The 57,535-nt window shown below is 42.1% G+C and overlaps 1 protein-coding gene across 1 annotated transcript; it reads right to left on the minus strand.

Annotated features, from left to right (window-relative positions):
• Nucleotides 1-25,855: 25,855 nt before the first annotated feature.
• LOC308285648 (uncharacterized protein) lies at nt 25,856-44,011 on the minus strand. The gene is made up of 3 exons (XM_080726480.1): nt 43,881-44,011; nt 41,254-41,341; nt 25,856-35,801 (listed from the first exon to the last, which is right to left on the minus strand). Exon 3 carries the CDS (start codon nt 35,536-35,538, stop codon nt 28,525-28,527), a length of 7,014 nt encoding a protein of 2,337 aa, XP_080582606.1. The 5' UTR covers nt 35,539-35,801; nt 41,254-41,341; nt 43,881-44,011; the 3' UTR covers nt 25,856-28,524.
• Nucleotides 44,012-57,535: the final 13,524 nt, after the last annotated feature.

The following is a 57,535-nucleotide window of genomic DNA, read 5'->3' on the forward strand; positions in this document are numbered from 1 at the left end:
GACTAGTATGACTAGTATAGAAACTAGAAAAATATTGTTCCTTCGAAACAATTGTGGGCTCGCTTCAAGCCAGAAAACAATGGCTATAAAAGCACAAAATGTCAAGATCGCAGGCAGTGCTCTCTTTGACGTTACTGACGTCAAAGATTGGTCCATTTTGTTCCAAAAATGTGTTGTGCAAAAGTTGACCCGCTGGTGGCGCTATAACAGGCCAATGTGAGAAGGTTGGTATCTGTTCCTTGACCTATTGGGAATGTGCTTGCAAGATTTCACGCACATCCCAGGCTGTGTTCATGATTTGAGGTGTTTTTGGCTTTGGACACTTTATCGCTGCTTGCAGCTATATTTATTATTATTATTTTATAATTTTTTTGTGTGCACTTCATAGGCATGTTAGATAAAGGTCCTTAGATTGCGTGTAGAATGTTTCATGCAAATTGCAAAAAAAATCCTAGAATAAAAACGGGTTTAAGCGTTTTACAAACTGCTCAAAATTATATAGCGCCCCCCTTTGGCCATTTGGGGTAAGATTGGTTTCAGTGATATTTGAACTAACCCTCTACACTATTTTGTCATGAAAATGTGACTTTGCTTGTATGTTTTAGAGGCAGAAGAATAATTTGCATAAAAATGCAATATTGTTTGAATTATTTAAAAAAGCATGTTTCAATGTTAAAGAAATCCGATCTGACAGATCTTTAGATATCGGTCCAAAGTTCACGTAAAAAAAGTTTTGTGCACGTGACGCGAAAATTCCAGAATAAAAGCGGGTTTACGCGTTTTACAAACTGCTCAAAATGGCGGAAAATTGAAGGGCGGAGCTTACTTAACAACGACACAGATGTCTTCCGCTTGAGTCAAAGCACGCGTGTAACAAGTTGCATGTCTTCAAACGAAACGAGTCATGACTTATGCCCGTTTGAAGTTTGAATTTTCAGACGCTTCGTATAGCGCCCCCCTTTGGCCGATTGGAATAAAATTGGTTTCAGTGATACTTTGACTAACGCTCCACATCTTTGCCAAATGCCATGAACGTGTAACTTTGCATGTATGATTTAGAGGCCGAAGAATAATTTGCATAAAACCGCAATATTGATTGAACTATTAAAAAATTATATTTCACTTTAAAAAAAATCTGGTTGATCAATCTGACCGTATTGGTCCAAAGTTCATGTGAAAAAAGTTTTGTGCACTTGACGCGAAAATCCCAGGAGGAGATAGATTTTTACTGTTTTTCATATAATTCCGAATTGTGGGAGACCTAAAGGTCAGAGGTCAAAAGTTAGAGGGTAAAAGTTGTTCGGCATGAGGAGACGCATAAGTGTATACAGGTTTCATGGTTTTACCTCAAACACAGCATGAGCTATACCTGTTCAAAGTTCGCACTTTCAAAGGCTTCCAACAGCGCCACCATTTGGCCGATTGCTGTATGAAATAATAGCACACGTCGCCACTGTAGGCTGAACACATTGATGTTTTTATTTTCATTTTCTCACTAAGTATGTAGGAGTTGAAAGCGGACAAAGTATTGAGGAGAACTTGATATGTCTGATAGATAAACTAGAAAAATATTGTTCCTTCGAAACAATAGTGGGCTCGCTTCAAGCCGGAAAACAATGGCTATAAAAGCACAAAATGTCAAGATCGCAGGCAGTGCTCTCTTTGACGTTACTGACGTCAAAGATTGGTCCATTTTGTTCCAAAAATGTGTTGTGCAAAAGTTGACCCGCTGGTGGCGCTATAACAGGCCAATGTGAGAAGGTTGGTATCTGTTCCTTGACCTATTGGGAATGTGCTTGCAAGATTTCACGCACATCCCAGGCTGTGTTCATGATTTGAGGTGTTTTTGGCTTTGGACACTTTATCGCTGCTTGCAGCTATATTTATTATTATTATTTTATAATTTTTTTGTGTGCACTTCATAGGCATGTTAGATAAAGGTCCTTAGATTGCGTGTAGAATGTTTCATGCAAATTGCAAAAAAAATCCTAGAATAAAAACGGGTTTAAGCGTTTTACAAACTGCTCAAAATTATATAGCGCCCCCCTTTGGCCATTTGGGGTAAGATTGGTTTCAGTGATATTTGAACTAACCCTCTACACTATTTTGTCATGAAAATGTGACTTTGCTTGTATGTTTTAGAGGCAGAAGAATAATTTGCATAAAAATGCAATATTGTTTGAATTATTTAAAAAAGCATGTTTCAATGTTAAAGAAATCCGATCTGACAGATCTTTAGATATCGGTCCAAAGTTCACGTAAAAAAAGTTTTGTGCACGTGACCCGAAAATTCCAGAATAAAAGCGGGTTTACGCGTTTTACAAACTGCTCAAAGTGGCGGAAAATCGAAGGGCGGAGCTTACTTAACAACGACACAGATGTCTTCCGCTTGAGTCAAAGCACGCGTGTAACAAGTTGCATGTCTTCAAACGAAACGAGTCATGACTTATGCCCGTTTGAAGTTTGAATTTTCAGACGCTTCGTATAGCGCCCCCCTTTGGCCGATTGGAATAAAATTGGTTTCAGTGATACTTTGACTAACCCTCCACATCTTTGCCAAATGCCATGAACGTGTAACTTTGCATGTATGATTTAGAGGCAGAAGAATAATTTGCACAAAACCGCAATATTGATAGAATTATTAAAAAATTATATTTCACTTTAAAAGAAATCCGCCGAGATTAGTTTGACCGTATTGGTCCAAAGTTCATGTGAAAAAAGTTTTGTGCGCGTATCGAAAAAATCCCAGGAGGAGATAGATTTTTACTTTTTTTCATATAATTCCAAATTGTGTGAGACCTAAAGGTCAGAGGTCAAAAGTTAGAGGGTAAAAGTTGTTCGGCATGAGGAGACGCATAAGTGTATACAGGTTTCATGGCTGGACCTCAAACACAGCATGAGCTATACCTGTTCAAAGTTCGCACTTTCGAAGGCTTCCTACAGCGCCACCATTTGGCCGATTGCTGTAAAAAGTAATAGCACACTTCGCCACAGTAAGCTGAACACATTGATGTTTTTATTTTCATTTTCTCACTAAGTATGTAGGAGTAGAAAGGAACCGAAGTTTTTTGATACTTGCACTGACTGCCTAGTATAGAAATAACTAGAAAATGTGCAATTTGGGAAATTGCGAGTGTGGTTGCCTGCCCTGCCGCCCCCTATGGGTCGAAGTGGAAATGCTTTTGGGGATTTGTTGAGTATACCACCCCCGACTAGTGGTTAAAATTTGGTGTTGACTGGATGTTTCGTTTGTGATTTATGGCTACTTCTTACAAAACGGGCTCCTCCCGCTAACTTTGGAACCCTGTTACGGAAGAACGGTATGGACTATCGAAATATCCTTTGAATATGTTTATCGCATGAGTCCATAGATCATGTGTACCGATTTGTGTGACAATTGGAGAAAATATGTAGGAAAAGGAGCAAAAAGTGTGTTTTGAAGAAAATTCAAAATGGCGGAAAATCTATCCTGACGCAAATGGGCGTGGCCTATATGAGGAGATGCGTCATGACCCAAGGAATCCAGGGAAAAAGGAATTTTAATTTTCCAAACTAGTGTCACACCAAATGATTTTGGGTTGGGGGACAAAATGTTTTTGATCAGAAATGACTGAAAACATTATGCTTTGACTTTGAAAAGATATAGGCTCAAAATAGACATTTTTTTAGCCTAAATTCATTTTCAAATGATTTTTAGCAATTCTTTTTCTTAGTTTTATTCAAGTTCCCACTTTGAGAAACAAGGTCAGGACAGTCACACCATATGAGTTTTGCCATGTTTGGTTGAAGATTCTGAAGAAATGAGGAATGAAATGTTTTAATCTTGAGTAAGTTCACATAAAGCTTAAGGTCCTGCACAATATTCAGAAGGTTTTTGACAAATATATTTTGTATTTATACATGTTTGACACCGAGGACAGCAAAAACGTTACGTCACGTCACCCACCCATGTATGATTAACTTATGTAACATTACTCACTCAACTGTAAAGAAACCAACATAAAGTGTAAGTGTATAGACTAATAGAGGGTATCTATTTATTTATTTGTATTTATTTTTACAAAACGGGCCCCTTCCGCTAAATTTGGAAGCCGGTTACAGGCGAACAGTATGGATTATCAAACTTTCCCTTGAATATCTTTATCGCATAGGTCCATATCGTTTGTGTTTCGTTTTGAGAGGGTCGTTCCCCCTGAAAAACGTGTTTTGGCACGAAACGGTTACGTTTTGCGCGTTTGTGGCGCCCCCTATGGGTCGAAATGGAAATGCTTTTGGGGATTTGTTGAGTATACCACCCCCGACTAGTGGTTAAAATGTGGTGTTGACTGGATGTTTCGTTCGTGATTTATGGCTATTTCTTGCGAAACGGGCCCTCCCGCTAACTTTGGGAGCCTGTTACGGACGAACGGTATGGACTATCGAAATATCGCTTGAATATGTTCATCGCATGGGTCCAGAGATCATGTGTACTGATTTTTGTGACATTTGGAGTAAATATGTAGGAAAAGGAGCAAAAAGCGTGTTTTGAAGAAAATTCAAAATGGCGGAAAATCTATCCTGACGCAAATGGGCGTGGCCTATATGAGGAGATGCGTCATGACCCAAGGAATCCAGGGAAAAAGGAATTTTAATTTTCCGACCTACGGTTCAAGAGTTATAGGGCAAAAGGTAAAGTGGGGTGTTATAGCGCCACCATGTGGCCGACTGATGTAATTATTTTTTTATTAATTCTTACCCTTATTATGAATCTCCTCTCCAAGTTTTGAAACTGTAGCCCCTATGGTTTGCGAGAGAAAAATTATTGAATTTGAGTTTTTGCGATTCCCATTATAAGTCAATGGGGAAAATTAATTCACTAATAAATTCATATCAATTAAACGATACAACCTTTCTCTTAGAAAAGTAATAGCACACGATTCCCGATTAAGCCGGTCGATTTGACATATGGCGCGAGTGTGTGGCGCAAAAACTGTGGGAGGAGATTCGCGCCAAACTTTTGGTTACACTATAAATAAAGAAAAAAAAATAAAGTTTCCCTAGAACTATAGTGTGTTGCCCTGTAAGGGCAACCACACTAACTAGAAAATTTGCAATTTGGGAAATTGCGAGTGTGGTTGCCAGCCCCGGTGCCCCCTATGGGTCGAAATGGAAATGCTTTTGGGGATTTGTTGAGTATACCACCCCCGACTAGTGGTTAAAATGTGGTGTTGACTGGATGTTTCGTTCCGGATTTATGGCTATTTTTTGCGAAACGGGCCCCTCCCGCTAACTTCGGAACCCTGTTACGGAAGAACGGTATGGACTATCAAAATATCGTTTGAATATGTTTATGGCATAAGTCCATAGATCATGTGTACCGGTTTTTGTGACATTTGGAGAAAATATGTAGGAAAAGGAGCAAAAAGTGTGTTTTGAAGAAAATTCAAAATGGCGGAAAATCTATCCTGACGCAAATGGGCGTGGCCTATATAGGGAGATGCGTCATGACCCAAGGAATCCAGGGAAAAAATAATTTTAATTTTCCGACCTACGGTTCAAGAGTTACAGGCCGAAACGTAAAGTGGGCTGTTATAGCGCCACCATGAGGCTGACTGACAATATTATTTTTTATTTATTCCTTGAACTCATTATGCATCTCCTCACTAAGTGTTGAAACTGTAGCCCCTATGGTTTGCAAGAGAAAAAATAATTGAATGTGAGTTTTTGCTATTCCCATTATAAGTCAATGGGTTTGGCCTGAAACGGTTACGTTTTGCGCATTTGTGGCGCCCCCTAAGGGTTGAAGTGGAAATGCTTCTGGGGATTTGTTGAATATCCCACCCGCAACTTGTGGTTAAAATTTGGTGTTGACTGGATGTTTCGTTTCTGATTTATGACTATTTTTGGCGAAACGGGCCCCTCTTGCTAACTTCGTAAGCCTGTTCCGGACGAACGGTATGGACTATCGAAATATCGCTTGAATATGTTTATTGCATGGGTCCAGAGATCCTGTGTACCAATTTTTGTGACATTTGGAGAAAATATGTAGGAAAAGGAGCAAAAAGTGTGTTTTGAAGAAAATTCAAAATGGCGGAAAATCTATCCTGACGCAAAATGGCGGGGCCTATATGGGGAGATGCGTCATGAACCAAGGAATCCAGGGAAAAAGGAATTTTAATTTTCCGACCTACGGTTCAAGAGTTATAAGCCAAAACGTAAAGTGAGCTGTTATAGCGCCACCATGAGGCCGAATGATGTAATTATTTTTCAGTTAATCCTTGCCTGCATTATGAACCTCCTCTCCAAGTTTTGAAACTGTAGCCCCAATGGTTTGTGAGAGAAAAATAATTCAATGTGAGTTTTTGTGATTCCCATTATAAGTCAATGGGGAAAATTAATTCACTAATAAATTAATATCAATTAAACGATACAACTTTTCTCTTAGCAAAATAATAGCACACGATTCCCGATGAAGCCGGTCGATTTGACATATGGCGCGAGTGTGTGGCGCAAAAACTGTGGGCCGTGAAAGGCGTCAAAATAAAGTTTACGCAGAAAAATAAAGTTTCCCGAGGACTATAGTGTGTTGCCCTGTAAGGGCAACCACACTAACTAGAAAATGTGCAATTTGGGAAATTGCGAGTGTGGTTGCCCGCCCCGCCCCGGCGCGAGTCGCGGGGATGCGCCGCCGGGACCCCGAGCAAAACGCGGGGGTCCGAGGGAGACGACGTCGGGACGGATAGCGCGGGGGCTGCGCGACGCGCGATTAGAAAAGGTGCCGGTCGGATCCTGCGTTCCTGAAGTAAGGATATGGTTTCTTGTTTTTGAGAAATAGGCTCCTCCCACGAGTTCCGCAAGGCGATTACGTTGTCGCGTCGCTCCCGAGATCGTTTGTGTTTCGTTTTGAGAGGGTCGTTCCCCCTGAAAAACGCGTTTTGGCACGAAACGGTTACGTTTAGCGCGTTTGTGGCGCCCCCTAAGGGTCGAAGTGGAAATGCTTTTGGGGATTTGTTGAATATCCCACCCGCGACTTGTGGTTAAAATTTTGTGTTGACTGGATGTTTCGTTTGTGATTTATGGCTGATTTTTGCGAAACGGGCCCCTCCCGCTAAATTTGGAAGCCTGTTACGGACGAACGGTATGGACTATCGAAATATCGCTTGAATATGTTTATCGCATGGGTCCAGAGATCATCTGTACCGAGTTTTGTGACATTTGGAGAAAATATGTGGGAAAAGAAGCAAAAAGTGTGTTTTGAAGAAAATTCAAAATGGCGGAAAATCTATCCTGACGCAAATGGGCGTGGCCTATATGGGGAGATGCGTCATGACCCAAGGAATCCAGGGAAAAAATAATTTTAATTTTCCGACCTACGGTTCAAGAGTTACAGGCCGAAACGTAAGGTGGGCTGTTATAGCGCCACCATGAGGCCGAGTGATGTATTTTTTTTTTCAATAATCCTTGCCATAATTATGAATCTCCTCTCCAAGTTTTGAAACTGTAGCCCCAATGGTTTGTGAGAGAAAAATAATTCAATGTGAGTTTTTGTGATTCCCATTATAAGTCAATGGGGAAAATTAATTCACTAATAAATTAATATCAATTAAACGATACAACTTTTCTCTTAGCAAATTAATAGCACACGATTCCCGATGAAGCCGGTCGATTTGACATATGGCGCGAGTGTGTGGCGCAAAAACTGTGGGCCGTGAAAGGCGTCAAAATAAAGTTTACGCAGAAAAATAAAGTTTCCCGAGGACTATAGTGTGTTGCCCTGTAAGGGCAACCACACTAAAAGTTTACGCAGAAAAATAAAGTTTCCCGAGGACTATAGTGTGTTGCCCTGTAAGGGCAACCACACTAACTAGAAAATGTGCAATTTGGGAAATTGCGAGTGTGGTTGCCTGCCCTGCCCCGGCGCGAGTCGTGGGGATGCGCCGCCGGGACCCCGAGCAAAACGCAGGGGTCAGAGGGAGACGACGTCGGGACGGATAGCGTCGGGGCCGTGCGACGCGCGATTAGAAAAGGTGCCGGTCGGATCCTGCGTTCCTGAAGTAAGGATATGGTTTCTTGTTTTTAAGAAATAGGCTCCTCCCACGAGTTCCGCAAGGCGATTACGTTGTCACGTCGCTCCCGAGATCGTTCGTGTTTCGTTTTGAGAGGGTCGTTCCCCCTGAAAAACACGTTTTGGCATGAAACGGTTACGTTTTGCGCGTTTGTGACGCCCCCTATGAGTCGAAGTGGAAATGCTTTTAGGTATATGTTCAGTATAGCGCCCGCCACCTGTGGTTAAAATGTGGTGTTGACTGGATGTTTCGTTTGTGATTTATGGCTACTTCTTACAAAACGGGCTCCTCCCGCTAACTTTGGAACCCTGTTACGGAAGAACGGTATGGACTATCGAAATATCGTTTGAATATGTTTATCGCATGAGTCCATAGATCATGTGTATCGATTTTTGTGACATTTGGAGAAAATATGTAGGAAAAGGAGTAAAAAGTGTGTTTGGAAGAAAATTCAAAATTGCGGAAAAATCAATCCTGGCGCAAATGGGCGTGGCCTATACAGGGAGATGCGTCATGACCCAAGGAATCCAGGGAAAAAGGAATTTTAATTTTTTGACCTACGGTTCAAGAGTTATAAGCCAAAACGTAAAGTGAGCTGGTATAGCGCCACCATGAGGCCGACTGATGTAATTATTTTTTAATAAATCCCTGTAGTTATTATGAACCTTCCCTCCAAGTGTTGTAACTGTAGGCCTTACCATTTCTGAGAGAAAAATACTGGAATGGGAGAATATTAGTGAATTAATTTTCCCCATCGACTTATAATGGGATACTAATAAATTAATATCAATTAAACTATACAACCTATCTCTTAGAAAAGTAATAGCACACTATTCCCGATGAAGCCGGTCGATTTGACATATGATGCGATTGTGTGGTGCAAAAACTGTGGGCGGTGAAGCGTGCCGAATGTGTTTAATCGCCTGGAGCGATTAAACACTAGAAAATTTGCAATTTGTGAAATTGCGAGTGTGGTTGCCCGACCCGCCCCGGCGCGAGCCGCGGGGATGCGCCTCCGGGACCCCGAGGAAAATGCCGGGGCCCGAGGGAGAGGACGTCGGGAAGGATACCGTCGGGGCCGTGCGACGCGCGATTAGAAAAGGTGCCGGTCGGATCCTGCGTTCCTGAAGTAAGGATATGGTTTCTTGTTTTTAAGAAATAGGCTCCTCCCACGAGTTCCGCAAGGCGATTACGTTGTCGCGTCGCTCCCGAGATCGTTTGTGTTTCGTTTTGAGAGGGTCGTTCCCCCTGAAAAACGCGTTTTGGCATGAACCGGTTACGTTTTGCGCGTTTGTGGCGCCCCCTATGGGTCGAAGTGGAAATGCTTTTGGGTATATGTTCAGTATAGCGCCCGCCACTTGTGGTTAAAATTTGGTGTTGACTGGATGTTTCGTTTGTGATTTATGGCTACTTCTTACAAAACGGGCTACTCCCGCTAACTTTTGAACCCTGTTACGGAAGAACAGTATGGACTATCGAAATATCGTTTGAATATGTTTATCGCATGAGTCCATAGATCATGTGTACCGATTTGTGTGACATTTGGAGAAAATATGTAGGAAAAGGAGCAAAAAGTGTGTTTTGAAGAAAATTCAAAATGGCGGAAAATCTATCCTGACGCAAATGGGCGTGGCCTATATGGGGAGATGCGTCATGACCCAAGGAATCCAGGGAAAAAGGAATTTTAATTTTTTGACCTACGGTTCAAGAGTTATAAGCCAAAACGTATAGTGAGCTGGTATAGCGCCACCATGAGGCCGACTGATGTAATTATTTTTTAATAAATCCTTGTAGTTATTATGAACCTTCCCTCCAAGTGTTGTAACTGTAGGCCTTACCATTTCTGAGAGAAAAATACTGGAATGGGAGAATATTAGTGAATTAATTCTTCCCATTGACTTATAATGGGATACTAATAAATTAATATCAATTAAACTATACAAGCTATCTCTTAGAAAAGTAATAGCACACTATTCCCGATGAAGCCGGTCGATTTGACATATGGTGCGAGTGTGTGGTGCAAAAACTGTGGGCGGTGAAGCGCGCCGAATGTGTTTAATCGCCTGTAGCGATTAAACACTAGAAAATGTGCAATTTGGGAAATTGCGAGTGTGGTTGCCTTCCCTGCCCCGGCGCGAGTCGTGGGGATGCGCCGCCGGGACCCTGAGCAAAACGCAGGGGTCCGAGGGAGACGACGTTGGGACGGATAGCGGCGGGCCCGTGCGACGCGCGATTCGAAAAGGCGCCGTTGGGATCCTGCGTTCTTGATGTAAGGATATGTTTTTTTGTTTTTAAGAAATAGGCTCCTCCCACGAGTTTGGCCAGGCGATTGCGTTGTCACGTCGCATCCGAGATCGCTTGTGTTTCGTTTTGAGAGGGTCGTTCCCCCTGAAAAACGCGTTTTGGCACGAAACGGTTACGTTTTGCGCGTCTGTGGCGCCCCCTAAGGGTCGAAGTGGAAATGCTTTTGGGGATTTGTTGAATATCCCACCCGCAATTTGTGGTTAAAATTTGGTGTTGACTGGATGTTTCGTTTGTGATTTATGGCTATTTTTGGCGAAACGGGCCCCTCTCGCTAACTTCGTAAGCCTGTTCCGGACGAACGGTATGGACTATCGAAATATCGCTTGAATATGTTCATCGCATGGGTCCAGAGATCATGTGTACTGATTTTTGTGACATTTGGAGAAAATATGTGGGAAAAGGAGCAAAAAGTGTGTTTTGAAGAAAATTCAAAATGGCGGAAAATCTATCCTGACGCAAATGGGCGTGGCCTATATGGGGAGATGCGTCATGACCCAAGGAATCCAGGGAAAAAATAATTTTAATTTTCCGACCTACGGTTCAAGAGTTACAGGCCGAAACGTAAAGTGGGCTGTTATAGCGCCACCATGAGGCCGAGTAATGTATTTATAATTTGATTAATTCTTGCAATAATTATGAATCTCCTCTCCAAGTTTTGAAACTGTAGCTCCTATTGTTTGCGAGAGAAAAATAATCTAATGTGAGTTTTTGCAATTCCCATTATAAGTCAATGGGGAAAATTAATTCACTAATAAATTAATATCAATTAAACGATACAACTTTTCTCTTAGAAAAGTAATAGCACACGATTCCCGATTAAGCCGGTCGATTTGACATATGGCGCGAGTGTGTGGCGCAAAAACTGTGGGAGGAGATTCGCGCCAAACTTTTGGTTACACTAGTCAAGAATAATAATAAAGTTACCCTAGAACTATAGTGTGGTTGCCCTTAGGCAACCACACTAACTAGAAAATGTGCAATTTGGGAAATTGCGAGTGTGGTTGCCCGCCCCGCCCCAGTTTCACAAGGCGATTATGTTGTCACGTCGCTCCCGAGATCATTTGTGTTTCGTTTTGAGAGGGTTGTTCCCCCTGAAAAACGCGTTTTGGCCTGAAACGGTTACGTTTTGCGCATTTGTGGCGCCCCCTAAGGGTCGAAGTGGAAATGCTTCTGGGGATTTGTTGAATATCCCACCCGCGACTTGTGTTTAAAATTTGGTGTTGACTGGATGTTTCGTTTGTTATTTATGGCTATTTTTGGCGAAACTGGCCCCTCCCGCTAACTTTGGAACCCTGTTACGGACGAACGGTATGGACTATCGAAATATCGCTTGAATATGTTCATCGCATGGGTCCAGAGATCATGTGTACTGATTTTTGTGACATTTGGAGTAAATATGTAGGAAAAGGAGCAAAAAGTGTGTTTTGAAGAAAATTCAAAATGGCGGAAAATCTATCCTGACGCAAATGGGCGTGGCCTATATGAGGAGATGCGTCATGACCCAAGGAATCCAGGGAAAAAGGAATTTTAATTTTCCGACCTACGGTTCAAGAGTTATAGGGCAAAAGGTAAAGTGGGGTGTTATAGCGCCACCATGTGGCCGACTGATGTAATAATTTTTTTATTAATTCTTACCCTTATTATGAATCTCCTCTCCAAGTTTTGAAACTGTAGCCCCTATGGTTTGCGAGAGAAAAATTATTGAATTTGAGTTTTTGCGATTCCCATTATAAGTCAATGGGGAAAATTAATTCACTAATAAATTCATATCAATTAAACGATACAACCTTTCTCTTAGAAAAGTAATAGCACACGATTCCCGATTAAGCCGGTCGATTTGACATATGGCGCGAGTGTGTGGCGCAAAAACTGTGGGAGGAGATTCGCGCCAAACTTTTGGTTACACTATAAATAAAGAAGAACTAGAAAAGGTGCAATTTGGGAAATTGCGAGTGTGGTTGCTCGCCCCGCCCCCCTCCCACGAGTTTTGCAAGACGATTATGTTGTCATGTCGCTCCCGAGATTGTTTGTGTTTCGTTTTGAGAGGGTTGTTCCCCCTGAAAAACGCGTTTTGGCCTGAAACGGTTACGTTTTGTGCGTTTGTGGCGCCCCCTAAGGGTCGAAGTGGAAATGCTTTTGGGGATTTGTTGAATATCCCACCCGCAACTTGTGGTTAAAATTTGGTGTTGACTGGATGTTTCGTTTATGATTTATGGCTATTTTTGGCAAAACGGGCCCCTCTCGCTAACTTCGGAAGCGTGTTCCGGACGAACGGTATGGACTATCGAAATATCGCTTGAATATGTTTATCGCGTGGGTTCAGAGATCTTGTGTACCGATTTTTGTGACATTTGGAGAAAATATGTGGGAAAAGGAGCAAAAAGTGTGTTTTGAAGAAAATTCAAAATGGCGGAAAATCTATCCTGACGCAAATGGGCGTGGCCTATATAGGGAGATGCGTCATGACCCAAGGAATCCAGGGAAAAAATAATTTTAATTTTCCGACCTACGGTTCAAGAGTTACAGGCCGAAACGTAAAGTGGGCTGTTATAGCGCCACCATGAGGCTGACTGACAATATTATTTTTTATTTATTCCTTGAACTCATTATGCATCTCCTCACCAAGTGTTGAAACTGTAGCCCCTATGGTTTGCAAGAGAAAAAATAATTGAATGTGAGTTTTTGCTATTCCCATTATAAGTCAATGGGTTTGGCCTGAAACGGTTACGTTTTGCGCATTTGTGGCGCCCCCTAAGGGTTGAAGTAGAAATGCTTCTGGGGATTTGTTGAATATCCCACCCGCAACTTGTGGTTAAAATTTGGTGTTGACTGGATGTTTCGTTTCTGATTTATGACTATTTTTGGCGAAACGGGCCCCTCTTGCTAACTTCGTAAGCCTGTTCCGGACGAACGGTATGGACTATCGAAATATCGCTTGAATATGTTTATTGCATGGGTCCAGAGATCCTGTGTACCAATTTTTGTGACATTTGGAGAAAATATGTAGGAAAAGGAGCAAAAAGTGTGTTTTGAAGAAAATTCAAAATGGCGGAAAATCTATCCTGACGCAAATGGGCGTGGCCTATATCGGGAGATGCGTCATGACCCAAGGAATCCAGGGAAAAAATAATTTTAATTTTCCGACCTACGGTTCAAGAGTTACAGGCCAAAACGTAAAGTGGGCTGTTATAGCGCCACCATGTGGCCGACTGATGTAATTTTTTTTAAATTAATTCTTACAATTATTATGAATCTCCTCTCCAAGTTTTGAAACTGTAGACCCTATGGTTTGCGAGGGAAAAATAATTGAATGTGAGTTTTTTCGATTCCCATTATAAGTCAATGGGGAAAATTAATTCACTAATAAATTAATATCAATTAAACTATACAACTTTTCTCTTAGAAAAGTAATAGCACACTATTCCCGATCAAGCCGGTCGATTTGACATATGGCTCGAGTGTGTGGCGCAAAAACTGTGGGAGGAGATTCGCGCCGAAAAAAAGGTTACACTAGAAGTCAAGAATAATAATAAATAAAGTTTCCCTAGAACTATAGTGTGGTTGCCCTGTTAGGGCAACCACACTAAAGGGCAACCACACTAACTAGAAAATGTGCAATTTGGGAAATTGCGAGTGTGGTTGCCTGCCCTGCCGCCCCCTATGGGTCGAAGTGGAAATGCTTTTGGGGATTTGTTGAATATCCCACACGCGACTTGTGGTTCAAATTTGGTGTTGACTGGATGTTTCGTTTGTGATTTATGGCTATTTTTGGCGAAACTGGCCCCTCTCGCTAACTTCGTAAGCCTGTTCCGGACGAACGGTATGGACTATCGAAATATCGCTTGAATATGTTTATCGCATCGGTCCAGAGATCATCTGTACCGATTTTTGTGACATTTGGAGAAAATATGTGGGAAAAGGAGCAAAAAGTGTGTTTTGAAGAAAATTCAAAATGGCGGAAAATCTATCCTGACGCAAATGGGCGTGGCCTATATGGGGAGATGCGTCATGACCCAAGGAATCCAGGGAAAAAATAATTTTAATTTTCCGACCTACGGTTCAAGAGTTACAGGCCGAAACGTAAAGTGGGCTGTTATAGCGCCACCATGAGGCTGACTGACAATATTATTTTTTATTTATTCCTTGAACTAATTATGCATCTCCTCTCCAAGTTTTGAAACTGTAGCCTCTATGGTTTGCGAGAAAAAAAATAATTGAATGTGAGTTTTTGCTATTCCCATTATAAGTCAATGGGTTTGGTCTGAAACGGTTACGTTTTGCGCATTTGTGGCGCCCCCTAAGGGTCGAAGTGGAAATGCTTCTGGGGATTTGTTGAATATCCCACCCGCAACTTGTGGTTAAAATTTGGTGTTGACTGGATGTTTCGTTTCTGATTTATGACTATTTTTGGCGAAACGGGCCCCTCTTGCTAACTTCGTAAGCCTGTTCCGGACGAACGGTATGGACTATCGAAATATCGCTTGAATATGTTTATTGCATGGGTCCAGAGATCCTGTGTACCAATTTTTGTGACATTTGGAGAAAATATGTAGGAAAAGGAGCAAAAAGTGTGTTTTGAAGAAAATTCAAAATGGCGGAAAATCTATCCTGACGCAAATGGGCGGGGCCTATATGGGGAGATGCGTCATGACCCAAGGAATCCAGGGGAAAAAGAATTTTAATTTTCCGACCTACGGTTAGAGAGTTATAGGCCGAAACGTAAAGTGGGCTGTTATAGCGCCACCATCTGGCCGATTGATGTAATTATTTTTCAGTTAATCCTTAGAAGCACTAGGAATCTCCTCTCCAAATTGTGAAACTGTAGCCCTTAAGACTTTTGAGAGAAAAATACTTGAACTCGGCTCCCATTATAAGTCAATGGGAAAATTAATTCACTAATAAATTAATATCAATTAAACTATACAACTTTTCTCTTAGAAAAGTAATAGCACACTATTCCCGATCAAGCCGGTCGATTTGACATATGGCGCGAGTGTGTGGCGCAAAAACTGTGGGAGGAGATTCGCGCCGAAAAAAAGGTTACTCCAGTAAGTAAAGAATAATAATAATAACTAGAAAATGTGCAATTTGGGAAATTGCGAGTGTGGTCGCCCGCCCCACCCCGGCGCGAGCGGCGGGGATGCGCTCCCGAGATCATTTGTGTTCCGTTTTGAGAGGGTTGTTCCCCCTGAAAAACGCGTTTTGGCCTGAAACGGTTACGTTTTGCGCATCTGTGGCGCCCCCTAAGGGTCGAAGTGGAAATGCTTCTGGGGATTTGTTGAATATCCCACCCGCAACTTGTGGTTAAAATTTGGTGTTGACTGGATGTTTCGTTTCTGATTTATGACTATTTTTGGCGAAACGGGCCCCTCTTGCTAACTTCGTAAGCCTGTTCCGGACGAACGGTATGGACTATCGAAATATCGCTTGAATATGTTTATTGCATGGGTCCAGAGATCCTGTGTACCAATTTTTGTGACATTTGGAGAAAATATGTAGGAAAAGGAGCAAAAAGTGTGTTTTGAAGAAAATTCAAAATGGCGGAAAATCTATCCTGACGCAAATGGGCGTGGCCTATATAGGGAGATGCGTCATGACCCAAGGAATCCAGGGAAAAAATAATTTTAATTTTCCGACCTACGGTTCAAGAGTTACAGGCCGAAACGTAAAGTGGGCTGTTATAGCGCCACCATGAGGCTGACTGACAATATTATTTTTTATTTATTCCTTGAACTCATTATGCATCTCCTCACCAAGTGTTGAAACTGTAGCCCCTATGGTTTGCAAGAGAAAAAATAATTGAATGTGAGTTTTTGCTATTCCCATTATAAGTCAATGGGTTTGGCCTGAAACGGTTACGTTTTGCGCATTTGTGGCGCCCCCTAAGGGTTGAAGTAGAAATGCTTCTGGGGATTTGTTGAATATCCCACCCGCAACTTGTGGTTAAAATTTGGTGTTGACTGGATGTTTCGTTTCTGATTTATGACTATTTTTGGCGAAACGGGCCCCTCTTGCTAACTTCGTAAGCCTGTTCCGGACGAACGGTATGGACTATCGAAATATCGCTTGAATATGTTTATTGCATGGGTCCAGAGATCCTGTGTACCAATTTTTGTGACATTTGGAGAAAATATGTAGGAAAAGGAGCAAAAAGTGTGTTTTGAAGAAAATTCAAAATGGCGGAAAATCTATCCTGACGCAAATGGGCGTGGCCTATATCGGGAGATGCGTCATGACCCAAGGAATCCAGGGAAAAAATAATTTTAATTTTCCGACCTACGGTTCAAGAGTTACAGGCCAAAACGTAAAGTGGGCTGTTATAGCGCCACCATGTGGCCGACTGATGTAATTTTTTTTAAATTAATTCTTACAATTATTATGAATCTCCTCTCCAAGTTTTGAAACTGTAGACCCTATGGTTTGCGAGGGAAAAATAATTGAATGTGAGTTTTTTCGATTCCCATTATAAGTCAATGGGGAAAATTAATTCACTAATAAATTAATATCAATTAAACTATACAACTTTTCTCTTAGAAAAGTAATAGCACACTATTCCCGATCAAGCCGGTCGATTTGACATATGGCTCGAGTGTGTGGCGCAAAAACTGTGGGAGGAGATTCGCGCCGAAAAAAAGGTTACACTAGAAGTCAAGAATAATAATAAATAAAGTTTCCCTAGAACTATAGTGTGTTGCCCTGTAAGGGCAACCACACTAATAAAGTTTCCCTAGAACTATAGTGTGTTGCCCTGTTAGGGCAACCACACTAACTAGAAAATGTGCAATTTGGGAAATTGCGAGTGTGGTTGCCCGACCCGCCCCGGCGCGAGCGGCGGGGATGTGCCTCGTTGTCGCGTCACTCCCGAGATCGTTTGTGTTTCGTTTTGAGAGGGTCGTTCCCTCTGAAAAACGCGTTTTGGCACGAAACGGTTAGGTTTTGTGCGTTTGTGGCGCCCCCTAAGGGTCGAAGAGGAAATGCTTTTGGGGATTTGTTGAATATCCCACCCGCAACTTGTGGTTAAAATTTGGTGTTGACTGGATGTTTCGTTTATGATTTATGGCTATTTTTAGCAAAATGGGCCCTTCTCGCTAAGTTTGGAAGCGTGTTCCAGACGAACGGTATGGACTATCGAAATATCGCTTGAATATGTTTATCGCATGGGTCCATAGATCATGTGTACCGATTTTTGTGACATTTGGAGAAAATATGTAGGAAAAGGAGCAAAAAGTGTGTTTTGAAGAAAATTCAAAATGGCGGAAAATCTATCCTGACGCAAATGGGCGTGGCCTATATGAGGAGATGCGTCATGACCCAAGGAATCCAGGGAAAAAGGAATTTTAATTTTCCGACCTACGGTTCAAGAGTTATAGGGCAAAAGGTAAAGTGGGGTGTTATAGCGCCACCATGTGGCCGACTGATGTAATTATTTTTTTATTAATTCTTACCCTTATTATGAATCTCCTCACCACGTTTTGAAACTGTAGCCCCTATGGTTTGCGAGAGAAAAATTATTGAATTTGAGTTTTTGCGATTCCCATTATAAGTCAATGGGGAAAATTAATTCACTAATAAATTCATATCAATTAAACGATACAACCTTTCTCTTAGAAAAGTAATAGCACACGATTCCCGATTAAGCCGGTCGATTTGACATATGGCGCGAGTGTGTGGTGCAAAAACTGTGGGCGGAGATTCGCGCCAAACTTTTGGTTACACTAGTCAAGAATAATAATAAAGTTACCCTAGAACTATAGTGTGTTGCCCTGTTAGGGCAACCACACTAACTAGAAAATGTGCAATTTGGGAAATTGCGAGTGTGGTTGCTCGCCCCGCCCCCCTCCCATGAGTTTTGCAAGACAATTATGTTGTCACGTCGCTCCCGAGATCGTTTGTTTTTCGTTTTGAGAGGGTTGTTCCCCCTGAAAAACGCGTTTTGGCCTGAAACGGTTACGTTTTGTGCGTTTGTGGCGCCCCCTAAGGGTCGAAGTGGAAATGCTTTTGGGGATTTGTTGAATATCCCACCTGCGACTTCTGGTTAAAATTTGGTGTTGACTGGATGTTTCGTTTGTGATTTATGGCTATTTTTGGCGAAATGGGCCCCTCTCGCTAACTTTGGAAGCCTGTTCCGGACAAACGGTATGGACTATCGAAATATCGCTTGAATATGTTTATCGCATGGGTCCAGAGATCATGTGTACTGATTTTTGTGACATTTGGAGAAAATATGTAGGACAAGGAGCAAAAAGTGTGTTTTGAAGAAAATTCAAAATGGCGGAAAATCTATCCTGACGCAAAAGGGCGTGGCCTATATGGAGAGATGCGTCATGACCCAAGGAATCCAGGGAAAAATAATTTTAATTTTCCGACCTACGGTTCAAGAGTTATAAGCCAAAACGTAAAGTGAGCTGTTATAGCGCCACCATGTGGCCAAATGATGTAATTATTTTTCAGTTAATCCTCGTATGCATTTTGAACCTCTTCTCTAAGTTCTGAAACTGTAGCCCCTATGGTTTGCGAGAGAAAAATAATTGAATGTGAGTTTTTGCGATTCCCATTATAAGTCAATGGGGAAAATTAATTCACTAATAAATTAATATCAATTAAACTATAGAACCTTTCTCTTAGCAAAATGGAAGCACACGATTCCCGATGAAGCCGGTCGATTTGACATATGGCGCGAGTGTGTGGCGCAAAAACTGTGGGCCGTGAAACGCGCCGAAATAAAAGTTTATCTAGAAGAATAAAGTTTCCCGAGGACTATAGTGTGTTGCCCTGTAAGGGCAACCACACTAACTAGAAAATGTGCAATTTGGGAAATTGCGAGTGTGGTTGCTCGCCCCGCCCCCCTCCCACGAGTTTTGCAAGACGATTATGTTGTCACGTCGCTCCCGAGATCGTTTGTGTTTCGTTTGGAGAGGGTTGTTCCCCCTGAAAAACGCGTTTTGGCCTGAAACGGTTACGTTTTGTGCGTTTGTGGCGCCAACTAAGGGTCGAAGTGGAAATGCTTTTGGGGATTTGTTGAATATCCCACCCGCAACTTGTGGTTAAAATTTGGTGTTGACTGGATGTTTCGTTTATGATTTATGGCTATTTTTGGCAAAACGGGCCCCTATCGCTAACTTCGGAAGCGTGTTCCGGACGAACGGTATGGAATATCGATATATCGCTTGAATATGTTTATCGCGTGGGTTCAGAGATCTTGTGTACCGATTTTTGTGACATTTGGAGAAAATATGTGGGAAAAGGAGCAAAAAGTGTGTTTTGAAGAAAATTCAAAATGGCGGAAAATCTATCCTGACGCAAATGGGCGTGGCCTATATGGGGAGATGCGTCATGACCCAAGGAATCCAGGGAAAAAATAATTTTAATTTTCCGACCTACGGTTCAAGAGTTACAGGCCAAAACGTAAAGTGGGCTGTTATAGCGCCACCATGTGGCCGACTGATGTAATTTTTTTTTAATTAATTCTTACAATTATTATGAATCTCCTCTCCAAGTTTTGAAACTGTAGACCCTATGGTTTGCGAGGGAAAAATAATTGAATGTGAGTTTTTTCGATTCCCATTATAAGTCAATGGGGAAAATTTATTCACTAATAAATTAATATCAATTAAACTATACAACTTTTCTCTTAGAAAAGTAATAGCACACTATTCCCGATCAAGCCGGTCGATTTGACATATGGCGCGAGTGTGTGGCGCAAAAACTGTGGGAGGAGATTCGCGCCGAAAAAAAGGTTACACTAGAGGTCAAGAATAACTAGAAAATTTGCAATTTGGGAAATTGCGAGTGTGGTTGCCTGCCCCGCCGCCCCCTATGGGTCGAACTGGAAATGCTTTTGGGGATTTGTTGAATATCCCACCCGCGACTTGTGGTTAAAATTTTGTGTTGACTGGATGTGTCGTTTGTGATTTATGGCTGATTTTTGCGAAACGGGCCCCTCCCGCTAAATTTGGAAGGCTGTTACAGACGAACGGTATGGACTATCGAAATATCGCTTGAATATGTTTATCGCATGGGTCCAGAGATCAACTGTACCGATTTTTGTGACATTTGGAGAAAATATGTGGGAAAAGGAGCAAAAAGTGTGTTTTGAAGAAAATTCAAAATGGCGGAAAATCTATCCTGACGCAAATGGGCGTGGCCTATATGGGGAGATGCGTCATGACCCAAGGAATCCAGGGAAAAAATAATTTTAATTTTCCGACCTACGGTTCAAGAGTTACAGGCCGAAACGTAAAGTGGACTGTTATAGCGCCACCATGAGGCCAACTGACGAAATAATTTTTCATTTAATCCTTGATATCATTATAAATCTCCTCTCCAAGTTTTGAAACTGTAGCCCCTATGGTTTGCGAGAGAAAAAATATTGAATGTGAGTTTTTGCAATTCCCATTATAAGTCAATGGGGAAAATTAATTCACTAATAAATTAATATCAATTAAACTATACAACTTTTCTCTTAGAAAAGTAATAGCACACTATTCCCGATCAAGCCGGTCGATTTGACATATGGCGCGAGTGTGTGGCGCAAAAACTGTGGGAGGAGATTCGCGCCGAAAAAAAGGTTACATTGAAAGAATAATAATAAATAAAGTTTCCCTAGAACTATAGTGTGTTGCCCTGTTAGGGCAACCACACTAATAAAGTTTCCCTAGAACTATAGTGTGTTGCCCTGTAAGGGCAACCACACTAACTAGAAAATGTGCAATTTGGGAAATTGCGAGTGTGGTTGCTCGCCCCGCCCCCCTCCCACGAGTTTTGCAAGACGATTATGTTGTCACGTCGCTCCCGAGATCGTTTGTCTTTCGTTTTGAGAGGGTTGTTCCCCCTGAAAAACGCGTTTTGGCCTGAAACGGTTACGTTTTGTGCGTTTGTGGCGCCCCCTAAGGGTCGAAGTGGAAATGCTTTTGGGGATTTGTTGAATATCCCACCCGCAACTTGTGGTTAAAATTTGGTGTTGACTGGATGTTTCGTTTATGATTTATGGCTATTTTTGGAAAAATGGGCCCCTCTCGCTAACTTCGGAAGCGTGTTCCGGACGAACGGTATGGACTATCGAAATATCGCTTGGTTATGTTTATCGGGTGGGTTCAGAGATCTTGTGTACCGATTTTTGTGACGTTTGGAGAAAATATGTGGGAAAAGAGGCAAAAAGTGTGTTTAGAAGAAAATTCTAAATGGCGGAAAATCTATCCTGACGCAAATGGGCGTGGCCTATATGGGGAGATGCGTCATGACCCAAGGAATCCAGGGAAAAAATAATTTTAATTTTCCGACCTACGGTTCAAGAGTTATAGGGCAAAACGTAAAGTTGGGTGTTATAGCGCCACCATGTGGCCGAATGATGTAATTATTTTTTAATTAATTCTTAAAATTATTATGAATCTCCTCTCCAAGTTTTGAAACTTTAGACCCTATGGTTTAAGAGAGAGAAAATAATTGAATGTGAGTTTTTGCTATTCCCATTATAAGTCAATGGGGGAAATTAATTCACTAATAAATTCATATCAATTAAACGATACAACTTTTCTCTTATCGCAATAATAGCACTCGATTCCCGATGAAGCCGGTCGATTTGACATATGGCGCGAGTGTGTGGCGCAAAAACTGCGGGCCGTGAAACGCGCCGAAAAATAGTTTATCTATAAAGAATAAAGTTTCCCGAGGACTATAGTGTGTTGCCCTGTAAGGGCAACCACACTAACTAGAAAATGTGCAATTTGGGAAATTGCGAGTGTGGTTGCCCGCCCCGCCCCAGTTTCACAAGGCGATTATGTTGTCACGTCGCTCCCGAGATCATTTGTGTTTCGTTTTGAGAGGGTTGTTCCCCCTGAAAAACGCGTTTTGGCCTGAAACGGTTACGTTTTGCGCATTTGTGGCGCCCCCTAAGGGTCGAAGTGGAAATGCTTCTGGGGATTTGTTGAATATCCCACCCGCGACTTGTGTTTAAAATTTGGTGTTGACTGGATGTTTCGTTTGTTATTTATGGCTATTTTTGGCGAAACTGGCCCCTCCCGCTAACTTTGGAACCCTGTTACGGACGAACGGTATGGACTATCGAAATATCGCTTGAATATGTTCATCGCATGGGTCCAGAGATCATGTGTACTGATTTTTGTGACATTTGGAGTAAATATGTAGGAAAAGGAGCAAAAAGTGTGTTTTGAAGAAAATTCAAAATGGCGGAAAATCTATCCTGACGCAAATGGGCGTGGCCTATATGAGGAGATGCGTCATGACCCAAGGAATCCAGGGAAAAAGGAATTTTAATTTTCCGACCTACGGTTCAAGAGTTATAGGGCAAAAGGTAAAGTGGGGTGTTATAGCGCCACCATGTGGCCGACTGATGTAATTATTTTTTTATTAATTCTTACCCTTATTATGAATCTCCTCTCCAAGTTTTGAAACTGTAGCCCCTATGGTTTGCGAGAGAAAAATTATTGAATTTGAGTTTTTGCGATTCCCATTATAAGTCAATGGGGAAAATTAATTCACTAATAAATTCATATCAATTAAACGATACAACCTTTCTCTTAGAAAAGTAATAGCACACGATTCCCGATTAAGCCGGTCGATTTGACATATGGCGCGAGTGTGTGGCGCAAAAACTGTGGGAGGAGATTCGCGCCAAACTTTTGGTTACACTATAAATAAAGAAAAAAATAAAGTTTCCCTAGAACTATAGTGTGTTGCCCTGTAAGGGCAACCACACTAACTAGAAAATGTGCAATTTGGGAAATTGCGAGTGTGGTTGCCTGCCCTGCCGCCCCCTATGGGTCGAAGTGGAAATGCTTTTGGGGATTTGTTGAATATCCCACCCGCGACTTGTGGTTAAAATTTGGTGTTGACTGGATGTTTCGTTTGTGATTTATGGCTATTTTTGGCGAAACTGGCCCCTCTCGCTAACTTCGTAAGCCTGTTCCGGACGAACGGTATGGACTATCAAAATATCGCTTGAATATGTTTATCGCATGGGTCCAGAGATCATGTGTACCGATTTTTGTGACATTTGGAGAAAATATGTAGGAAAAGGAGCAAAAAGTGTGTTTTGAAGAAAATTCAAAATGGCGGAAAATCTATCCTGACGCAAATGGGCGTGGCCTATATAGGGAGATGCGTCATGACCCAAGGAATCCAGGGAAAAAATAATTTTAATTTTCCGACCTACGGTTCAAGAGTTATAAGCCAAAACGTAAAGAAACCAACATAAAGTGTAAGTGTATAGACTAATAGAGGGTATCTATTTATTTATTTGTATTTATTTTTACAAAACGGGCCCCTTCCGCTAAATTTGGAAGCCGGTTACAGGCGAACAGTATGGATTATCAAACTTTCCCTTGAATATCTTTATCGCATAGGTCCATATCGTTTGTGTTTCGTTTTGAGAGGGTCGTTCCCCCTGAAAAACGTGTTTTGGCACGAAACGGTTACGTTTTGCGCGTTTGTGGCGCCCCCTATGGGTCGAAATGGAAATGCTTTTGGGGATTTGTTGAGTATACCACCCCCGACTAGTGGTTAAAATGTGGTGTTGACTGGATGTTTCGTTCGTGATTTATGGCTATTTCTTGCGAAACGGGCCCTCCCGCTAACTTTGGGAGCCTGTTACGGACGAACGGTATGGACTATCGAAATATCGCTTGAATATGTTCATCGCATGGGTCCAGAGATCATGTGTACTGATTTTTGTGACATTTGGAGTAAATATGTAGGAAAAGGAGCAAAAAGCGTGTTTTGAAGAAAATTCAAAATGGCGGAAAATCTATCCTGACGCAAATGGGCGTGGCCTATATGAGGAGATGCGTCATGACCCAAGGAATCCAGGGAAAAAGGAATTTTAATTTTCCGACCTACGGTTCAAGAGTTATAGGGCAAAAGGTAAAGTGGGGTGTTATAGCGCCACCATGTGGCCGACTGATGTAATTATTTTTTTATTAATTCTTACCCTTATTATGAATCTCCTCACCAAGTTTTGAAACTGTAGCCCCTATGGTTTGCGAGAGAAAAATTATTGAATTTGAGTTTTTGCGATTCCCATTATAAGTCAATGGGGAAAATTAATTCACTAATAAATTCATATCAATTAAACGATACAACCTTTCTCTTAGAAAAGTAATAGCACACGATTCCCGATTAAGCCGGTCGATTTGACATATGGCGCGAGTGTGTGGCGCAAAAACTGTGGGAGGAGATTCGCGCCAAACTTTTGGTTACACTATAAATAAAGAAAAAAAAATAAAGTTTCCCTAGAACTATAGTGTGTTGCCCTGTTAGGGCAACCACACTAACTAGAAAATGTGCAATTTGTGAAATTGCGAGTGTGGTTGCCTGACTCACCTGGACGCGAGTTGTGGGGTGTGCTGGCGGGACCCCAGGAAAATGGTTTATCTTGTGCAGTATTTCAGTGGAACAGTTGGTTTAATAGATATCAAAATACATTCTTATCTTATCAAAGCAACCTTTCTGAACCTTAATCTTTTGAGATTAGCACAATATGATTTGATATTGTGTGATGTTGAAAATACTTTGTATAGAGTACATAATCTGCATAAAATTCTACATGCATTAAAACTCTGAACTCTGACTGGGGGGCTTTGGTAAAGTGGTCGATTAATGTAGTCTAATCATCGTCCTAACAATGTCCTGCAAATCAAAATATGAATGTTTGATGGCATGTCATTAAAATCTATCTTGACATGGCACACTGACTGACCATTACAAAAAGGTGGCGGTAGCCTGTCAATATAGGGCTATGCTTTCCCCACACTTGTATTATATTATGTCTAATTATGACTAAGATTCAGCACCTTTTATTTTTCTGTGCTGAGAATAGATATAAAATACCCTGTATTGCACTTGGGAACGTCTCACCTTATAATACAAGTGGAGCCAATGTTGAAACATGTCAAAGAGTTTAGTGGCTGTGTTGAAGCCATACCATTTGTATGCTGTATGATCGATACTGCTCAGCATGTCAGGCACATTATTGAATGGTGTCAAAATGACAATGCAAAACTATTGTTCAGGCTACTTTGTGACAAACTTTATCAGAGAGGTTGGATCCTTGTTGTTCGCTTCACCATCTTGCACACAGTACACGGATTGAAGTCCATCCAGCAGGGATTGAAGTCCATCCAGAGAGCATGGATTAGTCAGGACACCATCAATACAAGTTTTGACTCTTGCAAGGATCAAACAGTTATGTGGAACCATGTAAAATACATTATAACACCAGATTGTAGAGGCAAGAATAATTGGAAGTTGACAAACTGAATGTTCATGGGCTTGTGTATAATGGATTTATTCAAAATACACTTTTTCACTTTTTGTTCAAGTGGTGAATAACAATTCTGATTGTGGATAGTAATTCAAAAACCCCAAACACATCTGTATTCATAGTAAATGTCAGACTAAATAGATTACCAAACATATAAATTAACTTTCAAAACAGATTCACTTTTCAAACACATGGTAAAAAGAATAAGAGACACAAACACAGTAGCAGATATAGTTTAAAATGTTTATTAACAAACTGTTATTAGTACCTTTACTTTATGCAACACCATAAATATCTGTGCTATTATAATCAATGGTTAGTGGTTATGATTTTACCTTATGCAACACCATAAATATCTGTGCTATTATAATCAATGGTTAGTGGTTATGATTATATTTAACAATGTTATGGTTCAATTGTAAGATTTGTATGTTATGCTAAAGTTAACAGTTTTACTATTGACAGATATTTTACTATGGTTTATATTGATGTCAGATTGTTATTATTAGTACTATTATTGTCAAAACTAAAGTGGTGTAAAGTCTTACAAAATATGTAAGTGCTTGGCTTTAAACCTCAGCTATACTGGATATGTGCAAATGTTTTTATTTTATTTTATTTTTTTACTTTTACTCCACTACATCTTATCAAACATTATATTTTACTTTACAAATGTTGATTACTAACATAATACATTAACCACTACATTTAAAATTACATTCTGACTATTTGCTATTTACAAATTTTGATTATTAACATAATACATTAACCACTACATTTTTAATTACATTTTGACTATTTGCTATTTGAAAATGGCTGATCTACAATACTTTTAATAGTTTTTCTACACATTTATGCAAGCTAAACATTTGTAGTAGTTACCAAAACTGCAAAAAATATATATTTTAACCCTTCATTACCTATTTTAGATTTTCCAGGGTGAAGCGAAAAACCCCTGCCTCCTAATTTCAGAGTGCAGGGGGAAAAATGGTTCACCGACCCCTCAACGGCGATCAAGCAAGCTCCTGGAAAATGTATTTAAATAATAACTAACATTATGCAACTGATGAACAAATGTAGATATTGTTTAGTTACTATTTTTGTAAATATTAACACAATACATTACTTCATTGCTAATTAAATGTTGACTATTGAAACCTGTGAAGTGTTACATTTTGCATGTATATTTTTAGACGTGTGCTATTTTCTGTACATTTTGATGCCAATACTTTTGTATGTTTAATCAAATAAATTTGGAATACTGAACATTACATTTACTTACTAGAAGACTATTTCTATCTACTTTTAAGTCAAACATTGAGTACTTTTACCACCACTGTAAATATTTATATCTAACTTTTGAGTCAATTAAAGATGTTGAACTGTTAACTAACATTCTGTAATTGATTAACTAATTTAGTCTAACCAGGTGCTGCAGGCCTAAAAACAAACAGTGGGTTAAGAAATGATCAATATGCACATGCATATATAAGATGGGTCATGAACAGGCAGTATAAAATCCAAAGTGGCATTTGGTTAAAGATGGTTAGTCCATGTTTTTGTAATCCAATTTAGGGATGGCCAATAATGTCATTCTATGTGAGCTTATATAAATTCAGTACCACATGTCCATGAGCCAGAGCAAAAATTAAATGAACAAAGACATATTATTTTCAAAGAACATTCCTGAAAGGTAGAAAAAGGTTAAAGGCAGAACAATTCAAACATCTGTTAGCACTGTAGAATCACTCAACGGCATCTGAAAAACAGGGAAAAAAGTGTTAGTATATTTAACCAATGCAGACGGTTCACAATCAACATGACATGACTGAAATAAAGTATTCAAATGAAGAAACAGAAATTAGAATTTACCCCTGTAAAGCAGAAAAGTGTTAAAGACATAACAAGTGTCTAACAAGGCCACAATAAGAAATGTACTCGCAACTCAACATTTTATTGATATAGTACATGTAACATTACAATGGTCAAGGTTGTACATTGATTAAACAAACATTACATAATGTAGATCAACATGACATGACTGAAATAAAGTTATCAAATGAAGAAACAGAAATTAGAATTGACCCGTGTAAAGCAGAAAAGTGTTAAAGACATAACACGTGTATAACAAGGCCACAATAAGAAATGTACTCGCAACTCAAGATTTTATTGATCTAGCACATGCAACATTACAATGGTCAAAGTTGTACATTGATTAAACAAACAATACATAATGTAGATTAGTACACAACAATCACATAATGTAGATTAGTACACAACAATCACAGAAAGCAATGGGTTGGTTGGTTAGTTGGTTGGCGTTTAGGTGAGTAGGTCAAATCAGATTTGAGTTTTGGGAAATCGATTTCCATTATTTGAGGGCTATGTGTACCAGTAAGTGATGCATCTTGTGCATTGTAATGTATTACTGGTCTGATTTGACCTTTGTGGGACTAGAGCCTGCCAGGAGTGTGTTGATGAACAAAGTTCATCCATAGCCCCCATAACATCTCTGGTGTCCACCTTTGGGCAGATATCACCGTAAGTTCAAGTGTCATTGTGCGATTTTAAGTGTAGTTATATATATTTTACATTTAAAATGTAGTTATATATATATTTTACATTTAAAACCAACCCAAAGCGTTTCCATGAGACAAAAACCTATAGAACAGTCTATTCACAAAGGATTGGCCCTAACCCTAGTTATGAACATTTTAGTGACATCAGAGGCCCGACACGATGCTTTTATTGTGAAGCCAAGCGTTCCTGAACTTCTTTACTCCTGGAGGTTTCTGCATCAGGAATATAGCCGATCTGCAAGCCCGCGACGCGTTGAGCTTGTAGAAAAGTAGGTCTGCGTGCTGCCAGTGTTTGCAAGCACGTCCTGCAGTCTATGCACTAGTCATCTTCGGTGGACAATACGCAATACACAGGATTGTGATAGCTGTAGTATGTACGTAGCACTCCAGACTGTAGACATTGCTGTGGTCTTGAGATGTACATGTGATCCAACAGCGTGTTCTTTTCTGTGGTGGCCTCCTTGATGAGTTGTGCATATCCTCTGGACTCTAGAAGCCTTGTTATGGGCCCAGGAAAACCGTTCAGTAGGTCTTCGTTGAAGTCTCCACAGACTACGATGGGCTGGTGATCCATAACTTCCAAGGAGTCCAGAAGCGCCTTCAGGTTCTCCATAAATGGGTTACCATAATGTGGTGGTCTGTACACCGCAGCGATCAGAAGCTTGACAGGGGACTCGATCTTTACTGCCACAAACTCAAGGTTTGTCACATTGTGAAGGTAACGCTTTTCACTAGCCTGGAAATGGTCCCTCACATACACAGCGACGCCACCGCCGTTCTGTTCTGCACGTTCAGGTAGCTTTGCATATGACACGTGTCTGTTGCGGCTGAACATGGTGTAGCCGTCCAATTGCAGACTGTCAGCCACAAAGGAGCCAGTGAGATGAGTTTCTGTCAAGCACAGGACATCTGAAAGTGTCAGCTCGTGGTGTCGTTTGAGGTCCTGAATGTGAGCCGGTAGACTTTGAGTGTTGTGGTGGACAATCGTCAAAGTTTGGGCTTGGGCCGTCGTCTCTCGAAACTTCAACAGTGGCATGACACTGTCCAGAGACGCAGTCTTCATGGACTCCAGGGCAGCTGTGATTTCAGGATCAGCCCAGATTCTCTTCTCATCAAAGTCAATGATGTGCAATCCTTGCAGTGTCGTTGTCCTACTGAGGGCAACGTAGGCCATGCCTGGTAGGAAGACCGCTTTCAAGGAAACCACTGCGGATTGTGTAGTCTTCCCTTGGACTTTGTGAGACGTGCAAGCATATGCCAGCTTGATGGGAAATTGCCTGCGAATCACTTTGTGGTTACTCAGGTTTTCCTCCATCCTCTCGACGTACACCTGTGTGGCGCCAGGCGTAGTTCTCCGGTACTTCAGTCCTGCTTCAGGCTTGTCTAGCACCAGCCAAAGCTTGGTTACTGTAGTTCCGTCCCTGTCGACCCGCATGTCAACACCATCAATCTTGCCAAATGTGCCGTTTACAAGGCCATCCTCCACGTCTATGTTCCTAGTGATCATGACAGGGGCGCCTTCTGCAATTTGCAAGTTGTCCTCAAGATCCTTGTACTCTTTACCTTTGTTGGGTTTTGAGCGTCGAGTCATGCGGTGACTAATTTCGTCTCTCTCGTAGTCTTCTGCAGGTATGTCAACGATGTGAGTGTGTAGCAGAGACAAAGTGTCCGTGTTGTGTTTTTTAACCTGAGGGTTGGTTGCGAAGATGTGCAAAACATCCTTAGGACAATGTTGATCATCAGTCAGTCTCTCACCAAGGAGTGCTCTGTCTGCATCGCTCAGCCGTTCCCTCTTGTCCTTGACTCTCAACCTATTCAGAAGTTGTGCATAGGGCACGTCATCCTTCTGTCGCATGATTTCTGTCAACGTGACCATCTCAAAGTGTTCACGCAGAAGATCCGGTTTGCCTTCTTCTGGCACGCAGAGCGGTTTTCCGCTTGCCGTTGGAGGGAGCTGGTAAAAGTCACCTACTGCAAGTACCGACATGCCACCGAAGGGTTTCTTACTGCCTTTGATCTCTTGCAGTCTCCAGTGAACGTAGGTAAACAATTGCTTTGAAACCATCGAGATCTCATCGATGACGATGATCTCTGCATTTCCCAGCTTTGCCCTCACATCATCCAAACTGTTTCCCAGCCCTTTGTAGGGTGGGTTGAGGCTTCTGGGCAACTTCAACAGGGAGTGCAGTGTGTTACCCCCGATGTTGTACGCTGCAGTTCCTGTAAACGCAGACAGCAACACCATGGGCATGGATGCATCTGCGTCTTCATACAGTCTGGGGAGTCGACGGAGAATCCTTGTTGCCTCACCGAAGATGCACCTTATCAGGTGTGATTTGCCAGTTCCAGCACCCCCAGTGACAAAGAAGAAGAACGGCTCGGGGTTCTGCTCAAGTATGCTCTGAAAGCACCAGTCACGTACAGAGTGAAACACGGAGGCTTGTGTCTGGTTGAGGTTTTGACACATTGTACGCAGATAATCCAGGCTCATTTGCGGGGCTACTACTCTATGTGCAGGAATTGTACCCACCTCATGATTGCTGAATTCTGGCACATCATCTCGTTCTTCCACGTCCAGCGGATCCTCGTCTTGTTCGGCAAGACATTCCATGCGATCCAGCTCGTTTTCTGGGGCAATGTTGGCCCAGGCATTTTCAACTGGGCCATTTTTCCAGAACTCCTCCACGGCCTCTTCCACCGCTTGACTGTACTTTTCGAACCTCTTCTTGTTCTCAGCAACAATCGTTTTCGCGGGCCAAATCTCGTCTGTTCCGGGCAATCTCACACACGCGGACTCGTAGAATTCCTGGTATGTGGGGAATGCTTCGGTTTTGAGGGTCGATTGATAGCGATGAGGCAGGTAGACTTTAAGCAAGTTGCCATAGAATTTCTCTGGCTCCTTCTTTTCCGAGAATTTTGCATATCTGACAACTGCATCCTTGCCCTGGCGCATCTTAATGGTTCCCATGTTGTCAGACAACTTCACGCAACTTTCGGCTTTTGCTTGTTGGCCGTAGACCACCCTGTACTTGGATGCAAAGTCTGCTAGACACATGTTGTCAAACTCTGGTGTTTTGGGCCTGGCGTTGTACTTGTCCAGATATCCCTTCATCCACACTTGGTCCGAGTCGTCTGGTCTTTTCTTCAGCGCAGCGAGGGGGAGACTCATTTTCATTGCATCGTCATCCGTTGGGAGGAAGATAACGTCACGGGAGCATTTCTTCAACGGCATGCTGCAAGTCCTGGCCACTGCCTCCTGAGAGCTAACCTGCCTGTTTTTCACATAGGTTTGAACGAGTTGGTTCATGGCATCCCTCTCGGTGACTTTCGTCGGATCGATGCCAACTACTACCTGTTTCAGAAGTTCGCCCATCTCATGTTCTGCCTTGGATATGTAGGAGAGCATGTATGTGATTGCGATATGGTGATCCAGAACAAACTGGATATCCATGTTAGCATTCCAGGCCTTCAGGAAAACTGGGTTGTAGTTGTTCACAAAGCAGTCCTTCACGCCGCGCTTCATGAGGAGCACGCGGTTCTTCCTCATGTCTTCAAGACAGCTGTCGTACTCTTCGCTGGTCATATTGCACTTTGCCAGCAAGTCCGGCAGATCTGTCACTCCTGACGCAGAGTCCAGCAGCAGGTCGAAAATTGGTTTGAGTTTCGCCATAGCAGCTTCTGCTCTTGCCGTCTGTTTTTTGCCAATGCCTTCGGCACGCTTTGCCTTTGGTGCACTTTGGTTTGCGCCTTCATCCATGTCTTTGTTTGCTTCGCTTTCATCTTCTGTGCCACAGTCATTTCCAGTTGGATCAACCGCCTTTGGGTTTATTATGCAGGTTTTGTCCACTGGTGGCTTTGGAAATCCAAACCTGCATGTCCTCCTACCTTTCCTACAGGACTTTGTATGGTTTCGGCTGTGCATCTGAACCTGTAGGACAATTTGGTAAAGCACAGGATCTTCGTCCGGATCAGGCAGCTGGCACGAAATGTAGCGGTCTGCAAACTCGCAGATCTTCTCCTCTGAGTCAACGCCAAGGACGGGGGCGCCGTCGACCCACATTAATCCATGGAGGTGCGGGGACCCTCTGGCCTGAAACTCTATACGATGGAAGCAGTCGATGACGCGTCCTAATGGTAGAGCTTCTGAACGCACCAAGTTTGTGTAAGCGGAACGAACTCGCTTGTCAAACATTCGCATAGTTGTGACTGCGTTGCTTCTGAGAATGTCGCATTTCTCATTCCAGTCCAACTTTTCAAAATCCACGATCTGACCTTGCTGTGCTTTTATTGCCCTGATGACCTCTGGCCATCTGAACTCAGCCGCACTTATGGTCAAAAAGAAGGTGGGTGGGCCTAACTGACGGACCATGGCAAACAAGTCCAACAATGTCTTGTGCCAGTAAGCTGGAGTCCCTCTAATTGGTGACATGAATCGTGTTGCGTCTTTGTTTCTGACCAGTCTCTCGACTTCAGCCTTGTCTTGCAACATCTTGTTGGTGATCCTGCGACCATCCTTGGTTAAAGGTTTTCCTTTCTTTAACTGAAATGAGATGGTGTTTTTCGCAATGTGTGTCTCTGAGACACAATGTGCAAAGAAGAGAAAGCTTTGGTCTTTAGCGAACCGACCGTCAACACTGAAAAGTCTTGTGTTAAAGTAACGGCTTGGGGACAGTGGGATCCTTCTCTTCACGTCCAACGTGTTTGCTCCAGTTGGAAACAAAGTAGGGAAGGCCTTTGCTTCGAGGTTAGGGACAGTGCTGTAGCTGACAGGCCTGTTGCCTTCGGCGGGGGCAATGCTAAATATGCCATCTCCATAGGTCATCAATTCTTGTCCTATGTCATCTGCCTCCAAGCAACTGTCTAGGCCATGTCCAGGTCTCAGCGCATCTTGCTCATCTTCAGCACTGGGGGGATCTTGATCCACTGCCCGCGATGCGTCGAGAGCTTCAGTAGACTCCGCTACTTCCATCATTTCGGCCTCATCACAACTGTCCATGACTTCGTCTGCGGGCAGGTTTTCAACCTGGCCCTCCACATCGTCGTCATCGTCTCTGATTGGGATGTCTCTGTAGTTTGGGTTAATCTGGTTGAGTGTCCTCGCGCCCAGTACAACATTCCTCATATTGACAGTGTGAAACAAATAATGGCCTTTGTGCCGCAGACTCCGCTTTAGCTTCATTCGGTACAATCCGGATGAGCCGAGCCTTCTCGGTAAGGCATTTATTGTGGTTTCCATCCGTGATGGCACACACACCACAGCACCATGTACAGCCCCCTGTTTGCCTTTAGGGAGTGTGAGAATCTTGGCAAACGGTATGTGCAAAGCTAGGATTTGCCTTTCCAGAACATTCAGGTTGCTGAGCTCTGGGGGAATGGGTGCTAGCTCTAAATTGTTTGCGACAGCCAAACCTGGCATTCTTCCAGATTTCAGGGTGTCCCGACAGCACTTGCATATCCACTCCTGACGCCTTTCTTCAGGGACAGTGCAGTCTAGCGGGCCTCCACATTGATCGTCACACGAATGGACGTATTTGCCTGTCAAGCAGGCGGCAACCAGCTTGCGGTTTTGTGTGAAGTCGGACCGATGGCAACGATAAACTTGTTCCGCGAAAAGCGCCCGATGGCACGTTGTGCACACATAAGTCGGGCCATCTTCTATGTCTTTCTGGAAAGTGGCTATGGCGATTTCTTCTAACCTTTTCTGTTTTGCAGCAGCTCTAGCAGCAGCTTCAGCTTCCCTCTCCTTTTCGTCATGTCTCAGTCTGAGCTGGACTTGACACAACACATTGTACCTACGTTTAACTTTCAATGCAGCGCGGACACGGCGGCGCAACTTGAAATACATGTCCGTTTTGCATTTGTGGTCCATGTAAAACTTCATGTGTTTCCTGACCTTTTCCCGGTACTCAACATCTTCATTGAACCTTTTATTGCCATATGCCTTCCGCTGCTTTTTGAATTCCTCATCTTCCCTGTACCTCTTGTTGCCATATCCCTTCTTCTTCCCTCTAAACTCCTCATCTTCCCTGTACTTCCATTTTTCATTTGCCTTCGTGAAATTATTTTGCTGTTCCCTGAATATTCTATCTCTTAGGCGTCTCATGGCCATGTATTTCTGCATGTATGCCTTCCTCTGAGAACTAGGTTTTTCCTTGCGATCAGATCGCATTTGAGCCCTATTTTCCCTTCTAATCATTTTCCGTCTACGTTCTTTATTCATTTTGTTGGCCCCATCAGTTGTGTCTGACATCACTACTGTGGATGGTTCAGAGCTAACCTGCAGATAATGTTCGGTGATTGGATGGCCAGTGTCAGATTCATCCTTGCTAGTCAGATCAACAGGCCCTTTTTGATGCAGGTTGAGAGGATGCACGTGCATAGTTGATGGACGTGGTGACAGAGCACTTGTGTGTACAAATGTCACTGGCATGAAGTCAAATTGCATGTGGTCAATGCGTGACGAATGCAAGAAGTCATTCAGCGTGTCAATATGAGCAATGAGATCTTCTAAGCGAGTGAAGGTCATCATTACAGCTTTGCCTCCATTCCATTCAGGCAAAGGTAGGCCATCAACACTTCTGTCATGAGAGTCAAAGAGTCCATATCTTCCAGAACTGTCTCTAAACACAGCAATGGTGTACGGTGATACTGTAAGGAGAGCATATGTCACATTTTGAGACAGACACTGAAGTCTTTCCTTAAGATTTAACCACCAATGTTGTCGGCGAGGCTCTCCCTGATCTCTCATATAGCCCATTTCTATGTTCTCTCTTCGGACAGAGTACCTATTGTGTTGCGTTTCCACAGTGAGCGGCGTTTCTTCCATCGATAGATGTTCGCTCCTAAATTGCCCTAGCCGTTTTATTTTTTCTATTGTTCTTTTATACAGACCGTCTCCCTTGTCCAATATCTTGTCAAGATCATCTGTCTTCAAGTCCAGACCTTCATTTAGGTGTGCCAGAAATGCCAGAGCCATGCATGTACACTGACGATTCTGTGACATTATGGAAAATGAACGATGATTCTGGCTTTTGGATGCTTGCACAGATATCACAGAGGGTGGTGCGATGCATGGTTGTTGTACAGGGTCATTGTCGGAGAATTCCATGTCCTCGCATGGTTGTTGTCCAGGGTCATTGTGAGAGATTTCCATGTCCTCACCAATGTTGCCTTTCTCTTCGACAGACTGTACCTCTAGCTGAGGCTCCATGGCTGGACTAAATGTTTCTTGCTTCCCTTCATCCTCCTCAGCGCAACCATTTGGTGTTTTTTTACGTTTCCCATCAGCCCACTGTTTACTTACGGCAATCGATCTTCGGGTTTTTCTCGGCATGATGTCAAAGTTCTAGGTCTAAACTTGTAAAATATCCACTCTTTAGCAAAAGAAGAACCTTCAAATATGTAGTAATAATCACAAAATACTAAGCATCAAGAATCAACTTACTTACTGTGTGTGTGTGTGTGTGTGTGTGTGTGTGTGTGTGTGTGTGTGTTAAACTAACCTTGTAGCAGTGTCACTCTGGGAAAGTCTCGGTCGGTCAACTGCAGCCGTGTCTAGATGTCCAATCGCAGAAGAGAAGAAGCCACCGGCCACAGCTGTAAATAATTTCAAAAACACTGTATTTTAGATACAGAGTTAAACTGAACATACATGTACCAGTAAGACACCTTAATCGGGAGATAAGCCCCGTCCCATACACAAACTTTAGAAGGCCAATCAGGAGGTAATATGGAACATTTGACAGATCCTTGTTGATGACATGACTCTAGACATACTGTGCACCAATTTGTGTTACTTTAGGGAAAAACATTTAGGAGTGGTGTGCAAAAATGTGTTTATCAAGAATCTGCCTCATGGTGACGCTAGAAGAGGGCCATGTGAGAAACGAGGTTGTGGTTTGGATGCCAAGGAGTGTGTGAGTGCAAAGTTTGGCATGGATAGGGGCAATGGTGGCAGAGATATGAGTAGGGGAAAAGTGTGATGTGAAGGACAGCCTGACAGCCGGTGGAGGTTTTGATAGTAACTGCGACCTGACAGTCGCAATCAATGGTTGACACTCTAAAATCCATTATGCACATGTGTTAAGGAACGGTGGCGGAGATATGAGTGGGGGAAAAGTGTAGCGTGACGGACAGACTGACTGACAGCCGGTGGAGGTTTTGATTGTAATTGTGACCTGATGGTCGCAATTAAAGGGATATTCCACTTTCAACAGGGAAACAGCTTATGGGCTTCTCCCTACATACACAGTCATTGTAACTTCAAACTTCATTTTAACCGTGATAGATTCATTAAAAACACACATTATTTGTCTACTGACTCATACTACCCTCCTAATTTGTGTACAGGCTGTGTTTTTTTCCATAACTTTTTTCATTTATTTTTATAATTATTTGGGGAAATGGGAAAAAAATGAAATACAAAAATAATTAAAGCTGCAAGCAGCGATGACCGGGCCCTCGCAGCTCTACCCATGTCACAAGGGGCAGCAGCATATCAGAAGAGGGGGCGGGGCTAAGTTACACTAACCAATTAAGGACAAGGAAACAAGTCAAATGACACCACCCACAGGTTTTTATGACAAACGGTTGACGAGATAAACCCAAATAAAGTTTCGGCCAATCAGAAGAGGGGGCGGGGCCAAGTTTAACCAATTAAGCTTAAGGACTCTGAAACAAGTCAAATGACCCCACGCAGAAGTTTGTATGATAAACGGTTGAAGAGATAAACCCAAATAAAGTTTTCATCAGAAGAGGCGGTGAGGCTAAGTTAAACCAATTAAGGTTAAGGACTCTTAATCAAGTCATATGTCACCACCCATACGTCTGTACGACAAACGGTTCATGATATACAAAGGCACTTCCTGTTTGGCGAAGGGCACTTCATGTTTGGCGAAAGAAGCACCGATTAAGGTTTAGGATTCTTAATCAAGTCATATGACACAATCCATGCGTCCATAAGACAAACAGTTCATGAGATATAGAGGCACTTCCTGTTTGGTGAGGGGCACTTCCTGTTTGGCAAAGGAAGCAGCAATTAAGGTTAAGGCCTCTTAATCATGTGATATACGACAAATGGTTCATGAGATATAGAGGCACTTCCTGTTTGGCGAGGGGCACTTCCTGCTTGGCGAAGGAAGCACCGATTAAGGTTAAGGATTCTTAATCAAGTCATATGACACAATCCATTCGTCCATAAGACAAACAGTTCATGAGATATAGAGGCACTTCCTGTTTGGTGAGGGGCACTTCCTGTTTGGCGAAGAAAGAACCAATTAAGGTTAAGGACTCTTAATCATGTGATATAACGCCACCCACGCGTCTGTACGATAAACTGTTCATAAGATATATAGGTATTTCCTGTTTGGTGAAGGGCACTTCCTGTTTGGGGAAGGAAGCACCAATTAAGGTTAAGGACTCTTAATCAAGTCATATGATGCCATCCACGCGTCTGTACGACAAACGGTTCATGAGATATAGAGGCACTTCCTGTTTGGCAAAGGGCACTTCCTGTTTGGTGGCACTTCCTGTTTGGCAAAGGAAGCACCAATTTATGTTATTAAGGACTCTTAATCAAGTCATATGACACTACACACGTGTCTATACTACAAACGATTTATGATATATAGAGGCACTTCCTGTTTGGCGAGGGGCACTTCCTGTTTGGCAAAGGAAGAACCAATTAAGGTTAAGGACTCTTAATCAAGTCATATGACACCAGCCACACGTCTGTATGTACGACAAACGGTTCATAAGATATAGAGGCACTTCCTGTTTGGCGAAGGGCACTTCCTGTTTGGCGAAGGAAGTTTGATCCTTCGCCACGGGCACGCTGTGTTACGATAACTCACGATTCGAGCAACTTTTTATCGTTAAGGTGTCTTGAGTATGCCGAGCGAATTTGAAGTTGATCCGATTAACCCCCTAGGAGGAGTTCGTTAAAGTGCGACCCGTGAAAACGGCAAAAAATGCGGCAAAACGCCACTAATTAGTCAAAATGGCTTACTTCCTGTTTGGTTTCGGACATGGCGCCAAGAGACTTTTTTGTGAGTCCAGACATGATACAGGTGTGTACCGATTTTTGTACTTGTGGGTGAAACCGTATAGTAGGGCTGTTGCGTTGACATTTTGTACTTTAGAGATACTGTGTACCGCTTTGCGTGATTTTATGGCAAAATTTGTGGGAGCAGTGTCCAAAATTTCTTTTTTTTTTTTTTTTATCGGCCAGATGGTGGCGCTAGATGGAACAGATGTATTTTAATGACATGATTGTAGAGATACTGTGTACCGCTTTGCGTGATTTTTGGGCAAAACCTTTACGAGCAGTGTCCAAAAATGTGTCTTACAAGTCGGCCTCATGGTAGCGCTAGAAGAGGGGCATGTGAGAAATGAGGGGTTGTGGTTTGGCAGCCAAGGAATGTGTGTGCAAAGTTTGGCATGGATGGGGGCAACGGTGGTGGAGATATGAGTAGGGCAAAAGTGTGACATCACGTGACGTGACTGCCTGACAGCCGGTGGAGGTTTTGATGGTAACTGCTAACTGATATTCGCAATTAATGGTTTACATACTAAAATCCATTATGCACATGCGTCATGGTAGAGAAATGAGTAGGGGAAAAGTGTAACGGGACGGACAGACTGACTGACAGGCAGTGGTGGTTTTCATACTAACTGCGACCTGACAGTGCAATTAATGGTTTACATACTAAAATCCATTATGCACATGTGGAAAGTTTGTCCGTCACATTTGGGGTTAATTACAATTTTGTCATTTTACATCAACTATAGATTTTTTTTTTAATTGGAAAATAGCAAGGCAGGCAGGGAGACACGTTTAGAGCTTGTAGATCGGCTGTTTTTGCTACTTGGCATGAAGCAGGTTCATTTACAAAGTTAAAATCCAGAGATAAAAGGTTTCATGCCGGCAGTATATGCAATGTGGCCTTCAGGAGTGAGTGGTGAAAAATTGCGGCCTTCTCCAATAACAAAGTTGGCCACTCCTGCTATAGAGGTACTGTGTAACGATATGCGTGATGTTTGGACAAAATCTGTAGGAGTACTGTAAAAAGCACCTCCTGGTAGCACTATGCCAGATAAGCAACTGTCACTTCGCATACACAAAGAAGGCAGTCGTAGCCAATCAGGAGGGAATATGGGGATTTGGGACAGATCCATGTTGATGACATGACTTTAGAAATACTGACTGACAGCCGGTGGAGGTTTTGATAGTAACTGCGACCTAATGGCAATTAATGGTTTACATACTAAAATGCATTATGCACTTGTCATGGATATGAGTAGGGGAAAAGTGTGACGTGCCGGACAGACTGACTGACAGGCGGTGGAGGTTTTGATAGTTAACTGCACCTGACGTCGCAATTAATGATACTAAAATCCATTATGCGCATGGAAAGTTTTTCCGTCACATTTGGGGTTAATTACAATTTTGTCATTTTACAACAACTATAGAAATCAAAAGTTCAATATTTCCCAAACCAATATTTTCATCATATGGCAAGAGATATTGTGTAGCAATTCTTTTTTCAGCTTGCAGATAGCTGTTGTTGCTACTTGACATGAAGCAGGTCATTCATTTACATTCAAGTTAAAAAATAAGTTTCTGGCCGACAGCATATGCAATGTGGCCGTCTGGATGAGTGGAGAAATATTGCCATCATTGAAGTTGGCCACTACTGATATAGAGGTACTGTGTAACGATATGCGTGATGTTTGGACATGGTAGCACTATGCCAGACATATGTGAAAAATGTGGGGGAGAGGTTCTGCCCTGTCATCCAGGGAGTGTGTGTGTGGTCAGTTTCGTTGCTCACAGACAGAAACAGACAGAAACAAGGTGCAAATCATATTCTCAGACATGCCTTTGGCCTGGGGGAGACAATAAAGTGTGCGCTAAAATAATCTAGAAAATGTATCTTTAGAATTGTAATGGCATCGAGGACATACATTCTGGTGTCAACCCCAATTATTATTCATTTAGTAGACCCCCCAGAAAAACTTGATTCTGTAATCACTTAGGTGTCAAACAACAAACCTCAACAAACCAAATGTGTATCTCTGCATCTACACATCCTAGCTAACGGAGTGCACTCAGCAGTTTGGGAATGTGTTCGTTCAGTGACCCCTCAACACCTAAGACCACAGGCAGGGTATAGACTGGGGACCTAAAACTATGACATCAGTCTATATAAAAGGTATTACAATTGAACTGTAGCTTTCAACTTTTTCACTTTTTATTAGGGATGAGCAACCGGGAACCACTATCAGCTAATAGTGATATACAGTATATATGTATGGGTCAATTTAGATCCCCTGAAAACTTGGGTCAGGATTTACACAGTATTTTTAGAATCAACCTCAGTCCTAAATGGGTGAAGTATACTACTAAGTAGGCTAATGCAGATGTATTTGCCAGTGGTAGAAACTCTAAATAAGTATGGAATCATCCATTTACTTTCAAAATGTGTTTGTAAATGTCTGCTTGAACAGTACTGCTGAGTCTGCTTAGCTAGTAGATCTGCTATTTTTGGCTATTGTTCTACTATAATAGGGATGCTAGGGTTTAAGTGGTTAATCCTATCACACAAAGATTTGGCGGCCCCCCTGTAGTAACTCTGAGGACCCCCTAGGGGTCCCGGCCGGACCCCCTGTTGAAGACTCCTGCTCTAGTACATTAAATTAGACCTCTGCATCTACTTGGGATGTCATTAACGGTTAATTGACCAGCTGGTTAGCCATCAAGTGTGGGGGTCAGCAGCAATGACTGCATGTTTACAGAAGTGTGGGGGTCAGCAGCAATGACTGCATGTTTACAGTTCTAGCTTTTTTTATTCATACAGCGGGTCCCATGTCCAAAATAGCAGATCTACAAGGTCAAAATGTGTTGCATGAGCCTGCAGTTGTCAGCAAATACAAAAATCCACTGCCATGCACATTTCTCATGGATGTTATAGTTGATCTTCAGAGACATGAATGGAGATCACTGTTACATCTGAAACTATTTGATTTGCGTGTGTCAGTTAAAACAAACCTTGCAGTGTCAGTCAGTCTGGGAAGGTCGGTCCGTCAACAACAGCCGTGTCCACCAAAAGAACAGAAGATCTGTCGTCGGGTCACAGCTGAAAATAATTCAAAAAAGACTGTATTTTAGACCCAACTGAAGATACATGCATTATTGATTTACACACTGAAATCCATTGTGCACATTTTAAGTAGTTATTAACAATTCACCCTTTGTTAGCCTTCTGGTTGGTCCCTGACTGACCAACCAGCAGGCTCTATGTGCCTTGTTCTGCCTTTTTAAAAATAAAATAAAAAATAACCGATCTACAAGCTCACAACGCCTTGCAGTGCGAGACGTTGTGAGGTCTGCTTTTTTTGGCTAAAGTTCTCAGAATATGGACGCTAGGGTTCAAGTGGTTGATATACAACGGGTAATGTGACAAAGGCCCTGACAGTATGACTCAGACATATGGGTTGGATTGACAGTGAGGCACAGGTGTGAAACAACAAAGCTCTCGTACAGGGGTCTTCAACGTTTTCAGGCCAGGGACCCCTTGGCTGAGAGAGAGATGAAGCAAGTACCCCCAATACAAATTGTGTAAAATTGTGTTGCCGAATAAAACTGTTCATAGATTTCTTAGACAGACTTGTTTGATAGCACTGTCATCCTATTGTCATGTGTATTTTCATACATTTAACCACTTGAACCGTCAAATATTTTAATCTTTTTCCCACTACAAACCTCTTTGCCAAAAATAGCCGATCTACAAGCTTACAAAGTCTCGCAGAGATCGGCTATTTTTGGCTAATGTTCTACTAGAATAGGGATGCTAGGGTTCAAGTGGTTAATGCAAAAAACATGATCCTATCACACAAAGATTTGGGCGGTCCCCCTGTAGTGACTTTGAGGACCCCCTAAGGGTCCAAGACCCTGTTGAAGACTCCTCTTGTACATGAAACGAGTCCTCTGCATCTACTAGGGATGTCATTAACGATCAGCTGGTTAGCCGTCAAGTGTGGGGGTCCAAAATAATCATAATTAACTGGGGACCCCCCACCCTGACAAGCACTTTGTATAACACGGTTATATTGTGAAATCATATTTAAAATGGGGACCCCCCACCCTGACAAGCACTTTGTATATTGTGAAAATAGCCGATCTACATGCTGTGAGCATGTAGATCAGCTATTTTCACAATTTCTGTCTCTAATATTTGACAATTTGGCCAACGTTTAATTTGACATTTTAGGAGTATTAAAAAGTCATTAAATTGTCACTTTAGAAATGTGCAGATACCCTCTATTCCCTTAAACTTTGGTTTGTTTACTGTTGAGTGAGAAAACAATGCTGCACATTCAGTTAATCATCTAGAGACCCCCCAAAATAATTTGGGAATCCCCCTGGGGGTCCCGACACACAGGTTGAGAACCACGGGCCTATGTGAAACATTTGGGGCAGTGGGAAACAGTCATGTATCATGTTGTGGTTCTGTTATGGCATCTATGGAGTGTGTGCACGGTTTCATGTTGATCGGTACCAGAGATTAGCAGTCAACAGACACATGAATGGACAGGGTGCAAAAAATATTCTCTGCCATGCCTTTGGCCTGGCAGAGACAACATTTGCTCAAATATTTGATTGTGACAGTCAGTTAAAACAGTAAGCTAATGCAAATGGAATTGCCAGTGGTACAACTTTACAAAATTTGTTTGTAAGGGCCTTTGCACACAGGAGCATAGCATTTTTTCCCGTTAGCCAATGAGTTTTTACCACAACCTTATCATAGATTCCATATAGCTGATCTACAAGCTCACAACAAACCAGGGGTCTTCAACATTTTCAGGCCAAGGACCCCTTAGTTGAGAGAGAGATGAAGCAGGGACCCCCACAACCTTATCATAGATTCCATATAGCTGATCTACAAGCTCACAACAAACCAGGGGTCTTCAACGTTTTCAGGCCAAGGACCCCTTAGTTGAGAGAGAGATGAAGCAGGGACCCCCACAACCTTATCATAGATTCCATATAGCTTATCTACAAGCTCACAACAAACCAGGGGTCTTCAACGTTTTCAGGCCAAGGACCCCTTAGTTGAGAGAGAGAGATGAAGCAGGGACCCCCACAACCTTATCATAGATTCCATATAGCTGATCTACAAGCTCACAACAAACCAGGGGTCTTCAACATTTTCAGGCCAAGGACCCCTTAGTTGAGAGAGAGATGAAGCAGGGACCCCCACAACCTTATCATAGATTCCATATAGCTGATCTACAAGCTCACAACAAACCAGGGGTCTTCAACGTTTTCAGGCCAAGGACCCCTTAGTTGAGAGAGAGATGAAGCAGGGACCCCCACAACCAAGTTTGGGCGGAAACGGTGCTGTCTTTCACAATAAAACACCACCAGTTAGCTCATAGCCGTCAACTTGCAAAAGTACTTTTTCAGCCGTTTTAACGGCAAACGCCCGGGGCAGGACTCAACTTTATAACGAACTGGAAAGCTAACCTAACGTTAGCTTCGTTTAGACGACAGCAAAGCCATTAGCGCTGCTTTCGAGTTAGTTTATACAACATGGCAGTTTGCTATCAAGCTAACGTTAGCTTAAACACGACGCAGAACAAAAAGAAATGGTCATGTTAAAGAAAGTTAATTACCTCAGTGTTGTAGGGTCCTGCGGGGAAAAGGAAAGATGTAACAATATCCAAGTAAATCAAATGGAATCGCTGGAAAATAGTAGCAATAAATCTGTGTGTAGTGTCTGTCTCGTCTCAACCAGGGTCTCAACACCAAACAAACAGCACGACAGCGTAAAGCAGTCTGAGGGGGCGTGTCCTCTGGTTTTACAGCAGAAGCTTCTAGAATCAGCGAAAGAATCCTGGAATTCCGGTCTGTGATTGGCTTGAGCCAATGACGTAGCAGGAAGTGTATGAGCTTGTAGTCCTCTCCGGTCCTCTCCCAAGGTTTTTTTTATTGCCATTTTATGATTTATTATAAGTATACAGGAAAGTGTTATTAACATTACTGTCCTGTTTAAAAATGAATGAATAAACAGTAGCATAACCAAGGTTACTCTTCTGTAGATAGATTAGAGATAGATTGTAACATTTAATTATCAATAAATATCCATTAAATAATAAAAAGATCGCTTTGTAAAATACAATTTATTTATTATTCAAAAGTAAGAAATACATTGTAACATTTAATTAACAATAATTATCCATTAAATAATAAAGAAATATCACTTCATATAATACAATTTATTTATTATTAAAAAATAAGGCACAGACCTTTCATGTTTTTGTATGACCCGCCCACTAATGGTGGATTGATTTATTGATTGATTGATTGATTGATTGATTGAACGATTGATTGATTGATTGAAGACTTTATTAGACGTTTGCATGTAGGAAAAGGTACAGTTTCATGACGGTACAGTTCACTGGTCTGGTACAAGGTTAACTAAAAGGAGATCTAAGCACTTGGCTTATTTGCACAGGAAACCATCATGTAACCTTGAATGACAGACGAATAGAAGACAGTGCATGCAGTATAGTAAAAAAATATATATATATATATATATAGCAAACATATAATTTTCCGATTGTCTGTCTGTCTGTCTGTCTGTCTGTCTGTCTGTCTGTCTGTCTGTCTGTCTGTCTGTCTGAATGAGTGAGTGAGTGAGTGAGTGTCTGTCTGTCTGTCTGTCTGTCTGTCTGTCTGTCTGTCTGTCTGTCTGTCTGTCTGTCTGTCTGTCTGTCTGTCTGTCTGTCACAGCGTTTCTCCTCAGTGGCTGGAGCAATTGATCTGAAATCGCATCACCATTAGCATATGAATACACCTGACTAACTGTGAAGCCCGTTTGTCACTTTCACAAATCATATGCTGTATATTAGCATTTTTATGGTGTATCTATATCTATTCTGCATCTAGCATGAGGCATATCTATTCTGCATCTAGCATGAGGCAACATGTTTAACCAGCTCTGTGTGTGTGTGTGTGTGTGTGTGTGTGTGTGTGTGTGTGTGTGTGTGTGTGTGTGTGTGTGTGTGTGTGTGTGTGTGTATAATCGCATCACCATTAGCATATGAATACACCTGACATAACTGTGAAGCCCGTTTGTCACTTTCACAAATCATATGCTGTATATTAGCATTTTTATGGTGTATCTATTTCTATTCTGCATCTAGCATGAGGCATATCTATTCTGCATCTAGCATGAGGCAACATGTTTAACCAGCTCTCTGTGTGTGTGTGTGTGTGTGTGTGTGTGTGTGTGTGTGTGTGTGTGTGTGTGTGTGTGTGTGTGTGTGTGTGTGTGTGTGTGTGTGTGTGTGTGTGTGTGTAATCGCATCACCATTAGCATATGAATACACCTGACATAAGGTCAACTAAAAGGAGAAAGCGGCAGAAAGCGCTGTTCTTCTATTCTCTCTTGTCAGTTGTCAACTTGTAGATCAGGGGTTCTCAACAGGGTGTCCTCAGAGTTACTACAGGCCGGGGCCATCCAAATCTTTGTGTGATAGAAGCTTTTTTTCTCCATTTCTTTATCAACCACTTGAACCCTAGCGTGTGTGTGTGTGTGTGTGTGTGTGTGTGTGTGTGTGTGTGTGTGTGTGTGTGTGTGTGTGTGTGTGTGTGTGTGTGTGTGTGTGTGTGTAATCGCATCACCATTAGCATATGAATACACCTGACATAAGGTCAACTAAAAGGAGATCTAAGCACTTGGCTTATTTGCACAGGAAACCATCATGTAACCTTGAATGACAGACGAATAGAAGACAGTGCATGCAGTATAGTAAAAAAAAAAAAAAAAAAAAAAAAATATATATATATATATATATATATATATATATATATATATATATATATATATATAGCAAACATATAATTTTCCGAATGTCTGTCTGTCTGTCTGTCTGTCTGTCTGTCTGTCTGTCTGTCTGTCTGTCTGAATGAGTGAGTGAGTGTCTGTCTGAGTGAGTGTCTGTCTGTCTGTCTGTCTGTCTGTCTGTCTGTCTGTCTGTCTGTCTGTCACAGCGTTTCTCCTCAGTGGCTGGAGCAATTGATCTGAAATCGCATCACCATTAGCATATGAATACACCTGACATAACTGTGAAGCCCGTTTGTCACTTTCACAAATCATATGCTGTATATTAGCATTTTTATGGTGTATCTATATCTATTCTGCATCTAGCATGAGGCACATCTATTCTGCATCTAGCATGAGGCAACATGTTTAACCAGCTCTGTGTGTGTGTGTGTGTGTGTGTGTGTGTGTGTGTGTGTGTGTGTGTGTGTGTGTGTGTGTGTGTGTGTGTGTGTGTGTAATCGCATCACCATTAGCATATGAATACACCTGACATAAGGTCAACTAAAAGGAGAAAGCGGCAGAAAGCGCTGTTCTTCTATTCTCTCTTGTCAGTTGTCAACTTGTAGATCAGGGGTCCTCAACAGGGTGTCCTCAGAGTTACTACAGGCCGGGGCCATCCAAATCTTTGTGTGATAGAAGCTTTTTTTCTCCATTTCTTTATCAACCACTTGAACCCTAGCGTCCATATTCTGAGAACTTTAGTCAAAAATAGATCGTAACCAGGCCTGGAATTTCGTCATTTTAGGGGCAAGGCCACTTGGCCTTTGGGGTTGTCCATGTTTTGAGGGCACAAAGGCCAAATGCCAGGGCAGGGAGGCCATCAAATAAAACAAGATTTTAGTCCATTGAAATAATTATTTGAATTTAAGGGTTACATTTCTTATGTAGAATATCTGCTGTGAAATAAATAAATACATATTTACAATCTGATGCTCAGCCCTGCACAAATCAAAGAAACTGGATTGGTTTAAAAATGGGGACTCAACAAGACACTGGTGTCCACATGACAAGAAAGACACTGATGTTTACATATTGACAACACAGAGGAGAAAGTAGTACAGTCAGCTGGGCTGGGGCATTAAGGCCAATGTGGCCTCAGGGCATGACATTTTTTGGAGGGGCACAAGGCCAAACTGAGGGTTAACGGCGGCCATGGCCTTCATGGCCTCCCTGAAATTCCTGCCCTGATCGTAACATTTAATTATCAATATATATCCATTAAATAATCATGATTTTGTATGACCCACCCACTAATGATTGATTGATTGATTGATTGATTGATTGATTGATTGATTGATTGATTGATTGAATATAATATAACATTGAATGACAGACGGATAGAACAGAGTACTATGCAGTAGATATAGTCAGAGAAAAAAGGGAAATTGAAAAATATATACAGTAGATAATTACAAAGAAGAGTCAGGGGGAGGCAGGGGCGTCAAGTATTGCAGGGGTATGCAGCTGCCATACCCGGGGTCCAGGGGGGAAAATAAAAGTTACTTTTAAATATACATCCATGAATGTTTCTTTGTCTATCTGCGCTGGTTATTATGTTGTTAAATTACAGTAAAATAACTACAAATGCGAAATTTAACATAATGGTCACTTAAACAAGGTATTGTAATTATATTCTCCACAATTGTATTCTCCTCATCTTGACAAAATGGTATATTCCCAGGTCCCACAGGTCAGCTGCACAGGTGAAATGCATTATTGTTAATTGTGGCACGTTTAACTAACAGGCTAAGTTTAGCTGCACTTGAAAAACCATTCCAGGCTGGCATATCCAGCCCAAGAAACCGTTGAAACCAGTTTCCCATTTTTTTTCAGACTTTGTGAAAATAGCCGATCTACATGCTCACAACGCCTCGCAGCGTGAGGCGTTGTGAGCATGTAGATCGGCTATTTTCACAATAGAACCGCGTTATCCAAAATGTCATGCCTATTTTCCATGAGGACTCCCACCTTTGCCATACCCTAGCTTTTGCAGTATAGCTGGAGAACGAGTTTGACCCTTTGTTTGACCTGACTCTGGGTTGAATGTGATCTGTGGCAGTGCCTCTGGTGTTGTAATTGTGGACATCCTTAACGTTTTTAAAGTATTTGGTCAGGTACATGGGTATGTTAATGGTGTAGGCGCGTGCGTGCGACACCTTTGGTGTCTGTCTGAGTGTCTGGCCCTGTAACAGCGTAACCGTTTCATGCCAAAACGCATGGCCCCTGTAACAGCGCTGTAAGCAATCAACTGGAAAAGTTTCATTGTGGTAGCTATTAGTTTTTTTTTTACCCTATTCACCTGGTGTCTGTCTGAGTGTCTGGCCCTGTAACAGCATAACCGTTTCATGCCAAAACGCATGGCCCCTGTAACAGCGCTGTAAGCAATCAACTGGAAAAGTTTCATTGTGGTAGCTATTAGTTTTTTTTTTACCCTATTCACCTGTAGTGTCTCGCCTTAAGAAATAGGCTCCTCCCACACATTTCACAAGGCGATTACGTTGTCACGTCTCTACCAAGATTGTTTGTGTTTCGTTTTGAGAGGTCGTTCATCCTGAAAAACGCGTTTTGGCATGAAACGGTTACGTTTTGCACGTTTGTGGCGCCCCCTATGGGTCGAAGTGGAAATGCTTTTGATGAATCGTTGAGTATACCATCCCCGAATTGTGGTTAAAATTTGGTGTTGACTGGATGTTTCGTTTATGATTTATGGCTATTTTTGGCAAAACGGGCCCCTCTCGCTAACTTTGGAAGCGTGTTGTGGCGCCCCCTATGGGTCGAAGTGGAAATGCTTTTGATGAATCGTTGAGTATACCATCCCCGAATTGTGGTTAAAATTTGGTGTTGACTGGATGTTTCGTTTATGATTTATGGCTATTTTTGGCAAAACGGGCCCCTCTCGCTAACTTTGGAAGCGTGTTCCGGACGAACGGTATGGACTATCGAAATATCGCTTGAATATGTTTATCGCGTGGGTTCAGAGATCTTGTGTACCGATTTTTGTGACATTTGGAGAAAATATGTGGGAAAAGGAGCAAAAAGTGTGTTTTGAAGAAAATTCAAAATGGCGGAAAATCTATCCTGACGCAAATGGGCGTGGCCTATATGGGGAGATGCGTCATGACCCAAGGAATTCAGGGAAAAATTATTTTCAATTTTCCGACCTACGGTTCAAGAGTTATAAGCCAAAACGTAAAGTGGGCTGTTATAGCGCCACCATGAGGCCGAATGATGTAATTATTTTTCAGTTAATCCTTGCCTGCATTATGAACCTCCTCTCCAAGTTTTGAAACTGTAGCCCCAATGGTTTGTGAGAGAAAAATAATTCAATGTGAGTTTTTGTGATTCCCATTATAAGTCAATGGGGAAAATTAATTCACTAATAAATTCATATCAATTAAACGATACAACTTTTCTCTTAGCAAAATAATAGCACACGATTCCCGATGAAGCCGGTCGATTTGACATATGGCGCGAGTGTGTGGCGCAAAAACTGTGGGCCGTGAAAGGCGTCAAAATAAAGTTTACGCAGAAAAATAAAGTTTCCCGAGGACTATAGTGTGTTGCCCTGTAAGGGCAACAGGCCGAATGATGTAATTATTTTTCAGTTAATCCTTGCCTGCATTATGAACCTCCTCTCCAAGTTTTGAAACTGTAGCCCCAATGGTTTGTGAGAGAAAAATAATTCAATGTGAGTTTTTGTGATTCCCATTATAAGTCAATGGGGAAAATTAATTCACTAATAAATTCATATCAATTAAACGATACAACTTTTCTCTTAGCAAAATAATAGCACACGATTCCCGATGAAGCCGGTCGATTTGACATATGGCGCGAGTGTGTGGCGCAAAAACTGTGGGCCGTGAAAGGCGTCAAAATAAAGTTTACGCAGAAAAATAAAGTTTCCCGAGGACTATAGTGTGTTGCCCTGTAAGGGCAACCACACTAACTAGAAAATTTGCAATTTGGGAAATTGCGAGTGTGGTTGCCTGTTCGCCAAGCGATTACGTTATCCTGTCGCTACCGAGATCCTTTGTGTTTCGTTTTGAGAGGGTCGTTCCCCCTGAAAAACGCGTTTTGGCACGAAACGGTTACGTTTGGCGCGTTTGTGGCGGCCCCTAAGGGTCGAAGTGGAAATGCTTTTGGGGATTTGTTGAATATCCCACCCGCGACTTGTGGTTAAAATTTTGTGTTGACTGGATGTTTCGTTCGTGAGTTATGGCTATTTTGTGCGAAACGGGCCCCTCCCGCTAATATTAGAAGCCTGTTACGGACGAAGGGTATGGATTATCGAAATATCGCTTGAATATGTTTATCGCATGGGTCCAGAGATCTTGTGTACCCATTTTTGTGACATTTGGAGAAAATATGTGGGAAAAGGAGCAAAAAGTGTGTTTTGAAGAAAATTCAAAATGGCGGAAAATCTATCCTGACGCAAATGGGCGTGGCCTATATAGGGAGATGCGTCAAGACCCAAGGAATCCAGGGAAAAAATAATTTTAATTTTCCGACCTACGGTTCAAGAGTTACAGGCCGAAACGTAAAGTGGGCTGTTATAGCGCCACCATGAGGCTGACTGACAATATTATTTTTTATTTATTCCTTGAACTCATTATGCATCTACTCTCCAAGTGTTGAAACTGTAGCCCCTATGGTTTGCAAGAGAAAAAATAATTGAATGTGAGTTTTTGCTATTCCCATTATAAGTCAATGGGTTTGGCCTGAAACGGTTACGTTTTGCGCATTTGTGGCGCCCCCTAAGGGTCGAAGTGGAAATGCTTTTGGGGATTTGTTGAGTATACCACCCCCGACTAGTGGTTAAAATTTGGTGTTGACTGGATGTTTCGTTTCTGATTTATGGCTACTTCTTACAAAACAGGCTCCTCCCGCTAACTTTGGAACCCTGTTACGGAAGAACGGTATGGACTATCGAAATATCCTTTGAATATGTTTATCGCATGGGTCCATAGATCATGTGTACCGATTTTTGTGACATTTGGAGAAAATATGTAGGAAAAGGAGCAAAAAGTGTGTTTTGAAGAAAATTCAAAATGGCGGAAAATCTATCCTGACGCAAATGGGCGTGGCCTATATGAGGAGATGCGTCATGACCCAAGGAATCCAGGGAAAAAATAATTTTAATTTTCCGACCTACGGTTCAAGAGTTACAGGCCGAAACGTAAAGTGGGCTGTTATAGCGCCACCATGAGGCTGACTGACAATATTATTTTTTATTTATTCCTTGAACTCATTATGCATCTACTCTCCAAGTGTTGAAACTGTAGCCCCTATGGTTTGCAAGAGAAAAAATAATTGAATGTGAGTTTTTGCTATTCCCATTATAAGTCAATGGGTTTGGCCTGAAACGGTTACGTTTTGCGCATTTGTGGCGCCCCCTAAGGGTCGAAGTGGAAATGCTTTTGGGGATTTGTTGAGTATACCACCCCCGACTAGTGGTTAAAATTTGGTGTTGACTGGATGTTTCGTTTCTGATTTATGGCTACTTCTTACAAAACAGGCTCCTCCCGCTAACTTTGGAACCCTGTTACGGAAGAACGGTATGGACTATCGAAATATCCTTTGAATATGTTTATCGCATGGGTCCATAGATCATGTGTACCGATTTTTGTGACATTTGGAGAAAATATGTAGGAAAAGGAGCAAAAAGTGTGTTTTGAAGAAAATTCAAAATGGCGGAAAATCTATCCTGACGCAAATGGGCGTGGCCTATATGAGGAGATGCGTCATGACCCAAGGAATCCAGGGAAAAAGGAATTTTAATTTTCCGACCTACGGTTCAAGAGTTACAGGCCAAAACGTAAAGTGGACTGTTATAGCACCACCATGAGGCCAACTGACGAAATTATTTTTTATTTAATCCTTGATATCATTATACATCTCCTCTCCAAGTTTTGAAACTGTAGCCCCTATGGTTTGCGAGAAAAAAAATATTGAATGTGAGTTTTTGCAATTCCCATTATAAGTCAATGGGGAAAATTAATTCACTAATAAATTAATATCAATTAAACTATACAACTTTTCTCTTAGAAAAGTAATAGCACACTATTCCCGATCAAGCCGGTCGATTTGACATATGGCGCGAGTGTGTGGCGCAAAAACTGTGGGAGGAGATTCGCGCAGAAAAAAAGGTTACTCCAGTAAGTAAAGAATAATAATAATAAAGTTTCCCTAGAACTATAGTGTGGTTGCCCTGTTAGGGCAACCACACTAACTAGAAAATTTGCAATTTGGGAAATTGCGAGTGTGGTTGCCTGCCCTGCCGCCCCCTATGGGTCGAAGTGGAAATGCTTTTGGGGATTTGTTGAATATCCCACACGCGACTTGTGGTTCAAATTTGGTGTTGACTGGATGTTTCGTTTGTGATTTATGGCTATTTTTGGCGAAACTGGCCCCTCTCGCTAACTTCGTAAGCCTGTTCCGGACGAACGGTATGGACTATCGAAATATCGCTTGAATATGTTTATCGCATCGGTCCAGAGATCATCTGTACCGATTTTTGTGACATTTGGAGAAAATATGTGGGAAAAGGAGCAAAAAGTGTGTTTTGAAGAAAATTCAAAATGGCGGAAAATCTATCCTGACGCAAATGGGCGTGGCCTATATGGGGAGATGCGTCATGACCCAAGGAATCCAGGGAAAAAATAATTTTAATTTTCCGACCTACGGTTCAAGAGTTACAGGCCGAAACGTAAAGTGGGCTGTTATAGCGCCACCATGAGGCTGACTGACAATATTATTTTTTATTTATTCCTTGAACTAATTATGCATCTCCTCTCCAAGTTTTGAAACTGTAGCCTCTATGGTTTGCGAGAAAAAAAATAATTGAATGTGAGTTTTTGCTATTCCCATTATAAGTCAATGGGTTTGGTCTGAAACGGTTACGTTTTGCGCATTTGTGGCGCCCCCTAAGGGTCGAAGTGGAAATGCTTCTGGGGATTTGTTGAATATCCCACCCGCAACTTGTGGTTAAAATTTGGTGTTGACTGGATGTTTCGTTTCTGATTTATGACTATTTTTGGCGAAACGGGCCCCTCTTGCTAACTTCGTAAGCCTGTTCCGGACGAACGGTATGGACTATCGAAATATCGCTTGAATATGTTTATTGCATGGGTCCAGAGATCCTGTGTACCAATTTTTGTGACATTTGGAGAAAATATGTAGGAAAAGGAGCAAAAAGTGTGTTTTGAAGAAAATTCAAAATGGCGGAAAATCTATCCTGACGCAAATGGGCGGGGCCTATATGGGGAGATGCGTCATGACCCAAGGAATCCAGGGGAAAAAGAATTTTAATTTTCCGACCTACGGTTAGAGAGTTATAGGCCGAAACGTAAAGTGGGCTGTTATAGCGCCACCATCTGGCCGATTGATGTAATTATTTTTCAGTTAATCCTTAGAAGCACTAGGAATCTCCTCTCCAAATTGTGAAACTGTAGCCCTTAAGACTTTTGAGAGAAAAATACTTGAACTCGGCTCCCATTATAAGTCAATGGGAAAATTAATTCACTAATAAATTAATATCAATTAAACTATACAACTTTTCTCTTAGAAAAGTAATAGCACACTATTCCCGATCAAGCCGGTCGATTTGACATATGGCGCGAGTGTGTGGCGCAAAAACTGTGGGAGGAGATTCGCGCCGAAAAAAAGGTTACTCCAGTAAGTAAAGTATAACTAGAATTGACAGAGTCAATTTTGACAAGTGTGCCTGCAGCGCGCTAAACGCGCGACCTCGCGCGCCGGTTCGGACCGTGAGACCGTTTGCCGAGTCGTCCGCGTTTCGTCATGAGAGGGTCGGTCCCCGTGAAAAATGCGTTCTGTATGGGGAGATGCGTCATGACCCAAGGAATCCAAGGAAAAAAGAATTTTCATTTTCCGACCTACGGTTCAACAGTTACAGGCCAAAACGTAAACTGGGCTGTTATAGCGCCACCATGAGGCCAAATTACACTATTATTTTTTATTTAATCCTTGAAATCATTTTGAACCTCCTCTCCAAGTCTTGAAACTGTAGCCCCTATGGTTTGCGAGAGAAAAATAATTGTCATCTGCGTTTCGTCGTGAGAGGGTCGGTCCCCGTGAAAAACGCGTTCTGGCATGAAACGGTTACGTTTCGCGCGTTTGTGACGCCCCCTAGGGGTCGAAGTGGAAATGCTTTTGGGGATCCGTTGAGTATGCCACCCCCGACCTGTGGTTGAAATTCAGTGTCGACTCGACCTATTGTTTGTGATTTATGGCTATCGTTTGCGAAACGTGCCCCTCCCGCTAACTTTGGAAGCGCGTTACGAACGAACGGTACTGACTATCGACATATCCTTTGACTATGTTTATCGCGTGGCTTCATAGATCATGTGTACCGGTTTTTAAGACATTTGAAGAAAATATGTAGGAAAAGGAGCAAAAAGTGTGTTTTGGAGAAAATTCAAGATGGCGGAAAATCTACCCATACGCAAATGGGCGTGGCCTATATGGGGAGATGCGTCATGACCCAAGGAATCCAGGGAAAAAAGAATTTTCATTTTCCGACCTACGGTTCAAGAGTTACGGGGCAAAACGTAAAGTTGGCCGTTATAGCGCCACCATGAGGCCGAGTGATGTCATTATTTTTTGATTAATTCTTACAATCATTATGAACCTCCTCTCCAAGTCTTGAAACTGTAGCCCCTATGGTTTGCGAGAGAAAAATAATTGAATGCGATTCCCATTATAAGTCAATGGGGAAAATTAATTCACTAATAAATTAATATCAATTAAACTATAGAACCTTTCTCTTAGCAACTTGATAGCACACCATTCCCGAGTAAGCCGGTCGATTTGACATATGGCGCGAGTGTGTGGTGCAAAAACTGTGGGAGGAGTAGCGTGCCAAACTTTGGGGAAAAGTATGGACAGACTTAAGTAAGTAAGTAAATAAATAAATATGAGCGATAACAATAAGTCTGCCCATGCTATGCATAGGCACACTTAATAATAATAAAGTTACCCTAGAACTATAGTGTGGTTGCCCTGTAAGGGCAACCACACTAACTAGAAAATGTGCAATTTGGGAAATTGCGAGTGTGGTTGCCTGCCCCGCCCCGGCGCGAGTCGTGGGGATGCGCCGCCGGGACCCTGAGCAAAACGCAGGGGTCCGAGGGAGACGACGTCGGGACGGATAGAGTCGGGGCCGCGTGACGCGCGATTAGAAAATGTGCCGGTCGGATCCTGCGTTCCTGAAGTAAGGATATGGTTTCTTGTTTTTAAGAAATAGGCTCCTCCCACAAGTTCCGCAAGGTGATTACGTTGTCACGTCGCTCCCGAGATCGTTTGTGTTTCGTTTTGAGAGGGTCGTTCCCCATGAAAAACGCGTTTTGGCATGAAACGGTTACGTTTTGCGCGTCTGTGGCGCACCCTAAAGGTCGAAGTGGAAATGCTTTTGGGGATTTGTTGAATATCCCACCCGCGACTTGTGATTAAAATTTGGTGTTGAATGGATGTTTCGTTTGTGATTTATGGCTATTTTTTGCAAAACGAGACCCTCCCGTTAAATTTGGAAGCCTGTTACGGGCCAACGGTATGGACTATCGAAATATCGCTTGACTGTCTTCATCGCATGTGTCCAGAGATCTTGTGTACCGATTTTTGTGACATTTGGAGAAAATATGTGGAAAAAAGAGCAAAAAGTGTGTTTTGAAGAAAATTCAAAATGGCGGAAAATCCCTCCTGACGCAAATGGGCGGGGCCTATATGGGGAGATGCGTCATGACCCAAGGAATCCAGGGAAAAAGGAATTTTAATTTTTTGACCTACGGTTCAAGAGTTATAAGCCAAAACGTAAAGTGAGCTGGTATAGCGCCACCATGAGGCCGACTGATGTAATTATTTTTTAATAAATCCTTGTAGTTATTATGAACCTTCCCTCCAAGTGTTGTAACTGTAGGCCTTACCATTTCTGAGAGAAAAATACTGAAATGGGAGAATATTAGTGAATTAATTTTCCCCATTGACTTATAATGGGATGCTAATAAATTAATATCAATTAAACTATACAACCTATCTCTTAGAAAAGTAATAGCACACTATTCCCGATGAAGCCGGTCGATTTGACATATGGTGCGAGTGTGTGGTGCAAAAACTGTGGGCGGTGAAGCGCGCCGAATGTGTTTAATCGCCTGGAGCAATTAAACACTAGAAAATGTGCAATTTGGGAAATTGCGAGTGTGGTTGCCTGCCCTGCCCCGGCGCGAGTCGTGGGGATGCGCCGCCGGGACCCTGAGCAAAACGCAGGGTTCCGAGGAAGACGACGTCGGGACGGATAGCGTCGGGGCCGTGTGACGCGCGATTAGAAAAGGTGCCGGTCGGATCCTGCGTTCCCAAAGTAAGGATATGGTTTCTTGTTTTTAAGAAATAGGCTCCTCCCACGAGTTCCGCAAGGCGATTACGTTGTCGCGTCGCTCCCGAGATCGTTTGTGTTTCGTTTTGAGAGGGTTGTTCCCCCTGAAAAAAGCGTTTTGGCCTGAAACGGTTACGTTTTGTGCGTTTGTGGCGCCCCCTAAGGGTCGAAGTGGAAATGCTTTTGGGGATTTGTTGAATATCCCACCCGCAACTTGTGGTTAAAATTTGGTGTTGACTGGATGTTTCGTTTATGATTTATGGCTATTTTTGTGAAAACGGGCCCCTCTCGCTAACTTTGGAAGCGTGTTCCGGACGAACGGTATGGACTATCGAAATATCGCTTGAATATGTTTATCGCGTGGGTTCAGAGATCTTGTGTACCGATTTTTGTGACATTTGGAGAAAATATGTGGGAAAAGGAGCAAAAAGTGTGTTTTGAAGAAAATTCAAAATGGCGGAAAATCTATCCTGACGCAAATGGGCGTGGCCTATATGGAGAGATGCGTCATGACCCAAGGAATCCAGGGAAAAAATGATTTTAATTTTCCGACCTACGGTTCAAGAGTTATAGGGCAAAACGTAAAGTGGGGTGTTATAGCGCCACCATGTGGCCGAATGATGTAATTAATTTTTAATTAATTCTTAAAGTTATTATGAATCTCCTCTCCAAGTTTTGAAACTTTAGACCCTATGGTTTAAGAGAGAGAAAATAATTGAATGTGAGTTTTTGCTATTCCCATTATAAGTCAATGGGGGAAATTAATTCACTAATAAATTCATATCAATTAAACGATACAACTTTTCTCTTATCGCAATAATAGCACTCGATTCCCGATGAAGCCGGTCGATTTGACATATGGCGCGAGTGTGTGGCGCAAAAACTGTGGGCCGTGAAACGCGCCGAAAAAAAGTTTATCTAGAAAGAAATAAATAAAGTTTCCCTAGAACTATAGTGTGTTGCCCTGTAAGGGCAACCACACTAACACACTAACTAGAAAATTTGCAATTTGGGAAATTGCGAGTGTGGTTGCCTGACTCACCTGGACGCGA

The sequence above is a fragment of the Nannobrachium achirus genome (genome assembly GCF_963921795.1).
Source record: "Nannobrachium achirus genome assembly, chromosome: 1".
Lineage (NCBI taxonomy): Eukaryota > Metazoa > Chordata > Actinopteri > Myctophiformes > Myctophidae > Nannobrachium > Nannobrachium achirus.

What these genes read in the sequence shown, in the direction of transcription:
- LOC308285648 (XM_080726480.1), bottom strand. Translation starts at nt 35,538, where the DNA reads ATGCCGAGAAAAACCCGAAGATCGATTGCCGTAAGTAAACAGTGGGCT.